The sequence below is a fragment of the Haemaphysalis longicornis genome, unplaced genomic scaffold (genome assembly GCF_048455015.1).
Source record: "Haemaphysalis longicornis isolate Haplotype H1 unplaced genomic scaffold, Haemaphysalis longicornis Haplotype H1 scaffold_6, whole genome shotgun sequence".
NCBI lineage: Eukaryota > Metazoa > Arthropoda > Arachnida > Ixodida > Ixodidae > Haemaphysalis > Haemaphysalis longicornis.
The window spans coordinates 38609722-38670669 of record NW_027526407.1 but is presented as its reverse complement, the minus strand read 5'-3'; the positions used below and the strand labels follow the sequence as shown (position 1 = coordinate 38670669).

Here is a 60948-nt window from a genome sequence, read left to right as displayed (position 1 = left end):
CTCGCCATTATGTCTTTGCTACTGTTTTTACTAGCATTTTGCGAACGTCCCATTTTATGTGCCCTATCAGTGCATCGGGTCATGTCTGGAGATATATTGCAGGATATAACGACAATTTTGTTCTCTAAGCAGCTATGTCACGGTATTTTTCCAATTTATGAAGCGAGTTGTTAAGAAACTGCCTGGGGAACGCGGTTAGAATCCGAGTAGCTCTGAATGGTCCCACACTATTAACTTCGATGGCCAAAAACCGGCTAGTATGCCAGTTGCTCTCAATGGCCGCGCATCAATACATTTCGTTGAAGTTGCGCTTAAACTGGCCGAAAAATGCCCCCAACTGATTGTCAGGACACAACTGTAAAGAACCGTGAAACACCACCTCTTTCGAGGAAGGGTTGGTGAACAACTTTTATTTAGAAGTCTTCAAAATGTTGCCACAAAGCGCATTATCAACCCCATTAGGTCGTGGATGCTCTCCAGGGGCATTGCAAAGAGTACTGTCTGGTTAATGCAGAGCTGTGAACAGAAAGTGGTGAGGTATCGGTGAATCACACTCAAATGCACTTCTCTTGTTCTCCCACGCCATTTTCTAAAGCCCTTCCGCACTGGCAGAAATTACATATTTGAGAAAGCAACATGGCATATGGTGTGGTTGCGGACATTCATCCGGTGAGTACTACTTTGTCTTCGTTTTAGTGGTACTCCCTTACATCGTATAGCACACCTTCAAGCGAAGAACATAAGCTGCACTCTCCCACAACATCTTAACAATGCTAGGCTAGCTTGCAATACTACTAGAAAGCCTTCATGCACCGTCTTGTGAAATGGCCCCAAAACAATGTGACCAATATGCGTTGTTAGCGCAGCCTAGATTAGGTCCCTCGTGCCTATCAAATGGCATCATGATTGGGTTCGTCTCCTTCACAATTTCCACGCCAAAAGTACCAATGGCACAGGAACCTTAACCTAAGCTGGAACATACTCCTCTTTGAATAAACCTTATTTCCGCTGATCGTTTTAAGCCTTTCCTGAATAATCCTTGTGGACACAACAGCCAGCGCTGTTGCCAATTAGAAATTAATTTTTAAGAAAATGTGAGACGTTTTTTCTATAGGCGTTTTTTTATGCATAACATCGGTAGCTCCAATTTGCTACTTTTTTCACATCACTACAAGGCATCAATAAACCTTTAAAAATAGCGGGGACAAAAGAAGGGAGGGGGTAATATGTAAGAATATAAGAAAGGGCTGAAGGGAATCGGTCAGGTTTTCAAGAAAATGGCAAGGTCGGAGGAGGAATTTCCGCCAATACAGGTTGAAGGAGGGGAAAGCTCAAGTTGTTGCAATGCGATGTTTCTCTAGGGATGCCCATGAAACCAAATAAGGTTAAAGCCATCAGGGGCAACTGCTCGAACGACATTTTCGCAAAATGTCTGTGGTTCCAAACAAAATCCTAGCTTCTGATAAATGGTGAATGGTCGTGTTTAGACGTTTCACGACATGCACTTGATATTCTTTCTGTATATTCCAACCGTATTACACAAGGAGCGCACCCATCTTGTTAAAAGGGATGCCAAGCCGTTGTGCAATAATAAAGGGCAGAGATCAATTCATTTTTCTCAAAAGTAACCGTCCTAACCTAGCTCATTCACCGCTTAACCAATCATATTTCCTTACGTACAGCAAGGAATGAATCTGCCAAATGCGTCCAGCTCCGTACTGAACATTCAGTGCACAGAGAGATCACTATGCGATTGGCATTTATAATTTGGCTTCGCTGTATAAAACACTGCCATGAAAAAGGCTTAAAATATAGTAACGAGCCCAGCTAAATTGCACATTTTGAATATTTTAGCGAAGAAGAAACTTAACACTGTCAATAAGGTATTATTGTGCCGGTGCGATATCTTTTACCAATCAGGTTCAAACAATTGCCTCAGTTGGCACTCAGGTAGTGCCAAGTGTGTTAACTCTCCCAATTATATTATTTTGCACAAATGCACAGCGGTACATGTTCTCCTTTTTATTGCGCAGAACCGTACAGAAAAGCTTTGGTCTAGTCGATATATCTAACATATCTTGGTCCTGTCTCTCCGAAGCAGTAAACTGGAATGTAGTGGTTAATATATTGTGAAACCAAAAGTCGTGCTGCACCTGGGCGTCTGCTGACGTATCAAGGACGGCAGTTCGAACACCGCATCGTTCCAAATAGATACTCCAAATGTTGCGTTCACACCGTTATATTAGTAGTGTTGTTTGATGAAATACTGCTGGGTCCTTGGGAGCACGCGCAGCATTCCCACGAGACATTCAAAGGAATGCTGACATGACGGCGCAGTGGTGTTCTTGCAGTAATATTGTTGTTACGGCCCATACCAAATAACTATAACTGAGGAACTGTATAAATATGTGCACCTTTCATGCATGGCCATTCTTACATTTCTCCTCTATCTGCATCTCTTTCACCCATTTTTCACGCCTTTTCTTCCCCTACGATAGCTGGCCAGAACTAATACCACAAGGCCAAACTCTCTAATTTTACTTTCAGTAGAACTTCCATTTTTTATTAGTATTAGTGGGTTATCCCAAGCAAAAGAAAACCGCTTCTTTCTTATTCTGAAGCATCGTGTTTTTAACGCTGTTGATGGTTCGAGCACTAGCTATGGATGCCCAACGGCCCGACCTTGTACAACTCTTGAAAAAACCTTTTCTTTATTATTGTTTGCACATGACTGTGTCCCGTTAGGTATGCGCACACATGAGTTCCAGAATTACTGAGACCGCTGCGCTTGATGTGCTTTATGTGCAGCCTGAAGCACATGCTATCTTGGGTTATCTTCTCAAAGTGCGCTGAAATCAATGCACCTACTACGGAACAGCCTGACGAAATTCGAAAGGTATACGATTCCTCCGGTGCAATACTATGTTGCGGTGGTACATAGATGCAAAACATGAGCGGCGTCAAGATCCTACGTGTGGGAAATGTCCTGAAGAATGCAGCGTAAACGCAGCGAAGCCGTTTTGCAGCAAGCAGTTTGTTATTTTGTAAACTGGTGTGATATTTTCGAACTGAGCGATATATGCAGATCAGTTTCACAATTATGCTCTAATTTATGCTCTGCGAGACTACACGTTCGGCTGCGCGCCATGAACCAAGAACGGGGGGGTCCACCAGTGGCATGCACAAGTCTTTCTCTAAGGCAGGTGAAACCCCTCGCAAGAATATGTATAAGATACGTTAAGAAAAAATAGATGCAAACGAACGCAACAGGATGGCAAGTGTTTGCAGGCAACACCAATTACAAAAAAGTGTTTGCTTCGGTGCATTGCGGCGCTGATATGCCTAAAACGTTGGCCAATAAGCACATGTCTCCATCGTGACGCATTAACGTGGCAACGAAGCTTTGCAGTATCAAATCATGGAGCAATTTGTGATGAGAACAGCATAATAGTATAGAACAAGAAAATTATAAGGTAACTGCTTTTTGCTAAAAAGCAAAGTTAATGTGAAAGCTTCCCAAACATCAAATATAAGGATGGTGCAAAAATCGTCTCAGGATCTTTAAAGTGTCATATGTGCGATCATAGGACTCCTAAGCGGAAATTAAAATACTTGCCAATGCTCCATGGAAAGCTTCCATATACTCGTCCGTGTCATTCAATGCAGTGTAGAATAGGGAGCTCTGCACAAATAACATAAATGAAATGCACCATTAACGGCATGAAGTAGTGAGGAAGGGACTTTCATTCCGCGAAATATTTTGTACTGGCGATTAAACTTCAAATACCTTGTTGTGAAGGGCTTTTATACCGCATTTGAGGAGCTGAAAAAAAGTATGATTTGTTGGTTCATGCAATTGCGCATTATTTGGATCAACTTCAGCCACAATAGCAAGGGGAGAGGTCACTAAAACAATTACCGACTGCAGGCGACTCATCTCCAACTTCTTACGATCCGTTTCCATAACGCCCCCTTGCAGACCCACAGAAACAAACGCCTAATATATATACATAGGCTTACATGCGGGCACACGCACACAACACACGCCTATGAATATATATATAGCCAATGAGAATAGGATATGAGGGGCTCGTAATTAAGACAGAAAACAAGGGTTGGCAGTCTAGAAAACCTCAGTCAAGAATATATATATATATATATATATATATATATATATATATATATATATATATATATATATATATATATATAATATATATATATATATATATATATAAATATATATATATATATATATATATATATATATATATATATATATATATATATATATATATATATATATATATATATATATATATATATATATATATATATATATAGCAGAACAGAAAGATACGGGACGAGGGACTCTGTAAGGACATATATCAAGGTTGCAGTCGTCATTGCCAGTGCTATTCGGCTGTTTCCGAAATATTTAACAGTGCCGAATAACGTATGTTCGTCATGTTTCTTTGACACAGTAATAAATAGGCGAAAATATAAGTCGAGAAAAAATCCGCCGTTTTTCCGGGAGCGGGAGTCGAACCCACATCTCCGCATAACGCGTGCGGTGCGTTAACCAAAACGCTACCCCGTAGCGGCTCCTCTCTCGACTTTACAGGGGGGGTTTATATTTACAAGTGCTCTGAGGCCGGCCAACTAGCGCCGCCCCTCGACCACAGCGGGAGACGTAGAACGTCTTTTTTCCAGCGGCCGCCACGTAAGACGTGGTCGGAGGTCGGGGTTAGCAATTGGCATATCCGAACTGCTGGAGCCAGAGCCCTCGTAATGCATGTAGCAGAACAGAAAGATACGGGACGAGGGACTCTGTAAGGACATATATCAAGGTTGCAGTCGTCATTGCCAGTGCTATTCGGCTGTTTCCGAAATATTTAATAGTGCCGAATAACGTGTGTTCGTCATGTTTCTTTGATACAGTAATAAATAGGCGAAAATATAAGTCGAGAAAAAATCCGCCGTTTTTCCGGGAGCGGGAGTCGAACCCACATCTCCGCATAACGCGTGCGGTGCGTTAACTATATATATATATATATATATATATATATATATATATATATATATATATATATATATATATATATATATATATATATATATATATATATATATATATATATATATATATATATATATATATATATATATATATATATATATATATATATATATATATATATATATATATCGCGAATCAGGATGGTAAATCAGCTGCTGGTTGAATTAAGACGGAAATAAGGGCTGGCAGTCAATATGCCTAGGAAAGCAAAGCGTGAGGGGGTGGTAGGTTATAGAAACAGATGAGGAATTTGGTAAAACAGGAAAAAAGTGGAGTACAAATGCCCTTCTTGTGCGATCCGAAGCAACGACTTCCAGAATACGCGTCTGGTGCGATGACCACTAGGCTACCGGCGGGCTGTTTCCCTTTTGTCGGGTATGTGTGTGAAGGTATTAAGCTTCCTACACTTGCGGGTTGCAGCAATTTTCTCCACTTTCTTTCGGTCCTTCAAAATTCTTTGTTTCAATACCCTACCACCTTCTCTCCTTTGCTTTCCGAGGCATTCTTTACAGCCAACCCTTATATTTGTGAAGGGAAAAAATAACTAGGTCAATAAAAAACCAACCAAAACACACACACACGCACGCACACCCACACGCACGCACGCACGCACACACACGCACACACGCACGTACGCACACACACACACACACACACACACACACACACACACACACACACACACACACACACACACACACACGCACACACACACACACACACAGACACACTAACCACACAACTGAAATGGCACGTGTCGCCAACAGCAACATCCCTGGAACAGGCCTTTTCTGTAACTCAAAAGCAAAAAATAAAGAATAGTACGTACGGGGCACAAGCCAAGCGGTGCAAAAAAGAGAGAAAAAAATGTCTCCAATCCACGCTGGGAAGGTGGTTTGAAAGCAAAGCTTTAAACGACAGCTGCAAAAATTGCCCATGCGACGTCACTTGAATTCAAGTGACTCAAGAGATGGAAAGAGAGCTGCAGAGCCAAGAGCCACGTCAAGGTATAAGTGCTGTGCCCCAAGTTATGGCATGTAATCTGTATTTGTTGGACATAGACGCTACCGATGCTTTTAGAAAGTTTTCAGTGAGGCGACCTCGGGCTACTTTCTGTGAAGAACCCCAAAGTGGGTTGTTTGCATTGAGGTCCCCTACTGAAAGAAATAGTGAGGGTAACTGGTCTATGAGAGCCCCAAAGTCCGAGCTCAACAGCCCGTAATCAGGGTGATTGTAGGCGGAACATACCGCTATTAACCGGTTAAGTTTTATTTTGAGAACTGCGACAGCCTCAAGGACAGTGTTTCGACAGTGGCCACGCCACCCGAAGAATGTATGCAGCCACATCGTGCATTTTTCAATACCATGGAATTGGTTTGACATTTAAGTATGTTCTTGGAGTCACAGCACACTTTGCTGGTTGGAGACCAATATCTCGTGTACATCATCTAAATTTGTAGGAAGGCTCTAGCAGTTCAATTAGATTACACTGCTTTATCGATTATTTCTATTTAAGAAGAAAAGAAGTATGTCCTTATATTGTGACTTTCAGGGGCTGTGATTGTTTGTTTCTTGGATTTTCCAGTGGACTTGGACGGCGCACCTGGTTCACTGCAGTGCGATGAAGGGAGGAATGGCTCGATGTCGATATCGTCATCGGACGTCATTGGGGGTCCCGACGGATCAGGCACCTTCGTCTTTGCACCCTACTGGTTTGCTCTTCTAAGTGAAAATATTTCTCAAGAAAGTTATGCAAATACCCTGCTCCCATTTCTCACTCCAGGTTCTTACAATGTCCCGCGGCTTGTCTTCGGCTCCGCCAGCGATTTCTTCTTGCGTTTCTTCCACACAGTCGTTGTACGCAGCACAGATGACTGACACTCTCTGGGTGCAAAGAAGAAAAGGAATGGTTGGACGATAGAACTACTCAGAGTTCCAGATGCTGTTCCCGCGTATTGCTATTTGTATATTGTGTACTTTTTAGAGCAACAAAGGATTACTTTCAGCAGGCTTTCGGGTTAACAGTGTGGCCGATAGAAGAGCTCATAGAAAATAAATACCTTGAACGATTTGATTACTTCAACAATTGGATTTCATATTCAAAACGTTACCCTAAATGCACTGAGAAGCCTTGAGATTCCTTGTGGCGTGCGTAGTTTTAGTCAAAATATCCATAATCTACTCTGCATTCCAAAACTTCGTGAAGCTAATTGCACTCCTTTGATCCTACCGAATAATTGTTAAGGTGCAGTTTTTTTGCTCTATCAATGACGATACCGCTTACTACGGCTATTTTGGATCAGATTGAGGTGGCATCGCGGAGAATGTAAAGAAGGTTTACGTGCAACATCAAGCTCGAGTCCGCAGCGGGACCGGCAATAGACGAGGTCTTCATCCCGTAAAAAATCGCCGTGGCGCGCAAGCCTGGTGTTAAGCTTGTATGTCATTGCCTCAATTACCGACGCTTGACTGGACACAATTCTCCTTTCCCCGTGGCAAATATCAATTTTAAAATACTGGGCAGCCGTTGCTATTACTACCATTGAAAGTTACCGAAGATGTTCTGCAAGATATACAGCGTCTCTCCACGACCACGGTTGAGAAAGAATACTTGATGAAAAGATAATCCTAAATACTTCTTGTAAAACCAGTCTAAAATTACAGCAGGAATACCGCAGAAACGGAACAAGAATTCTTGTCGTACGACAAAACCTTGTTGTGACAACCAAAGTCCTATTGTTACGACAAGGCCATCTGTTTTTTCAAGAACCATTTCTGTCGTAACAACACAGGGAATTTTCTCAACGACAAACATTTTGTTGTCTCAACAGAACTGCCATTTACGGAAGTCTTCAAAATGGGCAATAACATTCAAACCATGTTAAACTACTGATGGAACATCAGGATCGCGACAAGACAGGGATTCGGCGCGACCTATCAATAAAATCAGGACAGGAATACCCCACGCGACAGAACATCAGAATCATGAGATGAGAAGAATACGAAAAGACGACAGTACGACACACGAAAATACAACAAACCAAACAACTTTTTCTTGCCTTTTTTCGACCGGGATGCGAGCGTATTTAAAAAAAATTATCGCAAAGGCGTCCACCGGCGGGTGCGTCATAGCCTTATCATGGTGGGAAGCGGCAAAACAAGCGAAAGCAACTGGTATTCGCAGAACGACCCCGCCAGTGCTCTTCCAGCACAAACACTGTGACGTCTCTTTCTTCTGGAAATCAGCCTGCTGACTTCTTTTCTTAGCGTGGTCAGCCATTTCGCGTGCGCCTTGTTTACGCAGGGCAACAGAAAGAAGTGCCGTGCTTGCGGCAACAGCCAAGCAGTCTATGCTTGCATTTTTGGGACTGTTCGGCGACTGGTTGTTCTCGCTCGATTCGCCGCTTTCCACCCTTATACAGCGCTGACCCACCCGCAGGTTGACGCCCCCGCGATATCCTTAAAGGGACCGTGCAACACTTTCTGCAACTTTAAAAAAAATCCTAAATGCTTGCAGAATGTAGTCACCTAACACACCTAGTACATAGATTAGGGGTCGCAAAGTACCTCAGTCAAGAATTACTGCTTCACGCCCATCAGATAAAGGGGGTTGGAAACTCCCTCATGAGATTTTTTCTTTTTCCCGGGCTCGACGTTTTTTGACGGTCCGAAATACGTCACTGATGCCATGTAGCGCCTGTCGGCAGGTTGTCCTTCAGTGGCAGCAGTGAACGCTTTTCGATAGCAACTTTAAAAATAAAGGCACCAAAACAAAGCAGAAACGGGAGGTGTATCCGGTGCGACGAACAAATCACGCAGTACCGGTCCGTGCTGGCCATAACTGTAGCTTTCGCAGTGCTTCTATACGCGAAGGAAAGGGTGAAAGCGTGCGGCCAAAATGTTTCAGGGTCCTTTTAAATAATTCCACGGTGTACGTTAAGCTGCGTGTTCCTGCTGAAGATGGCAGATGAAAAATGTAAGGTAAAGCGGAATTTATTGGATCAGATATCAGTTTATGACCCCTGCTATCATCCTTAGTTCGAGTCACCCGAATGCGTATGTTGCATGGCTGTCGTAGAAACGGGGCCTTTATTATGCCGTGTTGAGTAACGTGCCAGCAATGGGAAGTTTAGAGAGGCTCTCGCTCCACGTTTCCGCAATGTGGGGTTTGGGACGCCGTTTTGTTTTCTGTTGATCGTCGGGATAAGGGAGTACGATCACATGTAAAAGTTGTTGCGGGTGTTAAAACGGTTATGTGATAGTATGTATTAGTCAAAAAATTATAAACCTTGCGGCACTATATTTGGTGCGAAAGCATCTTTACAATTGTATTAGAAAATATTAGTTTCTTGTTTAGTATATTTTTTGATCTCAGTATCTCTGATCATGGGCGTATTTATTTTTTCTTCGGCACTTTGCCCGCAGATACCCGGTTGCATTTACAAAATATTGTCTTACACCCGTGAGGTTACTTCGTACTGGCTCACATATTTTTGAGAGGCCTTGTATTTTCAAGTACTTTTTAGAAGAATTAGGTCCTCATAATACGGAAGAGTTTTGAGTGGTATGTAATAAAACAGTATGGCTGAATATTTTGGAAAAAATAAAACGAGCCAGTACAAGTAAACCTGGCACTGAAAAGTCTTTTAGGGCACTTCTTAACAATACCAAATAAAAAAAACAGAAAATAGCGTTTGCAAATCAAATTATAAACAGCTTTTGGGAAGCATTCACTGCCAACAACGCAGTGTTGCCCTGGGTAAACTCAGCGCTTTTCCAACAAAGTACGCCCATTGAGGAGTACCAATAATGTCTCAACCAGTACCAAGGATGTCAAAGAAATGCACAAAACACAGTGTTGTCATCTTTGATCTTGGAGAAAACCATGAACATTAGGTGCTGAACGTAAAGGAGCCCTCCAACACACACGCAATAGAAACTATGAGCAGAAATTGTCGAGCGATATCATATTGCCCGCTCTTATTAGGTTGCTGGCTAATGAAAAGCCCATGCAAACCTGGAAAGAAATAATCGTTATACAATAGCCGTCAGAGTCAAAACTTTGATTGAAAGATAGGAAAGTGTGACTTCGTTTCGCTACCTAAGCTACAATTACTTTGATGGACAGTTTGAGCTTCCGGAAGTTATACTCTGACCGCAATGCTTGAAGTAGATATTGGATAATCTGAGCAGTGTCATAGGTTTTCTGAAGAAAACTAAACGAATCAGAAAAGCTTCCCGTGTGCTCGTGTATACGTCTTTGAAAAGGCTCCTAAAGAAGACTTCATAGAGACACATTGACTTCAGGAGCTCCTTTTAGCAAAGAGACTTTCCGTGTTGCCGTAGGCCTGATCTAATCTAGTACTATAGATGTGACACCAAAAATGACACCACAGTACTGCAGTCTGACCACAATAAAATGGTGTCTTGGTGTGCCTAGTGGAAAATGAGTTTAACCCTAACGAAATATTTTCGTGTACAATTTACTAACAAAAAGATAGTATCCAGCACTTATTACTTAAATCCTTCCGCAGTAGAAAAGGTAGATCAAGTTACGTATCTCGGGGTTACATTCACGGAAACACTAGATTGAACCAGTCACGTAGATTTAATCACAGCCAAGGCTTCGCACTTAATTCACTTTTTCCAAAGAAATTTTAACGACGCGCCGCAATCCCTCAAGAAAACTCTGTATACTACAAATGTGCGCCCAATGCTAGAGTATGGTTATGTTTCTTGGGACCCTTTCACTAATGTACTGAAAGAAAAGTTGGATAGGGTGCAAAAAAGGGCTGCCACGTTTGTAACAGGTAATTATGATTTTAGAATAAAGAGTTCTGAAATTCTTCAGGCCCTGTAATGGAAACCCCTTTGTGGACGACGGAAAGTTCAAAGACCTAAATTTCTTTATAATATATACCATAAAAAGACTGGAATAAATAAAGAACGCTATTTAAAGTCACCTAGTTATATTTCGGAAAGGGAAGATCACGTATATAAAATTAGAAAACATACATGTCTATTGAATGTGTTTAAATACTCTTTCTTTCAAACTCGATTAGTGACTGGAATGCGCTGGAAATACCAATATTCTCCAATTTTAATTTCCTATCAGCCATTGAAACAGCGTTTTGAGTTGATGAAATAAGCTGTATGTTTAACGTTTGCTTTGTACTTCATTTGATTGCTTATTTTGGATATGTATCATTGCTGCTTTAGCTGTGCTCCCCTGTTTTTACTTTTTTGGCAGAGCTGTGCTGTAAGTGTTTAGAGCTTTCTAGGATAATGTTATGTGTGATTTTAGTTTGGTTATAGCTTGCTGTTGGTATACCATTTAATACTGTAACCACCCTACAACAACGCCCAATGGGCGATGTAGGTACTTGTAATAAATAAATAAATAAATAAATAAATAAATAAATAAATAAATAAATAAATAAATAAATAAATAAATAAATAAATAAATGCCATCCAGGACATCCACAAGACTCGTAACGCTGACAAATTTAGGTAGAAATGTGTTAAACTAATACAAACCACCAAAATTAGAAAATTAATAAACCAAAGCACAAAACTGAACGAAGCACATAATTGTGCTCAAAGACTATTGTTACAAAAAATGGAACAATAAAAACAGGAACTCGGGCATAAACATAGCGAACGTTGCAAAACAAAAGCGTGCAGTAGTCTACAAGAATAGACGCTTTACCTTTGTCATGCTGACTCTTGAAGATAGCTTGAACAGCATTGCCATTTCTTTGCTGCATTCTCTCATGATACGACCAAAGTTTGCTCTGGCGTCCGTGAGTCTCTTAACAGTAACTGCACGAGAAAAGAGATTTACTACGTGTTAACACTTGGATTCGTCAATTTAACCGCGCATTTCGTAGAACTGAGGCTTGCTCAAAGAGTGTTCACGTTTAAATGGAAAGATAAACGTAAACGCTCTGACAATAACCTTCTCGCGATTTCCGAAACTCTTACGCCAGAAGCACAAGGAAAACAGGCGCGCTTAAAACTTCTTCATAAACACCTGCATAATTATTACCAAATTGACATTTTAAAGTCAATTCTTACGAACACGAGCTACCTGCACATACAAACACCATAGAGGAGTATAAATATAATCATAACCCGCTTAGACAGCTTTTTTTCCCGGTTGCTATCCATGAATGGAATAAGTTATACCCTCTGACGGGTAACGATAAGTCAGTATCTTTTTTCGAATTAAAAATCGAAAACTCTCCCAGCATGTTTAAACTCCAATGCTTTTTTGTGACCACGACAATCATCACGTACTTGCACTTTGTGTTCATAGTCGTGTGTGCAGTGTAGAATGTGTAACTTTTCATTCTATTTATTCTGAAAATTACCATGCACTAATACGAGGTGTATATTGCAGCATCTCCCGTGGTACAGTGTGAACTTCCCGCCAGGTACATAGTGGTGTACCTTCCCGTTTGTCCGTTAGGCGGTGCTCGAAAGCAAGGAAGAGGACGAGGAGTGCGCGCCGAACGAAAGGGAAAGAGGAAGAAGACTGTTGGACGGTTGCGGCTAGCCAGGGCTCGTTGCTTGTGGGCACAAGTTCGCCTTGTCTAATAAACCCAGTTTGCCTTTTTTATTGTAACCATCGTTACAAAATATTATATAGTATTAGGTGCTTTTGTGTGAAGTGCTTATTTACTGTAGCTGATATTTTTACTTATTGCTTGATAGTTGGCATGATGGGTGTTCTTATTATCTGCCCATTGTGCGCGCTGCTATATTCGTAGTAGAGAAACAACTATGGTAAATAAATTTGAGATAACCGCGGTAACGAACAGAATGAAATTGCAGTTTCTTTTTAAGCGAAATAAATTATTTCCTCGTGTTTATTCCACTGCTGATTAATGCTAACGTTGGCTGTACAATTATTACATTATTACGGGGAACAGGTTTGGTGGGTGTTGTAATATAAAATTGCAGCCAGTGATGCTTCAGGAACTTTTATGTCGTCAATAATCGTGTCTTTTTATAAAGTCTGCGATAGATTGTGAATGACATAAAACACATGAGTGTGAAGCCATGGATATGTGAACAACACAGAAAAGTTAAGCAGTTGTGACGGTACTCCAACCTCGTGACGGTACTCCAACTATTTATTTGGCGTAGAAGGGTGCTACACAAAGAAACGAGTTTATCGACACGACAAACAGGGCGCGTGTTGCGCGAACACATTCGAGGCAAATACGTGATCGTACCGGCTATCACATGTACTCCAGTCATCACGGAGATTTGTGTTTAGAGAGGAGACAAAAGATGGCGTTTCCTTTGAATATAACGGCTTCCCTGAAGCCACTCCAGCAGTGCCAATGCCATGTGCGTAGGTAGTTATTTGATACGGTGTCAGTGACATCACCTCTAGCACTGTGGTGCACGCGACAATTCGTAAGTCACCGTAGGAGAATAGAAAAGAACATATTGTTTTTCTGGTCCTGTAGACGATTGTTGCTACTGTTTCTGCAAAGAAATTTAGGAGCGCCACTCAAACAACTCGGGGTGAGGGGCAGTCCGAGCAGCACTGACTACTACCCCCAAGCGGAGGAAGCAAAATACCTTAACATTAATATACTACAAAGCGAAGGGCAAATAGCCCTGCCGGTAGCGTAGTGGTTATCGCACCAGACGCGTACTCTGGAGGTCGTGGGTTCGGATCCCACCCGGCGGGTATTTTTTCACTACTTTCTTTCTGAGTAAAAAATTCTTCATCTGTTTCTATGACCTACCGCATTATCCCCTTTGCTTTCCGAGGTTTTCTTGACTGCCAACCCTTATTCTGTCTTCATTCGCCAAGCCCCACTTTTCCCCTTTCTGATTCGCTACATGCATAGCGAGGGCCTCTGTTCTGGCAGTCTCGGTGCCAAAGGTAGCTTAAGAGGGTTAAACGCTGGTCGACCACTCTCGACATGTCGTAGACACTCGAGTCACGGCCCGTTGATTATAAAGAAGGTCTCCTTCGCCCCGAATAGTCCGAGTGGCGCTGGCTACCACCCCTAATTACAGGAAACAAAAAATACCTTAACATAAATACCCGAGAACGTGTTGGGGAAACCGACCCGACGGTAGCATAGTGGTTATCGCGCCAGGCCGGTATTCTGGAGGCCGTGGGTTAGGATCCCACCCGGCGGGCATTTTTTCACCACTTTCTTTTCGACTATAAATTACCCCATCTTCCCGAGGGGAAAGCTGAGCAGGATGCGGAGCATCGCGGGGTTCACCTACATTTCCCCCAAACCCAACTACTAACACAACGGAACGCAACGGAACCCCCGATGGGAATGTCGACGTTGTTGACGTTTAGAAACGGCTTTTCGTTCTCTAAGGTTCGGTTCCGCCGCTCGCTTCGTACGTTTGCCTTCCACTTCACGTTGTCGAAGTTCCGGTACCGCCGCTCGTCGTTCTCGAACTGACGCTGCTTGACGTTGCCGAAACTCAGGATCCACTGCTCGACGTTGACGCTTCGAAGCTGCTTCGCGCTGATGATGTTCTGGGTCCGCGCTCGCTTCAAGCCTTTGCGTTCAGCGTCGCGTTCCCTTCGCTTCGCAGCTTTGTCTTGAGTGGACGTAACGTTGCTATTAGTGTTTGGGCTGATGCTGACGCGTGCTTGCGTCAGCCCACTCACTGCTCACTGACGGGACTGTTGCTTCCATCCCACTTCATCGGGAGGATCACCGGAGTCAACCGAAGCAAGCGCTGCACTGAACGTGCGCAGCACTCTACCCGCTTTATATTCACACTTGAAGGAGAGGAGACTAGAGGAGGAGAGTAGCGCATGTGCCGCGAGAGCAGAAGAGAGAACGCAGGAGACACCCAAATAAGTGGTAGGAGAGAAGTGAAGAGAGTAACGCGCAGCTGTTGGAGAGCAGGAAGGAGGAGAGTTGCGCATGCGTAGTTAGTGTAAGTGCGGACTCCGACGCCACGGGACATACCTCCGAGCAAGAGATGCTCCGCATCTAAAAAATTCTTCATCTGCTTCTATGAACTACCGCATTATCCCCTTTGCTTTCCGAGGTTTCCTTGACTGCCATCCCATATATATATATATATATATATATATATATATAAAATCCAGGGAGTAGTAGAACTTCGAAGATGGTAGAGAACACAAAAGAAGAAAAACTTCGAACAAGGTAAAAGCACGATTGTGGCCTACGTTTCAGCAAAGAGAACTTGCTTTCCTCAGGGCAATCTCTCGCCTGGCAGGCAGGGTTTATATAGGGGTAGGACCCCAGGTGAAAGGAGAGGGAAAGATGGAAGGGAAATTGAGCAAGCTGATTGGTTTCGGAGTGTGTCGGGGGAGAGATTGAGGGGCCAGGAAGGTTGTCTAGTTTAAGCCGCGAAGTAGGTCACACGGAAGTCAGCTGGTGGTTGATATTCGTGGAATTTTTGGACAGAAAGGATGAGAGGGTGCTTATTGACCCGCCGCGGGGTATAGGAAAAGGATCTCAGAACCGCCGGAAGCAGACCAGGCGGTGAGGGTGGGGTCCTTATCAGAAACTATCTGCAAGCCTCAGGTCAAAAGAAAAGATAGAGACGGGGGAAAACTCACTAGGTCAAGAAAAAAATAAAAAAAAGAAAAAAACAGGGAGGGAAACCACATAAACCCACACACAAAAGAAAAAGCAATGGCCCAGCAACTGAAATGGCACGTGTCACCCACGGCAACATTCCTGGTACAGGCCTGTCCTGAAACTCAAAAACGAAAAGATAAAGTTAGAGTGACGTACGGGCCACAAGACCACGCGGAGTAAAAAAAAAAGAAATTAAATAAATAAATTGAATTCCAAAAGCAAAGGTTGGAGGCATGAGGGCGAGTATTAAGCTAGACACTAAGGAATGAAAAAAAAAGAAAAAGAAATTAGGTGACCAGGTACAGAGCAGAGTGAACGGTCATAGTCTTTGGATGAGGTATATGCACGAAAATGCCTAATCCTGTATTCCTGTATATATATATATATATATACAGGAATCCTGTATATATATACTGTAATCCTGTATATATATATATATATATATATATATATATATATATATATATATATATATATATATATATATATATATATATATATATATATATATATATATATAAATCTAGAGAAAGATAAACTCACAAAGCGCGCAGAAATAGTATAAGTAAAGAGTCGGATACACAGCAAGAACAATAACAAACAATGTTTACTTACGTAGCGGCAATGGGACTTGCCTTCATCAGAGTAAAGTTACATGATTATGGTAACTTTGTAACTCTACTTTGTAACTTTGTAACTTTGTAATCATGTAACTTTACTCTGATGAAGGCAAGTCCCATTGCCGCTACGTAAGTAAACATTGTTTGTTATTGTTCTTGCTGTGTATCCGACTCTTAACTTATACTATATATATATATATATATATATATATATATATATATATATATATATATATATATATATATATATATATATATATATATATATATATATATAAAAATATATATATATATATTGGGAAGGCGGCGAAAACCGAAAACCAGAACACGGAAGCCTAACAGACGAAAGCTGTTGATTTCAAAACCCCAGGCCATCCTGCCTAAAAGACGTGCAATCATTTCTTGGCGTTGCCTTGAGGTCACGTAAATTCGTCCCTCTTTTCGCTTATACTGCTGCCCCCTTACAGAACTGACAAAGAAAGACGCGAGATTTGTTTGGGGTGCTGCTCAACAAGAAGCATTTAGAATGCTCAGAGTAGCTCACCCGTTGCCCGGTGCTAAGCCATTTTCAAGAAGTCTGGGGGACAGAAGTGCACCCCAATGCCAGCCAGGTTGGCCTCAGGTCTGTGGTTATGCAGCGCGATACAACCGGCAAGGAACGCATTGTGGTGTACGCTAGCCGGAAGCTGTCCGATACCGAGTTGCATAACCACTAGAATGAATTGGAGTGCCTCGCCGTTGTCTGGAGCGTCGACGACAAGTTATGGCATTACTTGTTCGGCCGCGAGTTCACGGTGGTGATGGAGAACGCCGCAATGACGGGGATGTTCATCAAGCGCCATCTCAAGCACACGTTCGCCAGGTGGACCATTACTCTGAAAGGGTACACGTACCCCCAACGCCATCGCCCAGGGGCACTGAACCAGCTCGCTGACGCGCTCTCACGTCACCCCACTGGTGAATGCTCGCAGTCTCGCCGTGGGGACAGTTGGATCCTATTTGCGCAGGAAGACGTTAGTAATCACGGCGTGGCGATCCCGACCTGGCCTTGATGACTGGTGTTCTGAGCACCTCGTCAGGAAACCCTAACATCGTTCTTCGCAACGGAACACTATATCGCTGCGTGCGGTCCAAAAGTCGCACTGAGGAACGCCACGTCATTGCTATCCCTGCGGTGTTGAGGGGTGAGATTTCGCGCGCTGTTCATGACTCCCCCGAGGGCGGACACATCAGCCAGCGTGAACTCTCCAGAAAGTTCAGGAGCGCTTTTGGTGGCCGAAGATGCACAGACAAATTCGCTCTTAAGTAGCCAGTTCTGAAGTGTGCCAGGGATACAATGGAATTCCGGGAAGCCAGCCAGGCTTACTCAGCCCTATCACGCCTCCAGAGGTAGTATACAACACCATTGGCATAGATCACATGGGGACTTTGACAACCACGGCAGATTGAAACCACTATATCATTGTCGCAGTGGACTACCTCTCAAAATACGTCGAGGTAGCCGCTGTGCCCTCCCTAGCTGCAGGTCACGTGATGAAATTCCTGAAAACGGATTTTCAATGGAGACATGGAATGCCCAAAAAGCTAAAATCAGACCGCTCAGCGACTTTCCGCAGCCGCCAGCTGGCTCTTTTCTTCGCGGAGCGGAAGTCGAACACCATTTTGGGTCCTCCTACCACCCCTAGGCTAACGGCCTTACAGAAAGAACTAACCAGCCAATTCAAACACGACTGGCACGGTACGTGGAGACCCGAAAAGCAGGGGAAGCCGACTGGGACAGGCACGTTCAGTACGCTGCTTACTCGGTCAACACGTCCTTCCAATCTTCCACGGGAAATCCCCGTACGAAGTCCTTTACGGGCAAATTCCGAAGTTGGACGTCGCAGCCAGTTTGGACACTCCCGTCAATATCGGCCGACCTGTCGATCGGCAGGTGGTGTGCCGCAATATCAGAACAGAAGCACGGAGGAACGCTGTAGATGTGCAGAGGACCCAGAAGAAATACTACGATCGCCGACATCGATCGTAGACTACTCGTCTCTTCCCAAACCCCTCCTGAACCACTCTCGTCCCAACCACCTGAATCCCCAAACCCCTCCAGCCCACCCGCTTCACCAGGTTCCTTTCAAGCCCTCCCACAACATTCTATAGCACCCCATCACCTTCTTCAACCCTGCCCTCAAACACTCCTCCGAAAACAACCCCTACTTCCCACTCCTGCCATGCCAACGCGAAATCTCCAAAACAACCCCACCCACTCCAACCAACCCGCTTTTCGACTCACCTCCCTGCCTCCCAAAGAACCCCCTCCCAACCGTTTGGCCTTTGAGCCACCACCAACTGTTCAAACCTTTCCTGCTGCCCAACCCTCACGTTACCAACACCTTGTACCTGCACCAACGCAAAACCCCACAGCCCAACCCACTCCTTCGAACACCTACGCAAACAAACTCAAACATCATAAACAATCCCAAAAGCAACCCCAGACTCCCAGACCAAGGACAGCATTGATTATCAATGCAACCAGCCAGAAAAGTGTAAACACAAACACCATAGCGAACTTTCTGACCACAAACATCAACCCACAACAACTGGGGTTAGTAGATGAAGGCCTTAGGGTTACCAACAGCACGGTGGTGGTTTCATCCTCAAGCATGGATGGAATTCCTCGCCTTAAACAATCCATCGAGCAAGACCCGCGGGCACAAGGCTACGCATGCACATCCTGGCCCCCAAAAAACCGATGTTTCGAATCGTTGGCGTTGCGGTTGGGCTCCCCGCAGCCGACATCAGAAACTACATTCTCACACAAAACACTCGCCTTCAAGGAACACCGCAAGACGCTGACATCACCTCTTCCATGAGTGAAACTTAAGCGCAAAATTTTTTTTACAGGGACGAGAAAGGGAACGGCACAGGCGCATACTATTAACTGGAAGTTTTATTGAAAACGAAAACACATTTATACCACCCCCAAACCGAACAACCCAGCACGTGTGCCCTTCGCACATGCGTACGGCTGTACAAGAGAACAACCGCCCCATTCCCTTCCCGTTTCTCTTCTCCTTTCCCTCATCCTCCACCTCCTCTCCTTGAGAAGTTGCACTTCTTTATCTAAAATACACAGCGACGGGTGACTTATACAATCGGAACCCTTAATCCGGATATGGAAGGCTTCTACAATTTCCCTGGTGGCACGGTCTCTGTGCTTAAAAACAACTTACGTGTTTGTGAAGCGTGGCTGACAACCGCATTTAGAACAGTTCAGCGCCAGTTCAACGCCATATGATATCGAAACTTTTTCGCTCGTTATTCTGACAACAAATAAATCTCATAATTCACATCTACGAGTTGGAAAACTTACGCATATCGAGCGGACGACAAGCCAAGGATGCTGCAATCACACATAGGGTGACTGAACACCGGAGATTCCACACCTCAACCATAAATCTTCTCGCGATCTTGGTAGCACGCTGCATTGTACGTCTCTTTGTGTCGAGTGCCCAAGGCTGCGATTAAGGAACGGTACAGGCTGCCGGAAAGTGTCGGCTTTTAAGAGTAAATGAAACTGTATAAATTAAGAAATAAAAATACCCGAAGAACGAGCCAAACTGCGTTGGTTCAGGTGTGCTATCGAAGAGATCTCGTTCGGCGTGTGCACACAGAATAAGGCAAAAATATTAAACGGCGATTAAACGAGCGAAGTTCAAAAATCATGCACGTTTCCATCAAACGACGACGACAGTAGGAGGAGAAGCTTTTTCGTGACGGATTCTTTGATTGTAGTCTAAGTTTTCCAAACCGCTTCGACCTTGTCGAAATGGAGCAATCGGATAAACGACGGATTCATGACGCGAGTGACCCAGCTTCAATACAGGCCACGGGAGGCGTTTATTTCTTTCCCTTCGGTTGTTTCACATCACAAACGCCATCAATGTGAACGAGAATCCTTCATTTGAAAATCAGTGCTCTACACTGTAAAACAGGTGAAAGCATAATTGTAAGAATAAAGTAAAAGAAGCTCCTGGCGTGTAGCCTATACGGAATTCCTTGAGCAGGCTTACCAGAAGAACAAAGTGTTTTGGTAGGTGCTCTCGGCGTAGCAAATCAACACTACCCCCCAAAGCAATAGCCTTGCAAGGGGAGGATGGAGCATCGCAAAGAAAGTGTCCTTTGTTTGAACCTGTATAAAGTTTTGGTATTTAGGGTCGAAAGGCGCGCTGAAATGGTTTAAAAACTTTGCCTGCAAAGCGCCTGGTGTGAAATTATTCGGGGCCATGAAATCAGCTTTCATTACACAGGCACTCAAATGCTTATGATTTTCTATAGGATTTCGCGCTTACCGTAAAATTGCATAATAATGCACGTATTGCATTGTGAAGGCGGTACGGGGCTGACGAAGAAACATTACTGAGTGCCGAGACAGGTCACTGCGTGATAGCACAATTCTCATCATCGGGATTGTGGGAAGAGAGGGATGGAGAGTATAACGGAGCCTAGAGGGGTGGAGCGAGCAGAACAAAGGATTAGTCAGAATGATATGTCTGCATTCATTTACTAACAAGTTTGACATAACCAGTTAGCGTTCAGTGCTCATTCCTTTAAAAAGTACTATGGCACTTTGTCAAATTAGTATGCCTTTGTTAAATTGCTAGGCAACAGTTTGGAGGTAACCTAACCAACAAATAACCGATCGTAATGAGAGAATTATAGGCGGCCACTTATAGCGTTGTTTGATGAAGTGTTTATTTATGCTTTGTTATTTTTTTTTGGATACAGATAGTTGAGCACTATGCCCAGGGCTTCAGGCGACCCCGTTTTTGAAGCTCGGACTGTTCATAAGTGGGCAGTAAGAGCCGCCTCTTTTGTTGACCCAGCTTGCATGTGAAGCGGAGCTTCATTCCGCTTGCCAGATAGAAACAAACGTCGTTTCTTTGACGTCCCTTTTAGGACCTGCAAGAAAGCGCATTTTTATATGGAGAAATGGTGTGCCTTAATTCTGGACCTCTTGAAAATACAAAGTGGGTACAACAAACATAATCAGACGTCCACGGTGGAAGGGGCGATATTCTTGAACCATCACTGCGAGTCGGCCTAGTTGGAACTGACTCATTTTGAAGGTTTAGGGCACAGAAACGGGGATGGCGGGGGGGGGGGGGGGGGGACAGAAACGCTTGTCCGCCATGTGTTCCATTCTTTCTCGCCGTTTCTGTGCGCTAAACCTTCAAAATGAAGAGATTCTTGAATCTTATTCAGTAAAGCTACCGAGTCCTCTTAATGCCGTAATAAAAGTAGAACGAACAAATTCGCCGGAAATTCGCGACGCTTGCAGGTTACAACCGTGTTCCCTGTCCACCTTTTAATTAAACGGCGAAAAAGTTGTTACCGCTGCGATCACTATTTTGTTCGTGTTTATAGCGATTAAGTGTACCGCCACATCCAACGCTTTGTTAGTTCAGGCAGGAATACACTGTGCCTTCGTCTTGTCTATCAAAAATAACGGAGTAAAAGAGTGAATAAAAATGGTTTAAGCTGAAGTATTCAAACACAGCAAACTAAATTTCATTTTGGTTTAGTTACTTAAGCACTCCGCGACGGGGGATTACATAAGGGGTATGCAACAAAAGCAACAAACATAGGAGCCAAGGGTTTATCAGAAGAAAACATTATATTTTCTATGAGACCCACCGCGGTGGTTAAGTGCTTAAGGCGTTGGGCTGCGGAGCCAAGGAGGTGGGTTTGATTCCCGGCCGTGGCGTCCGCTTTTCTGATGGATGTGAAAAGCAGAACGCCCGTGTGTTCGAGATTGCGGTGACGTTAAAGATCCCCGGGTATTGGCGCAATAAACCGTATTATAAATAAATAAATAAATAAATAAATAAATAATAAACAAATAAAGAAATAAATAAATGCTTTCTTTGAAGGTTAATTGGCAGGTAGTGGTTGTGATGTCCCTCGGAAGGCCGTTCTAATGTGATGCTATAAAAGAGAAAAACAAGGCAGTAAAAGTAATGGTCCGACTACGTGGCCGAGTAAATTTAGGGAATGACTCTTGAGGTGATATAGGAGTTTAACGGGAATGATATAAGGTGGGGCATGCAAGGTGCCATGGAAAATTTTGTGGAACGAGAAACGATTCCGATACGAGGGCGATACGATAGCGGAGGTCCGCTAAACCAGACTCTGCTTGCAAAACAGATACGCTGATAGCGGTAGAGCATCAAGTGTGGATAAATCTAGCGGCTCGCTTTTGAAGTGATCCGATGGCGTGTGTAAGATAAGTTCGTCGAGGGTCCCAAATTGGTGACGGGTATACCAGTTTCGGTTGAACAAGGGATTTTTATGCTTGCAATTCCACGTGCTGTGGATAGAGGCGTAAAAAGCGTCTCAGGAAGCCCAGCGCTTTATTTGCAGATGAATTGATGTTGGAATGGGCAGATTAATTTGGCGCCCATGTTCCATGTAAGATTACAATACACAGGGACGCCAAATACTTGTATTACTAAAACTTTTCGAAAGCGATGGCATTACCGGCGTGAGGATAATCAAGCGCATACGGCGTCCATGAAACGTAACAACTTTAGAAGTTATATATCCTGCAGTCACCGGCGAACAGGCAGATTTTGATTGATTGATTGTAGGGTTTAACGCGCCGACGCAACGCAGGCGATGAGGCGCGCCGTAGTGGAGGGCTCCGGATTAATTTTGACCACCTGGGTATCTTTAACGTGCGCCGAAATTTCGTACACACGGGCGTTTTTGCTTTTCGCCTCCATCAGAAAAGCGGCCGCCGCGGCCGGGAATCAAACCCGCGACCTCGTGCTCCAAACAGGCACTGTTTGCATGTTACATTTAATGTTAAGTAATTTATGCATTCAAAATAAAAAGAAATGAAGAACTCAACCTTGGCGTTACTGGAAGTGGATTATACATACGGTTACTGATATTAACAAAACGGGAGTGGTTTATGAGAAAATACTCTATTGAATTTAAGATTTTACGATGAAGATGTAACTTAGAAAGCTTTATTAACATTGGATTAGGACGTGCTTTGTAAAACGTTTTGGCAAAATCTGAGAATATTGCAACTGTTTGAATGCTAGTCTACTTCAGCGTGCCATACTTGGACGAATAAGGCCAGTTGCTTGTCACACACAAAAAAAAAAAAACACCTGGGGAAGTCATGCTGCGCGGGATGAAAAAAAGCTGTTTTAATCTCAAGAAAGTTTGAGATACGCTCGTAGATGACGTGTTTCATGATGTTGATTGATTGATTGTAGGGTTTCACGCGCCGACGCAACGCAGGCGATGAGGCGCGCTGTAGCTGAGGGCTCCGGATTAATTTTGAACCCCTGGGGATCTTTAACGTCCGCCGAAATCTTGTACATACGGGCGTTTTTGCTTTTCGCCTCCATCGGAAAAGCGGCTGCCGTGGTCGGGGTTGAACCCACGTCGTCGTGCTCAGCAGCGCAACGCCTTAGCCACCGAACCACCACGGCGGTTTTTTTCGTGATTTTACCGGGCACGCTTGTTACAGATATGGGACGATGATTTGTAGGGGGCTTTTTGTTACTTCACTTGATAATTGGAGCTACCTTTTCGTCCTTCCAGTCCTCTGCTAAATGCCCTGTTCTTAGTGACTGCACGAAGAGCAAGCATGGAGGAGATGAACAAATATGTTTTGTATTTTTCAGCAACTTGGAGTTGATTTAGGCAATTCTGGATGAGAGGAAAGTATAAAATTGTCGAATGACACAAAATTTCATTAGCAGTAAACGATACGGGTGGCATAGCACATTCTATATTAGTTGGTGGTACCGTTAATGACACCCAGTCTCTTTCGTAAATACGCTTAAAAAGGAATGTTGGACATGTTAGCACATGTGCAATCACTGATTACGTAGTCCAATCTGTTGGTAAGACTAACTGGAGAGGGGGTATGTTTTCGGCTCAAAACCTGCGAAATTCATTTTTTTTGGTTGCTGGTCTGCATGTTCGCTAAGTTCTTGTTAATAAAGATCTTTGCTTATGAAGTGCGTAAATTTTTTTATCGGCTGAGTTGTGTGTTTGCAACTTTTACGGGTCTCCTTGTATTTTCGCTCACCGAAACAGACGTTTTTCAGGTTTTTATACTTTTCATTGTTTCAGTTGACCATGTTTTTGGGCAATTTGCGTGGGAATGAAAATTCGGAGCGAAATTCGTAGTCAAATAATGACCGTGCCATTAAGAATGCCGAATTTTTACTGATAGACTAGAAGTGGAAATCTGTTTCCCAACTGGATAAACATTTGTTTAGCTCCACATTTATTGGAGCGTAGTGTTGTTTGTCGTACAGCGGACTGACAAACTGCTGGTGCAGGTGAAAGATTTTTGTTGCTGTCAAGAGACTCCTTGCATTTTTTGGGGATTATAACGCCCCCTAAGGATCCCCAGGGGGATTACTGCGGAGTTCAGGGTGTGCGAATAGGGGGCCACACGGGGTACACTTTAAAGGGGCCATCGCACCTACGTACAAAATATCAGCGCTTAGCTCAAATTTCCGAATTTCTATTAATGTGTTAGACAAATATTACGGCGACGGTAATATATCGAGTCGAAAAACTTAATACGACTCAACGAAGAACATGGGCGAGCTCTTCAAGATAACATTACAGCAAAACGAACTTCTAATGCGTAGCTCATTGCACTTCCTCCGAAAAAGGAGCTCATAGATAATGTGCTGAGTGAATGCATACTTTCCTAAGGCATCCTCTTTTCACCAGGTTACATTTCAATTATTGTAGCGCAACTGCGAAATGTACAACCCTTACTTACTAAACCGTTTCTTTTCGTTTAAGCAACTACCCTATATTGCTTAGTGAAGTGCATTCTGTCTCACACGGACGTTATTTCCAGCAAAAACGCGGATACTACAAATGGCAAAATTACCAACTTCTCATTAAGGCAAGAGATGTGATGACAGAGTTACCTTTAGGTGACATAATCAATAGGGACAATCTTTGTACAACATTCAATAGTTGCTATCATAAGTAACCACAAATAACACAATTGTGTAAATGTCTAATTGCGTTAGCTAATCTTGCATGCTAAAGAGCACTCTGTTTATTCTGACTGACATCATAGAGCGAGAGCAAATCATAGATTTCGAGGGTTCTCACTACAGCCACTTCTCTAAACAGTAATATCAGGTATCGAAATGTTGCCTTAAATATTGGCATGTGGTTATTCTAGGGTTAAAATATTTGGAATTAACATTCCTGTTTTTATATACATTTGAGAGCTCACTGAAGAGCAGCCGCCAATTTATATCCCACCATGTGCAAATTTTTGTACTATCAAAGCATGCAGTTTTCATTCCTGTTTCTTGGCGACAGGCTGGTGGTTTTTGTTTGTTGCAGATCCCGCGCACTTACATGTGCAGTCGGAGGTGATTTTGTAGATGATTTAACTCTTTGGGATATTATAATTTATTTGGAAGTAAGCGATGTGTGCGCTTTTTCTCAATCTGTGTTTCTGTTTTGTAAAATTCAGGAATTGATGTAGTATTGGGGGTTCATCACACGTAAGAGAGGCCTAGGCTTTCACGCAAGCGGCAGTGAAAGATTTCTGATTAGTTTTGGCAACCTAGGGATCTTTACATGCAGTTTTATCTTCTTACGTTTCGCAACTGTCGAGTACGACGGATCACATTAAATTAGCTGAGCAGTTGAACATGATTAAAAAAAGTAAAAGAATGACATTCATGCCGACAACATATCAGTGCTTGAAGAAACACTGCAAATAGGAAGAAGCTTGGGAACAACTAACAAGAGGCTACCTACAGGCAAAGACAGAATGTATGCACTCAGAGACGAGGAACGTAACATCGCACACACACCCAACATGGACGACAGAATCAAATTAGCGGAATGATTTGGCACCACACTTTATACGGTGACGTTAGACCAGGGTATACTACTAAGCGAAAGAGCTTAGCTCGCCAAATCCCTCTTATACCCAAAGACAAATTTTAAGACGCTCTCACGGGCTTTAAAAGAGGAAAATCTGCATTTGATTACGGCTAAGCGTTGGTCTTTTAAAGGAGTGAGGACATATTGTAGCGGGAACGCTTGCTGCACTATTTTCAGAATGCGTAAACACTCTAAAAGCGCCCGTCGCGTGACAAAGCGCCAACGTAATTCTAATTTTTCAGACGCCAAGGACCTTAAGAACTTCAGACCCATCATCTTGGTCTCAGTTGTGTATAAGCTGTGTATTAAAGTAACAGTTAACCGAATAAGTAACAGCCTCGCTCGCAGCAATAAATTCCTTAAAAAGGCATTTATAAACTAAAAAACGTTTGATTCAGTAAACATCGTAGCATTGCTGGAAACATTGCAAGACGAGGGGAATGAGGAGACGTGAACAAGACACCTAGACAGCGTAAACAAGGGGTAGCAGTACCACCCGGCTATGTAAATATGAGTAAATGTAAAGAGGTGACAAATAAACATGCCGAATTCGCCCTGTGCAGCATATGTAACGAAACACTAGAACAAGTAAAAGATTATACCTTCCTAGGTCAGGTCGTCTGGGCTGATCCTAATCCGGTGCTGAATTGGTATGGGCTAGGGTGCACTTGGCAAACCCTCTAAAACGATAACAGGAAGTCCCCGCTGTCACCAAGAAGGACAATATCAACCAATGCGTCCTCCCGGTGATGACATATGGACCTTAATCTTTGCGCCTTGCTAAGCAATATGAAAGGAAGCTTAGGTCTGCTAGGCGGGCCATGGAAAGAAGATTGATAGGAGTAACGTTGAGGGAGTGCAAACGAGCCTATTGGATCAGAGAACAATCTAGTGTAGAAGACCTTACAGTAGAAATAAAGAAAAAGAAATGGACTTGGGCTGGACACGTCGTTAGGCGAAAAAAACAGGTGTTCTACCAACGTGATTGAGTGGACACAGAGAGACACGTCTAGAAGCAGAGAAAGGCCGACTGCTCGATGGAGAGAAGAAACAAGGGATTTTGAAGGCAAAGAGTGCACTCAAGCGGCGCGATGCACGAACGGCTTGGGGCCTTCGTCCTTCAGTGGACCTAGTGGGCTGTTGTTCTTGATGATGATAATGAAGAAAATGGAGATCTTTACGGTACACCAAAATCTCTAAACGCTGAAGTTTTGTTTGACTGTTCGCCTCCATCTCGAAAACGGTCACCGCCGCTGGGTCACCAACCTGCGTTGTTTGCATGGCGTTCAGTCAACAGCGAAGCTGTTTAGCAAATAGTAGCTTTTCGGGCCCACAGTTAAAAATACCAACAAATTAACCAGTGCCTGCACGTAAGCGTGGGCCTCGGGGTGACTGCCCTGCGTCCCCAGCGCACGTTTGTCAAGGCAAGCATACCGACGCAATCTTGGCCAATCCCCGTAAGGGATTGGCCAAGATTGCGGCGACCCCCCGGCAGTTAAAAAAAACAAGAAAATGCCGAGAACTCGAATGTGCGTGCGTCGCGGCGGCCGCCCATCGTCCCCGAAGAACATTTCTTAAGCCGCGCGTACCCACTTAGCGATATTGGCCGAGATTGGCTAAAAAACCTCCACTGCTCGCTGTAATCATGGAAACAATTGCACGGCACAAGAAAAGCGCGTCATAGCCTACGCCCCTCTACGGTTATTTCCAATGATTTTCATTTGCAGAAAAATGAAACAAGCTGACACGTCTATCAACAATGATTGACGAAAGGCTCTTACGGCAGGGAAGATGAAGGAAATCGTCTGCAATCGTGGACTTAAACCATCGTGATGGTCCCAAAAGTTGCGTTCAGCGTCGCTACCTTCAAACCTTCAATTCTTACGCGTTATTGTGAGCTTAGTTTACTTTTAACCAAATCCTACTTAAGTACTTAAGCATTGCCAAACTCGGAACAGAACGTGTGCTTCTTACTTTTGTGGAGTAGGTTGAAGAGCTCTGGGAATATGTGCAGTGACAAAATCGGTGTAGTGTAGAATATTCTCTCCTCAAGATCTATGGTCCGTAGCCTTGAAGCAGTATTATTTCTTTGTGCCTTTGTTTCTCAAACGTACATTGTCAACCTAGCCCTGTTATAAAGGTATTCCGACTTGAAAACTGTTCAACAATCACAAAAATTTCGAGGAGGCTGAGGAAATTCTAAGAATGCGAAGTCGAAAGCCAAGTTGGGGCTTCCGTTGATCTACTGTTGAAGTTTTGTGTGGCACCATGTGGTCGCGCTCCTCTCAACTAGACCAGCTCCTGGCTACAGCACCCGTCGAAGCTCGTTCTGCTCAACAGCAATTGTAATTTCCTGCCATCCAGTGTCGTCCTGCCTTAGAGCCCTCCTCCGACCCTCCTCGCGCATTATTGTTTGATTCTGCTGGCGCACGTTTCCCGGTTCTCGCAAGTTTTTTCACCATCCTTTTTCCGCACCTTACAACGTGCGTGTCTGCAAGAATTTGTTATGACTTTCGCCGTAACATTCCGACACAGCGAGTCACCAATGTATATTCAAAAAACCGTGAAGCCTCACTAAGTAGCCTATTTTACATTACAAATCCGCATCGATAGTACAAATGTAAAGGACAGAAACCGCTTGGCTACATAGAGCGTTGAAGTGAACATTTAATTATGAAAAAGCGAATGCGGATGTACAGCCTCCCATATTCTTAATAATATAGCGGGAGCGACGACCGATCGGCATGTCAGCGCCTTATCACGGTGTTCACCGGCGGAATAGGCGAGAGCACGCCCACGCGTATAGAACCATCTGCTGTGTGGAGCGTCGTCTGCTCCGGTGTTCTCCTGGGGGAAACACACCCCCTGTGTTTCAGATCTTGCAAAACCGCTTCGCTACGGCCAAATGGAGCTAAGCAGAGTGGGGACAAGTTTTTATTTTTATCAGAATTTTTTTATTTGTCGCAATTTATCGCGCAGTGGCCTGAGGCCAATTCAGCCAAAAACACGTCCTGTTCTGCTTTTAAATGCAGAGCATTTCAGTAACTCACGATGTCACCCGCGTTGACGTCCGTAGTTGTAGTCCGCACCGTCGTTGTCCGCATCCCTCCCCCTACACTATATAAACAAAAATACTATCCGGCGCCTGGTTTCGATCCCTCGACCCTGCGGGCGGAACGCAATGTACATGGTGCTCTACCCACTGCGCCACAAAGCCGACACAGAATGGGAGGCTACGAACGCGCCTTATATCCTTGACTCATTCAAACTACGTCAAGAAGCTGCTGATACAACGCATTCACTACCACCAACTCCCCAAACACTAAACGTTAACGCAATACACCCACCCCTTATGCGACGCATTTACTCGAGTCCCCCTCGCGGGGAGATGGGCCCAATTTTTATTTATCTTTCCAGTGCCATTCCTCACGGGGTGCAGGGGCAACTGATCCGAAAGAAAAATGAAACGCGCATTTGATATGCGCATGCGCTTCAAATAACCACGGTTTCTCGTCAACAAAGTCATTCAGATGCAGTGGCAGGGGATGTACCACTCTCAAGGAAACAGCGTAGCAGACGACACATACATCAGATAGCCCTGGGCGCGTGCGCGTACTCTGGCCTATTTCGCTGCTGAACACCGTGATATGGCGCTGACATGCCGATCGGTTGTCGCTCCCGCTATATTACTAAAAATTTCTGAGGCTGTGCACTTACAGCACTGATACGTTTTTGTTTTGGGTTGTGGTTCTAACAGTGAAGGAGAGTTTCCTTGAAATACTTATAAAGAGGACAAGGTTCACTCGAGTAGCCGATGTTCAGGGCGATGGTTTATTCGGAAGGAAGGGTTTATCCTCCTCAGTACCGGGGTACCCAAATGGGTGCCTTAACAATAAAGGCAAAAGCTTTCCCCCATTCGAAATTAGCGCGTCAAAAGTTGTTTCCCCGCAAAAAGCATGCCTTGCTTTCACTAAGCCCCCCCCCCCCCCCCCCCTCCAGGTGGCGTAATGGGTCCAGGCATTTCTGAAGAGCCAGGCGGCAAAATTGGCTTTCAACAGGCGCGCGCTCGAATGGGTCCTCAGGGTAAGAAAAACCCGGAGTACCCTAATGGGAACGATGAAATTTCATTACTTTCGTTTGCTTTTTTTTGCTATTGTAATTTTTTTTGCATTTATTTCAATGAATAATGAGCGGAATAAACGTCTGTTGTAGGATTTTGTAGCATTGTTCAGGCAATCTAGCATTTTTTTAAATATTTGTCCTTGCATTTCACACGCACTGCGACCCAGAGTACCCAAATGGGTACCATCAATTTCTAATACTTTCGTTTGATTTTTGCCATTGTAATTTTTTGCGTTTATTTCTATGGGGGATGAACCGAATAAAAGTGTGTTACAAAATATTTTTGTATTTGCGCATTCTTGAGACTGAGGAGGGTTTTGGGGAGAGGAACCAGCGGGCACTCCACATACTGACCAGTATTTTCAGACATGAGGAGGAAGTGCTACCCCGTCCGCTAAGGATTGTAATCATGTACAGATGAAGATGGAGCACTAGCCAAATAACCATCTAGCCAATTAACAATTACTTGCAGATTTATTCATAATGAAGTGATTTTTAGAGTACTAACGAAAAAGCTATATCTAGCTGCAAACAATTCATGCATGATTAGAGATGCCACGCGAACAATTCGCAAAATGTACATTCAAGTTAGCCTGCCGAAAGTGTGTAAAATATTAAGAAAATGGATATGGTGGGCGTTAAATAAAGAATTCAAATACTTATAAAGAATCATGCTTCATTGAGATTCTCTATTACAACATCTTTATAAGTTACTATATTACGCGGTGCAGACGCTTTGGGAGAAGGCTAAAGGGAACTTAGGCAACCAGGTTAGCTGATTTTGTTGTTTTAGTACTTGTTTGTTACTGTTATTTAACATAAGCAACCCAACAAATGCTTGTTACCGTTATTTAACACACCCAATCTACCATTCGTTTAGAAAGCGGACATACCTGAGTATATATGGGGTACTCTCCAAAATAACGGCTAATTTTGAACAAGACAGCCGCTATGCCAGAAACCGTAAAGGGCCAACTCGAATGTAGAGTGCGGCTACGAAGTCCGATAAAATGATGGCGTCATAGACACAATGCAAAAAAGCGGTGAGCTAAACGGTGTCTTAGGATAGCGTTCGGAAGTTAGAAAAGCGTGCAAACGAGATATTGTTCGCAGAGCATTGTCACCGATGCTCTGTGGTTTGCTGCAAACGCTACTAATGATTTTTTGTATCCCAAGATGGTGCTCTGTGTGAACAGAGTTGCTACACAGGATGAACATATATTAGGGACTTCTTGTTGATATTCTCTCGGCAAGACATTTTAGAATAAATCGGTGTACCTTGGCGAGCAAAACGATGTACAGTAAACTCTCGATAAACGGAACTTCAAGGGACCGGAAAAATTAGTTCCATTTAAGAGACGTTCCGTTTACTGGTGCAAATTTATGCGCGTACACACTTCTAAGGGCATTTCATGAAACTCTAACCACTAGAAAGTGACAGTAACTGATAGTTTTCAGAAAGCAAGAAAACTACAAGAAGCGTAGGCACAGCCTTCACAAAGTTGATTTGGCAACAATGAGTCGCTGTGCGCTACAAAATGCGTCAATTATTTTTGTTTGAGTCCTTGCAACTGCATCTTCACGGAGGCTAGAGGCCTCAACTTCGCGAGTGCGTACGAGCCACGGAATTTAAAAGACGGCAACGTGGTAATGAAGGGCGAATAGCACAACGATGGCACGAACGAGGCGACAGGAGGTGAGCCCTGTAGCCTCGGCGTCTAGAATCGAGACCAAACGACTGTAACAAGAACGGCGATGTTGCATTCGTTGCGCTAACACGGCTAACCACTTACGAGACGAGGCTTACGAGTCCAACAAGGCTAAAAAAGCATCGAGGAAGAAAAAAAAAAAAACAAGAACGAAACAGCCGGAACCGTAAAAAGCTGATTCTCATGCCAGTGGATTTCACAAGAAGTTCCATTTCTGGTTTCGTTTTAACGATGATGCGGAAATTTTAGTTCCCATTACCGAGAGTTTTTTTACGTTATCTGAATACAAAACCAACCAAATTCCAGGCAACTGTTCAGTTTAGGCGGCAATTCCGTTTAAGCGATTTCCGTTTATTGAGATTCTACTGTACATAGAAATGGAGTGTTGCGGGTAAGAGAGAGGATAAGATATTGATTCGATTCTGAACCTGAAAACACTGCCAAATGCTACGATAGAGTACAAACGCTTTCTGATGACTTATGGCGTGGGCGAAAATTTCTGCTTGACGTCTATCTCATTTGCTCAAAATACATCAATTTTTATGTAAAAAAATAATAAACGGGTAACTGATCGCGCTGCTCACACACACGAATCGTATTAGTGGCTAAACATTTTAAATGTTTTTGGGGTTGGTCAGAACTGCGTGACGTTGTGTACTTTGTTAACGTAAGCACGCTATTTACCGTCTTTTGGTCTCACATTGTACTTTAAGTTTGCCTGTTATTGGCGCGTCACTTTACCACAGTATTTTTTATCCTGCACAGGCCATGGGCCTCAGCACTGGTTTTGGTGAGGTAAAAAGATTATGGAGTGTAAAAGGGCCTACGATAAAATCAATGGGGTCACTACGTGAAAACTCCGCGAGTGCGGTTGTGGGTGATGTAAAAGGAAGTTGTGGAGAGGTAACACGTGGAACAACGACAAAAACAGCTGGTTCGTGGGGCCGTTTATTGAACCTAACCTTTTATGAGGTTACTGTTTTGAGCAGTGGCAAACAGAACACAGTTCAACAGACCGTTTATTGAAACTCCAAGCTAACATCTTCGTTCAATGTCAGTACCACAAAATCTTACATTAAAACGGGGAACATGCCGAGTGCATTCACGTCCACAATTGTAGGTAGCCCTATCCCTCCGTGTGAGATCATTTGCACCTTTTGGTCTTTATACCAGCACTGATCTTTTGGATTGAAAGATGCACTTGTATTGTACAGACACTACATTTAGAGCTCCCTCTGCTCGTAGCATAATTTATTACCTTATGCGTAGCGGTCGAAAAGCCCCACAAAGGAAGCCCATGTTGTGCAACACCAGTAGAAGAGTTCAATTGCTTTGCTTGCTTTAGACGCAGACTTTGTTAGGTACTCACCATTATCTAGCTTGTGGTGCGCCGTTTTCATCCTGCACAGCACCAAGAGTTATAAGGGTAGCATTTCCCGTACCAAACGCGGCGTTGGAAAAAAAACGAAACGGGTCACACACCAAACGAGGCTCTTCGCATACCCAGGTTGGGCAAGAATATTTATTCCTAGTGCGCATGCGCGACCCTTCGCCAAAATGCGCAGCTTGTACTGGAAGTCACGCGCTTTGTTGGTCTTCTTTCACGACATCTTGAGAGAACATTAGAGCAAGAATAGGAATCAAGCCCGTGTACCTCTTTAAAACGGGAGTGCGTTTTTACCCCACTACACAAGCACGTTGTCAGAGGTAGAATGGGTGCTAACATAGTGCGGGCAGTGCTAATGGTATAACGCGTGGGGTGAACGTGGTGGAACGTAAGTAGAACAGGTGCCCCCGAGAAATGAACATTGATTACTTGAGACTGGATTTTAGGCTAATGCCTATTCCGTTCCTTGCGCTCCTAATGCGCCATTTTCATATATGAACATGTATTAGAGGTTAAGAAGGAATTTTTAATGTTTTTATAATGCGTATAAATGCCTATTTTGGCGTTTCTGCCTAGCAGACAAGAAATGCCTATAAATGCCGCTTTTGAATGCCTATTTTCAATGTCGGCCGCTGTATGAACACTATTGCCCCAAGTGTTTCTTTCGGGTGCAGTTGGAGATGGGTATGTACGTTGGGCAGAATTACTGTTCAGAACTCTATAGGGTTCTAGTTCAGCCAACTCCCAAAATGCAACCGCTAGCCCCAGTAGAATGGGGCAGTCATTCTCATTGACAAAAGACACAATTTTCAATAAAAACTCTGAAGACGGTGGTAGTTTGCTATTGTTGGCACGATTTTGGCAGTGAATCTTAGACTATGTACCTGGTGCTCTCCAAACAGATTTCTTAAATTATGAGCAGTAGCATCCTCGTTTCGAAAAGAATACCCAAACGTAAATCTACTTTCAACCGAACACGCCGATGTTAGCAGACCATTGGTATATTCAAAAGCCAAAGGGGAAGCAGCACCTCGCAGCTGCATTTACTTACGCCTTAAATCTAAAACTGCCGATGGGCTCCGAAGGGCGCTTTTTCATCAAAAATCTGTTTCGATGCAAAAGGCCGTTTGAAAAACCCTCAACTGTATTGTCAGTGTATTTGCTGGTATTGGGACGTCATGATTGTTCAACTGGAATACCACTGTATATGAGAAAATTGCTAGAGTTGTACTTACCTGTCCTCACGTAAGAACGCAATAATTTATTCATAAATCGAAGGCTTACCTGCGCTTATTGCTTGTGTTTATTTGTTTATGCGTCGTAGTGCAAATTCCGTCAGGTACACATAAATTAGCGCTTTTTTGTCAGTATTCCCAGCTCTAGAATACTCTTTTTTAGGTCTGTTTTACTATATCCGACACTCCAGCAGCAATTGAGCTAATCTATAGCCACTAGTTTATCCGTTTCGTGGGACTTCCAAACGGCCTTGTTCAACTGTTGGCGCCTTTGTGCAATCATTAGTATACAAATTTTGATTTTTCTGTTGTAAATACAGGCTGCGCGCGTCTCCCTTTGAAACTACTTGCATTTATGTAAAAAAATTTTTATGCCTTAAGTATGAGGCCTAAAACGTTGTTTTGCGTTCCTGTTTTAGGCGGCTAAAACACGCTTTTAATGCCGAAAAATCCGGCGTGTATTGATTACGGTGACGTCGTGCAAGAAGTGTGACTGGTCTGGTTGCTGAACTACCTTGCCAGAAAACGTCAAGTCACGAAAGCGAAGAAACCTACGCAAACACGATGTAACAATAACTTAGTTAATAATTTTAATTATAGGAAGCATAGTACATTGGCCCTAAAAACACACACCAAAACTTGAGCGCCATGAGGATATTTTTATTTGTTCTCGTAAAACGCAATCCAAAGCGCATATTTACAATATCGGTGGCAGTTTTGCTTAGCTAGGAATATACAGCGTGAAATACGCCTAAAGCTTCTTTCACGCTTTAAAACGGGACGTTTATGACGTTTGATGTCTTAAATACCGGCCTCTGTATTGAGGAAAGGGGTACCAGCTATACATTCTTTGTGCGGAAGCGTATTTCTTTTAGTAAGAAAGAAATTTAAGATGGGATTAGAAATCTTCAAAGAGAATACGACATGCTGAAAAAATCTGACGTCGACGTGTGACGCCTAAAAATAGGGCCTAAAAATGTGCGCGTTTTCACGAAGAAATAGGTTGGTCTTTTGAATTGGTTGTTATGGCTTACCGCGCTGACGCATCGCAGGCGATGAGGCGCGCCGTAGACCAGGGCTCCGGTTCAATTTTGACAACCTGGGGTTCTTTTACGTACCCCGAAATCGGGTGTACACGAGCGTTTTTGCTTTTCGCCTCCATCAGAAACGCGGCCGCCGCCGCCGGGAATCGAAACGCGTCCTCGTGCTCAGCAGGACAACGCCTTAGCCACTGAGCCACCGCGACGGGTTTCACGAAGAAATTATCGCCGTATAATATGAATATGCCCAGCCGTAATAGGGCATTTAAGAACTCATAAAAAGGTGTTTAGGTGCGGAGTACCTTAGGGCCGCACAATGTCCGTCCGCGTCAGTGCGCATAGCATGTATAATCGCAAAAAATCACACAGGCACCGGCAGGATTCGGGCCTGTATCTGGAGACCAGCTAGAGTTAGTGTCAGTCGTCTTATCCATTGGGCTACTACCATGAGTTAGTACCCGAGAGTCAAACGGCGTACTCCGTCGCCTGTAACGGTGCGAACTACGTTAGGACCCCCCAATGTCCGTCCACGTCCATCCATGCGCACACCATCATCGAGCGAAAACCAAGCGAATATTGATTTGAGCCGTGAGTTGCAGTTTCATTTAGGGAATAATCAAGGTGCAACTCATGTTCAATGACGGTCGGGTCACAAATCGGATGTCGCTCGGGGCGCACCTTGACTGTCATTTCGAGTTCCCGTACTCGATCCGTACCCTCGCCATTATCCACGGAGTGGAGATGCTGCCATTTTTCACAGTAAATAGGTGCAACCGTTGTTTTTGGGACGCACTATGGCCAGTTTTACGAAAAATTCCAGTCGATAGCCATGGGTTCGCTTGTATCCAACACACGATGTGTTGAAGTTTTTTTTTTTAACTTTTTGACCTTCCGTTCCCCAGCACGCTACAAGAGTACTGACAACCGACACGTATCTTTTGGTGCAGTTGCTCTCATAAAAAAAAAAAATAAATGCTTCAGAGCGTATGCAGAAAACATCCTTCCCGGCTGCATAGGTCACCATGCACAAGTTTGGGTGTGCACGTGTGCACTAAGACCTGCATGCGTCAACCAGGCAAAAATATCGTACAATGATTTTTGCACCGGACTTTCTGCGAACAGGAAATATGACCGGAAAGCCACTCTTTACAGCGCTTTCCGGTAATCCTACCATGTTCATCAGGAAACAGCCGCACGTAAATAACGCGAGAACTGAGCCGTTTCAGTTGCACGCGCTACTTAAAAAACAAGAAAACTGGACCAGGTCATTGTAGCCCACGTGAACACCCTCTAAACGATTTCTCCAAAGTTATTTCCCGTTTTTTAGAAGAAACACGTCCGCTCTGTTGCCCTTATAAGCGGCGTGCATGAGTTGAGAATTGTGCTCCCTTCTTGTGAACAATACAGACATGATCGCTTCTGTGCTCTTGGGTTTGCTAGCCGTAACTTTCTGCTCAGCACGCAGCGATACCCAGACGCCTGCATTAACACTGTGTCCTGGTAAGTGAAGAATTGCTGTTGTGTTTCATTTTTTCGATAAATATTTGGTAGATAAATATTTTGAAAGCAGAGTCGCTAAGTGTTTGGGGTCCTTACATTTGCGCAAATAGCGTTTTTTGATCAAACCTTCGTCTGTTCGATTGATTGATTGTAGGGTTTAACGCACCGACGCACCGCAGGTGATGAGGCGCGCCGTAGTGGAGGGCTCCGGAATAATTTTGACCACCTTTGGATCTTTAACCTGCGCCGAAATGTCGAACACACAGGCATTTTTGCTTTTCGCCTCCATCGGAAAAGCGGCCGCTGTGGCAGGGAATCGAACCTGCGACCTCGTGCTCAGCAGTGCAACGCCATAGCCACTGAGCCACTGTGGCGGGTAACCTTCATGTGTTCACCGGCTCGAGCCAAACAACCCGTACACTGAGAGGAAACCTACTTTTAAATGGAGAATATATGAAGCAGTGGTGACGGCTGACTAGATACTATGGTTTATGTACACCAGTTTCTGCACACGCTCGCATTTTGGGAGCTAGCCTCTTTAGTTAATGACAATACGCTAAATAGGAGGATGTGGAACTCATATGATGCGTAGCTATCTCCTTTGAAAATTTTTTCAAAAACATGAAGGATGTTGCTACGATTCGCAAACAGATCGACTTGTTGTAACGTGGCTATCATGTTATGTTTCTCCATCACAAATGCATAGCTTGGTGGTTAGCAAGTATACACCCCAGGAAAAGTTCCGTTATAAGTGTTTAGTATGGCCGTTTTAAATTGTTAGGGCATACAATCGCGAAGGTATAAAACAAAATACTACTTTCGAATATTGAGCAGTTACACTATTTATACGCGGTCAGATTGTCAGCCCCAGTTTTGTCTGTCTGTACCTGTAACAACTTTTTGATCTGATTCGGCGTAGGTAGGCAGTACAAGCGGCGGGGGCACGTTTTGAAAGCGAGAACCGTAAGTGCTCCACTCTTGCAAAAAGTTCATTGTTTTCGTGGTTGTACAGTTCACGTCAGGCCTATCTAGGGCAACCGTGCGCATGGTTCTGGAGTATGTGGTGACATCTGCAGCTTGATGTTGTGTTGGACAGGCGACATTATGCGTGCGCGAATATCGAACAGGGTCGGGCCACTTTGTCGTTGAGCTAGGACCCGTATAATTTGCAGACCACACGAGCCACGATGTACGCTCGTGTTCCACCGTGACAGCAGCATGCGGTGATGTGAAAAAAGCACGCTGTTTGATACGGCGCAATCTCACCTTAGGAAATTACGAAATCGTGCGGAAAGTCCGATCCAAAGGGCTGCATGCCACCATTGATACGTGCATTTTGTTTGCTACACGTAAGATTGATAAGGTTAGGAAAAATTTCAACGGTAACTTTTTTGTTCGCGATCTCATAATTTCCAGGCGAAAGTAACCCCACCGTCGACATAGAGAGCATTGTTATCAAGAATGCCGAGTTAGGCAAGAAGTTCCGGCTGAACGCGGAACTCAAGGTCACCGACGCCCTTGCCGACAATCCTGAGCTATTCGTGTCCTTTGCCCGGCCAGATGGAACCGAACTGGACTGCCCCGATTACATTTCAAACTGGTAAGTGACGAGAAATGTGTGAAGGACATTTCCGTCATTTTTTTACTCAGTAAGACAAGTATCCACTACTTTACAAATTTCATAGGCGAAGCAGATGGAAACTGTTTGGTGTTTTATTCGCGTTTATTAATACAGCAAACACGTTACCAGAACAAAATGATGATGTTCTTAGGTCATCTGTCTTCTTGAAACCGAAGTTTCCTTGTTAATAAATCGACTGAAAAGATTTACCGACGATACCTTATGATGTTGTCACTCTGGCGTTCACCAACCAGCATTCCTAAACTCATAGAAAGCTGGCGGTGCATTCCTATGGTGTTCATATATTAGCGCAATCTCCTTCCCTTGTAATACAAGATACATTTTTGCTTGCTCAGTAAGTTGTCAAAAAAGACATTTAGCAAGATACATTACTACAAAAGAAAGAATTTGATCGCTCTATAAATTCAACATTGTTATCTTACGCAGTGAACTGAGGCTCTGTGGCGGTACGAAAATTGACGAGCTTGAACTGAACCGAGACTGGAACAACACGTGTCCCATTGAGCCTGGTACCTACACAGCGCATGTGGGAGTCAGAATAAACGATGATGAAGACGCACAGGAGTTTGCCGGAGTAAGTACCCTTTCAGAATAAATCAAAGACTTCATTGTATCTTTTTCTGACGTCCCGTGTTAGATTTCTTTTATTATGATCCCCAGTTTCTATACGTGGCTAGGTGTCCTTTTATGGTGTTATCAAATGTGTAGTTTTGGTCTTGCTTATTGTGTCAAAAAATAAAAGAAATAGCGCAAAATAAAGATCCGCCAAACATAGGAGCGTTTATTAAACTTATTCGCCAATTTCTGGTGACATAAGCGGCACGACAATACGTTATCTGCAGATTTGCCAATGTACTTATTATCTGTCCTACTGAGTTCGGCAGCTATGGATACAGTCGTTCTCTCCACCAGTGAGGCTTTGCGCTAGGTGTATAGCACTGCCAATACATAATGTGTAGCGGGTTTCAGACGGAAACAACATGGGGCAAGTAAAAAAAAAACTCAAGTGTGTGCTATTCCGACAATAAAACTTGCCCGCATCTTCCCACGGGGGGAACTCGAGTAAATGCGTTGCAGAGTGGGGGGGGGGGGGGTATCGCGTGAATGTTGCGTAATTGGGTATGGTTTGGGAATGCTTAATTGTTATTTCGTCTTTATTATTCTTATTTATTGAATGTAGGAGAAGCGAAGGCAAGGAGTATAAAGTTAGTCTGTCTTTATTGCTTGGTGTCGTCAAGCAAAGCGTCAAGTCAAGCGAAAGCCAAGCAAAGACGCCCTTGACTGAATTCCGAACGAGCAATCCGCCGCTTATATACACACCGCCCGCGTTCGAGGGAGAGGAGTACGGGGGAGAGACGCGCATGCGCACACTTTCGTACACAAGCGCGCGAACTTTCCACGCACCCACTACGCCGTTATCACACGTGTACACGCCCTGCCACCGTTACTGTTGAGCGCGACGCAACGCACGGGTAGCTACGACGCATGCGCGCACAGACGTGCTCCCCCCGCATCGCCGCAGCTGTTGTTGAGAGCGACGGAGCGCACGGGGTACACGTGCTCCTCCCGCACCGCCGCACCTGTTGTTGAGAGCGAGGAGGGTACGGGGGAGAGACGCGCACCTGCGCCTCGACGCGGCGTGCATGCGCAGTGAGCGTGTGGACGCCGTCGACAACATCGACGGGTGACATCGCGAGCCTAAGAAATGCTCCCATTTAAAAATGCTCCGCATTTAAAATAGATCTACTAGATTATGCGAAGCACGTATGCCTCAAAGCAGCATGCTCCATTCGTGACATATATTTTGAGAGGGTTCTTAGGCTCATTCTTGGAAGGTTTACTACGTGGGCGAGAGACTGGAACTATATTTTATATATAATCAAAACTTTAGGCACCTAGATTCGCACTATACCCGTACAAAGTCACTATTGAGTGCTTTCCACCATGGCAATACATTCGGCCATTAATGCTGCAGAAATGTTGAGCCACAACTACACTTAGACAAGGTCGCACAGCCCTTAACTCTTGGGACTTGAGAGATATGTGTTCCGCATATGCAATCATATTATTAACCCGGTGCTAATAAGAAAAAAAAATGTTGGTAAATGAGAAAAAAAAAAGATCAGTAAATTCGGAGCTGTAATTCTTCTGTAATTCTGTAAGCTGTAATTCTCCGCTCTTCTGGATTCGAATTTCATCGTAGCTCGCTAAATTATCTGTCTCGAATCAAGGAAATGGTTTCAAAAAAGTCATCATTAGCGAGGTTTGCTATCTTTGATTCTGCATTAGAGTTTTGGAATTTAGAATTCTGCGATAAATCTTTCCTTAACGAAAGATCTCGATGCCAGTTGAACTTTTTGTAACCTGGAAGTGAAAGTGTTTTCGATGGTGTTTTTGATAAAATATTACGAAGTGGAAAGTAATAACAACCGTTCAGAGTTTACCTTTCATTTTAGCCATACACCTATGTGCACTTAACGTAGTTTTAGACCTGATAAATAGCCCCGTTTATTCATGGCACACCTGCTCCTGCATCAGGAAGTACGTTCAAGATATCATTAATGCTGAAGCATAGTACGAAAGTCGATTTGAGAGTAAGTGTACCTGTACTCTTTAGAGCGTGCTCCTTCTGCACGTCCCGCAGGAGGTATGTGGCTACAAATACTAGTATTAAACAGATGGTCCCCAAAAAGAGGTACCAGGCGTTTTTATAAGTGTGTATTCAAAGCAAAAACGTTTAGTAGGAAAGGCAATCCTTAGAGAGAGAAAAGCATTATACAAAGATGGTAATTCAAAGTAGAAATGACAGCTTCAGAGATGATTAACGTGCGTTATAGGTACGAGCAATAAGTAGCCGGGTGAACACAGATTTCGTATTGAACAGTTCCTGGCAGAGAACCTCTTCTACCACTAAGGAACATCCACGAGACAAAACGCGGAGAAAATGTACTATAATTTAACTGGTGGCACTTGAGGCATATCTCTATGCTTTGTGTGGCTCGTCAATAGTAGCGAGAAAATTCTAACTTTTCTTCTGATAGTTCTTAAAGGCTTAAAGCAAATTATTTTTTTCTGTATGTTGAGAAGTTGCCTTTGTTGTGTTCTTGCAGTGACGATGTTTTCGCTCTTTCAGGACGGCAATCTTGTGGTCACCGTGAAGGTAGAAAACGGAGGAAATCAAGTAGAATGCGTGAGCTTTCCTGTCACCATCAAACTTGACTAGATGGAGCCGACAGCCTGCGTATACAAACCCGGAATCTTCGTCATTGTATAAAGAAGCACTAATGTTTATTTTAATCTGATGTAGAAATCGTCTTGTTTGTTGCTCTTTCAAGCGACCACCATCATGCGACATCCGCGGGGACAATACAGCAAAAGCCAAACCCACGCTAACTGTATGTCACCTAACTATGTGTTGTCTTCTCGTCTGATTATACCATTACTTTCCTAATAAAACCGATGTTGATTCACAACTAAGAGTTTGCGAAATTGATTCGGTGCTTCCGGGGCACAATATGCACGTTGTTTTTACTGTCTCATTGAAGATATTGTTGGCCGAACATGGGTGGTAAACGCGATCACTGTATTCCTCGTTCTCCAGAAGAAACGACGATAAACCTTTCAGGGCATTTGTGAAGCGCAGGTTCAAAAATTCTGTACTGCTCCAACATTTACCAAAACTCTAAACGTAGGTACAGAAGAACACGGATGTCAATTTATTCAGCTCTACGTTCTTTTTATTCCCAAAATTTTGAATTTGATCAAGTAGATAATTTCCGCGCCTATGTCCGCCTGTCCTTCTTCCTCTTTACTACCTGCCCTATCTCTACCTCCGCTTAGCCATTCAAGCTTGCGCTGTACTTGCTCTGTTCGACAGGAAGTGGCATTCGACCACGGCAAAACTAGAATTAGAATTACCAGATGCCTTATTACATGGTCCTTCACACCCCCTAACTGTGCCATCACATCTTAAAACCTTCGGTGCCTAACGGGTTTTGCTGCACAGCCCACGGACCTGCGTTCGATCCCATCTGCGTTAGCTGCTATTGTGTAAGCGAAAAGCAACAACGCCTATGTGTGGAGATTTAAATCTAATGAATAAACACAAAAGATTTTTGAAGCCCTCGAAAATTGTTTCCTGGGGAAAGTCATACAGCCTCAGGTAAAGCAATCAAATCTTCAATGTCAGTGCCTGGAACTGGCATAAAAGAGACGCAATATTCATTCATCAGCCTAGTTCTGACAAAGTAGCTCCATTTGAGATAAAGCGAAAGTTTGCTTCCGCATATCGGTGATTACAGCTCTTGGCTTGGTCCTATAAATGAACGTCCGTCTTAGTAGCTGGACGGCTCAGTAAAAGGAATAGCATGTATTTACATTCCAGAGCTATAAAGTATTGGTACCGATGCTTGTCAAAATTTTGACTTCTAACACATATGAAATGAGCAATAGATGGCACACAAGGTATCCCCAGCACTACACAAAAAGTGGCCGAGTGCTGAACGGATTCAAAACATCCCAATGAATACTCTGAAATGATAATATATTTTAGGTAAGCTCCAACAAAGTAACTAAGGTGAGATCAAGTTTGGTTAATTTCGCGCAAGGTGTAATTCAAACCAGGATCCTCCGGAAGGCTAGATGAAAAGCGTCCACGTAGAAACGTATGTGAGAGACATATGCTAAGAAGTTCAAGAAAAGTTTCAGCATAGCAGTACACAAGTACCATATATTTAAGTAGCAGACCACGTTTCATCGTATGGCGTGTATTCAGGGCGAGCAATGGCCATTGGCCAAGCCGCCAAGTTTTAGCAACCAAAAGCGGGCGAAAACGCCGCAAAAAGAAAAGGATGACGAGGATAATGAGAAGAGATATGCGCACCCCTGGCCGCTTTCCACTGTAGGCACCACGCTATTACCGTGCAGACAAAAGCGCGGAAAGTGCTGCGGCGTTCTTCTTTTACGAATTTCGTCAGTGCAGTGTACGTGGCGATGGACTACGACGTGTTGGCATCAGCCCCAGCTGTAAGAGATAAAGATGCGCGGAATAAAGACGAACCCGTTCTAAGATTTTAACACTGTGGGTTTGCGTTTTCGGGCTCATAAAGAGGATTTTGTCCTAGTGTTGTTACGTGGCTCTCCTGTTTCGTCTTTCGCATAGGAACGTATTCAATATCCTCACTCTATGGTTCAACCGACATGCAACCAGTCTATTGTACCAGAGAAATTTTGACTACCATCATAGCCTTCACTTCCAAGTTTACCTACATGCTCCTCCTATTATCGCGTTGAAACTTTTCCATCACAGTGGGGCACTTAGTGGTCCCCATAATCATTTCCGCTTTCACATCCTCGTAGAATCTTCCAACAGCCTCATGGTTAGAGCTTTACGTTCGTGCATTGGCTTGTCCCATCTGTACCATGCACCTCAGAGTCACCTTGATAAAAAACTCGCGAAACTTGCGCTAGGTTGTTGAAGGCTTGAAGAATAGCATAGCCGCACATGTTATTTCTACGTGAGCAATGAACACACCACCGCCCATTGGTGCGAGTTTGAAAGTGTTTTCTTTACATTTGGCGTCGTCGTCTTGTCCTGTGCTAGTAGTAGTCCTCGTCATATACATCGATGTCGTCGTGATCCTAATGCCAAGCATTACATGCGCGGCGTTCCCGGAGCCGTGTCGAGCTTACGTGGAGCAGGTGTTGTGCCAGCTCGGGCGTTGTTGCTTGTCAGGAAACGCGAGGTGCTCTTTGGGGTTTTTGCAAGTTTCTTTGCTAAACCCACTGCGCGAATCGGGGACGCTTACGTCATGGTGGATGTGCCATTTATGTTTATAACTCACTCGAGTACTGTCGCCGCAAAATGCTCTATCGATAAGTGTGAATCTGTGTGAATCAGTGTGAATCTGTTAAACCAGTCTTTTTACCAAACAGAGAAACCGTCGTTGGTTCTATCTTTCGATCCCCCGCTTCATCCTATTCTGACTTCCGTAATAAACTTGAAGGCATTTAAAACTGTCTTACGTACCAATACAAAACATTATTATTACTGGTGATGTTAGCATAAACATAACAGACATCACTGATAGTTCATGCTCAGATTATATTACCTGAGTTCTCGGTTATGGTTTGCAGTCCTTAATTAACTTGCGAACTCGTTTTTCCATTCATGGCAGTGGGACAGTATTTGATCATATTCTCTCTATTGTTTTCTTCTCTATGCGCGCTGCATTCGTAGACGGTGACGTACAGATCATTGTGCCGTTTTTATGTTAATTAAAAGCCCTTAAGAAATTACGCCCAAAATGTTTCACGTGGAAACCATTGAAAAGGTTCTTTTTTTTCAATTGTCCAGTTGTGCCGATTGGAGTGATATTTTAAATAATAATGATCCCAATATTGCCTGTAATAGCTCGTCTGAAAAAGTAATTGATGTGATTAATGCGTGCACGACTCTTAATTGCTACGAAAAAGCATGTAATGTTCCTAAAAATTCCTTGTTAACAGATGAGCTTTTGAGCTCCATACGCAAGCGGTCTAACCTTAGAAAGAAAGTTCGTCGCTAACCATTAAATGTGCCTCTCTTGAATCGTTTCAAGCGTTATTCAAATTAGCGAACCACTAATAAATAAAAAAACCAACAATACCTATTAGAACTGGAAAGTCAATAAGGAATTTATATAAATGAGTCGCACCAAATACCTGATATAAAAGTGGTTAGCGATGCACAAATGTTTTCAACAACCCTACCAAATGACTAATGCTTTTAATGAAGATTTCTGTAGTTACAGATCAAGCACAACATCAGATTTTGCACCTTGCACTCGCATTCCCCATTCATTCTACTAGCAGCCCCCATCACCCGAGGAAATGGGGCAAGCGATCATAGCTCTAAAAAGCAGTGGGGCTGAGTTGGATAGAATCCATGCTGCCAGGGTTAAACTTGTCGCCAACGAACTTTCCACAGCAATCACCGACCTCATTATTAATATTGGTAGGTCTGGAGTTTTTCCGCCTGAACTTAAGAAAAGAAAAATAGTTCCCGTTCATCAGAGAGTTGATCATGGATTGTTAAGTAACTGTCGCCCTGTAACCCTATCACCCCTTTCAGCAAGTTATTAGAAAAATAATTGTAATTAGGCTGTGGAAATATGTCTTCAAATTTCTACTGACCTTCTGTCAATTTGACTTTCGGCCTAGGTTTTCCACTCAGTTTGCTTTTATCGAGGTAACCGATTTCATAAAACAATCAATTGATTGCGGCCTATTTGCCGCAGCTATATTTGTCGACCTCACAAAGGCGTTTGATGCTATTGCTCACGAAAATCTTTTTTTCAAAATTGGAATTGTTGGGTGTCTGTGGGCAAACGGTAGTGCTACTACGGTCATACCTGGCAGATGGGCATAAGGCTGTGGAATGCAGTGGCAGCATTTCCGAGTACAAGACAGTTAATGTAGGCGTCCAACAGGGTTCCCTATGTGACGGAATTACCATCGGGGATCAATTCGTAGGTAAGTTGGCCAAAACGTCGTAAAATCTGGTAGGGTCCGACATACCGTCGTAGAAGCTTCTCACTGAGTCCGCGTCGTCGGATGGAAGTTTAAACCCACACACGACCCCCTGGGCGGTACTCGACGTCGCGGCATCGGAGGTTGTAGCGGGCGGCATCCACCAGCTGCTGGTCCGTTGTACAAACTCGGGCGAGCTGGCGGGCCTCCTTCGCACGCTGAAGGTATCCTTGCACGTCGGCGTTGAGGTAGTCGTCTTCTACGAGCGGAAGCATGGCGTCAAGCATCCTAGTAGGCCGTCTTCCGTAGTCAAGCTCGAACAGGATAGTCTCCTGGATAGCCATGCTGTACGCAAACGTGACGCACAGGAGAACTTCATCCCAAGACTTATGTTAAACGTTGACGTACATAGACAGCATATCCCCGATCGTCTTGTTCCTACGTTCCGTCGGTCCGTTCATTTGGGGGTGGTATGTCGTCGTTCTTCGGTCATCTGTGTGGCTCTAGCGTACGCTCCCTTGCATAAGCTCCGCTGTAAAGGCTGTACCGCGGTCCGTGATTAGGATTTCAGGGGCGCCATGTCGCAGCACAACTTGCTTTATGAAGAACTTCGCGACTTCTTCTCTAGTCCCCCTCGGAAGAGCGGCGGTCTCTGCGTAATGCGTCATGTAGTCTGTCGCTACGACAATTCACTTGTTCTCTGATCAGGACGTAGACAACGGCCGCAGAAGGTCCATTCTATGCGGCTGGAAAGAACTCGATGGGACGGCGATCGACTGCAGAAGTCCGGCGGGTCTTGTCGGCGGCGTTTTTCGCCGCTGGCAGTCACGGCAGCTCCTGACGCAGTGGGGACGTCGGAAGTAAGGCGGGGACCGTAGTATTGATTTTTGAATTGATTTTTGCAACTGTGTGACCTGTGCCGAGACATCTGGAAGACGGGTCGTCATGGCACGCTTCTAAACTTTTGTCACGAAGATCCGCCGGATTGACAACAAGATAATTCGTTCTCGTTCCAGGGCTGAAGTTCTCCTTCACGAGGACGGAGGTTTTCAGTTTGATTCTGTTAAGGTGCGTTTGAAGGCCCTGGGGACGGCGACATTGCGTTCTTGGAGGTAGTCGATCATGACGCGTATGTCGGGGTCGGCACACTGCTGGGCGGCTAGGTCGCTCTCCGTCATCACTGTGAAGAACGCGCGGTCTCCATCGGAGTCCTGTGTTGGTGGGTCGACGGGAGCGCGGGACAGGCAGTCGGCGTCGGAGTGTTTCCTGCCGGATTTAAAGAAGATGGTAACGTCGAACTCTTGCAGGTGCAAGCTTTACTGCCCAAGACGGCCGGAGGGGTCCTTCAAATTGGCGAGCCAACACCGCGCATGGTGGTCTGTCACAACCTTGAATGATCTACCATATACAAATGGGCGAAATTTTGAAATCGCTCAAATAAATTCCACGCACTCTTTCTCAGAGGCTGAGTAGTTTTTTCTCCTCCTTCGACACGCCACGGCTGGCAGAGGCGATAACTTTCTCCCAACCGCTTTGCTTTTGAACGAGTACGGCACTAAGGCTTATATCACTGGCGTCCGTGTGCGTTTTTGTTTTGGCATTTTCATCAAAATGAGCAAGCATGGGCTGGTTTTGCAGGCGTTGTTGCAGCTCGCACAATGCTTATTCTTGGGCGTTTTCCATCTGAAAGGGGTGCTATTTTTCGTCAAGCACGTTAGTGGCTCGGCAATGCGTGCGAAGTTTGCGACGAAGCACCGGTAGTATGCGCACAGTCTGAGATATCTTCGCGCGCCCTTCTTGTTTTTCAGTCATTGCAGTTCGGTATGGCCGAAGTTTTTGCCGAGTCAGGCAGAATTTCTGCCACGTTGACGATGTGGCCCAAAAGCTTGAGTTCCTCGTACCCGAAACGGCCCTTTTCAGGCTTCAGCGTTAACCCCGACGTATGAATGGCCTCGAGTGCAGACTCCAGCCTAGCAAGGTGTTCGTCGAAAGTCCGGGCGAACCCCACAACGTCGTCGAGGTATACGGGGCAGGTGGTCCACTTCAGGGCAGCAAGCACTGTGTCAATGACTGTTTGAAACGTTGCTGGCGCTGTGCACAGCCCAAAAGGCATCACATTGAACTCGGATAAGCCGTCCGGGGTTATAAATGCAGTCTTCTCTCGGTTCTCTCCCTTCCACTTCAATTTGCCAGTAGCCGGTCTTCAGGTTTATCGACGAGATATACTTCGCGTGGCAGAGGTGGTCGAGGGCGTCGTCAATTCGTGGCAGGGTGTACACGTCCTTTGTGGTGATTTTGTTCAGTCGGCGGTAGTCAACGCAGAACCTACATATGTCGTCTTTTTTCTTCACGGCTACGACCAGCGCAGCCCGGGGGTTTTTCGATGGCTGTGTAATATCGTGGCTGAGCATGCCCTGGACTTGAGTCCGGATGGCTTCCCGCTTGTGTTAAGAGAAGCGGTACGGTGAATGTCGGGTAGGTCGGGCTCCATCTTCGGTGCTTCGCTAGAGGTATCTGACATAGTTTTGCGTTTGACGAAAAACACTGCCTCTAGTGACGCAGCAAAGCCAATAATTTCTTCCGTTCTTCTTCTGGTAACACCGGATTCACGTCAAAGGGATTCGGAAGCTTGAAGGTATCTTCGGGTGCGCGTTCAAAGCCGGCAACCACGATCACGCCACTTGCTCCTTGCGTTTCTTCGAGGAACGTAATTGCAGCGCCCTTGTTTAAATGTTGGTACTCCTCGCTGAAATTAGTGACCGAAACGTGGGATTGGCTTTGCTTAAAGCTCACAATGCCTCCTGCGACAGCGAAACCGTGGTCAAGATGCAACCTTTGGTCACTCTCTACGATAGCGTCGACGCCAGGAACAGCATCTTCACAGTAGATGGTGATCATCAAGCTGTCACGAAGTGGTAGTGTGATAAGATCATCGGCCATCCTTACTGCAGCAAAATGTCCGGGGTTCGGTGCGGGCGTCATGGAGTAATCCTAGGAAAAAGTTATAAGCGTGGTCTGTAAATCAAGCATTGCACCCTTGTCCGTCAAAAAGAACATTCCGAGAATTACGTCGCGTGAGCAGTTAGGCGAAATGACGAACGCCACAGGGTATGTTGTGCCGTCTATGGTGACGCGCGATGTGCAAGTTCCACTTGGCGTCACGAGAGGGCCTTCTGCTGGGCGGATTCAATTGAATTGAATTTTTTTATTTCCATAAAAAATATACATAATTTTATGGTGGATTTTTTGAAAAAAAGCCGCTCTAGGCAGCTTGGCAAGCCCAAAAATCCGTTCCATGTGCGGACCATCCAATTTGGTCATAAAGTTCTTCAGCTTAGACGCAAATGGTCCGGTCATTAGTGAGTAGTCGGCTCCCGCGGCTATGAGGGCGACTACATCAAAGCCGTCGATGGACAGCGGAACGTCGGACGCCGCCTTCCGCAAGGTAAGGGTGCGTCGTGGCGTCGTATCGTGGCTTGTGCGTGTTGATGGTCGGCACTATGCGTCGTCGCCTTCTTCGTATTCTCAGCTGCAGGTTCGGTCATGTCGGGTACGCGTCGCGCCGTTTTGCTATCGCCGTGTTCGGGAGTCACATCCGGGTTAGATCGGGTCGTCGAGTTTAGGGCACGTCGTGAATCACGGTCTTCAGCGAGTCACTACGTCATTGGGGGTTTTTCATTTTTCCGCCATTGTGGAACTTTACCTCGCGATGTTGCTGCTTTTAGAATAACCTGCGTTGGCTGGGGGACCTTCCACGTGTGAAGTCAGCATTGCTACGGCGGCTCGGCGACTGGTATGGGCAGGACCGCAGCGAACGGTTGAAACGGGCTGGGCCACGGCTGGTTTGCGATAGGTAGACGTCGATCTCACGTGGCCGTTGCCCACGGAAAGGTTCAGGTGCATCGACGGAGAAACCATGAAGTCCGGATCTCTTGTATGGGCAGCAACAATATATGTGATGGGCCTCTGCGCTGTGATATAGCACAGAGGATGATTATCCGGTGTTTGCCATAAGTACGTCTTCCTCGGCATGTGGTTGCGGACTACTGGGGATCGGGCGGTACGGCGGGGCTTCTTGACGACGTGTTGGAGCAGGGTGGGGTCGAAGAACAGCTGTCCATCGACGGCTTTGATGTAGTCGCCATTGTGGAGGTGCTGGGTAGGTCATAGCTTGTGGCTCGCTGGGTGCTTCGGATGCCGTAGAAGTCCCCAGCGCCTGTTGAACCTCTTCTCAGTGACGTCAGTCAGAGAAGCGACTTTTTCTTGCGGCGTCCTAGGAAAACGTTTCCGAAGCTCCTCCCTGACGACTGCGCGGATGGTCTCGCATAGTGAATAGGAGCTAATAGCCCCGGCACCGATCGTCTCCGGAGTAAGCGCATTGATGGGGCCGTCGTACAGCCTCGTACGAATTTCCAGCGTCTTCTCCAACGCGGTCGCCTCAGACGCGAATTCGGCCACAGTTTTCGGGGGGTTGCGGAAAAGGCATGCGAAGAGCTCCTGCTTAACACCTCTCCTCAGAAACCTCAGTTTCTGTTCTTCGCTTATTTCAGGGTCCGCACGGTGAAAAAGGCGCTTTAACTCCTCAACGAACACCATCCCGCCTTCATTGGGATGCTGCGTGCGTGTCTGCAGCAGTTGCTCGGCCCGTTCCTTACGTACCAGAGTCGTGAACGTTTTCGAAAGCTGGGTGTCGAATAACTCCCAGGTAGTCAGCGTACGTTCGTGCTTTTAGAACCAAATCCTTGGCGAGTCTTCAAGGTAGAAAAACAGTTGCCTGAGAGATTTGTCACCTTCCCATCGGTTAAACGTTCAGACCCTCCCCACATACTCCAGCCATTCCTCAGATTTTCCGTAGGTGACCCGTGGAAAGATGGGGGCTTCCGAGGTTGCTGCAGAACTACAGGAGGGCTCGCTGCGTTGGTCATCGTAGATGCGTTGTTCATGGCACCACTCGGGACGTCCTCCGCCTTCAATTTATCCGGGAGTAGTTTAAGCTCCGGCCTCACGCCTTGCTGTCAGTGGCTGGCACGAGTTGAGCTTGGTTGAAGACTTGAAGAGGATTGAGGGTGCATGTACCCAGCACCTTCACAAGATGTCACGATGTCAAAGACGACGCAGTTGCCTTGAAGGAAAACACGTTTATTGGAGTGAACTTGTGCTCCCCTAACAACTCAAATTATACATAAGCGGCGAAGCAGCAGTCAAAAAAGTTACGTGTGCAGGCGAGCATCGGTGAGTCGAATACCGCGGTGTCTGCTCTCCCTGATTTTTATCTTTCGGAACGCGTGGTTCTCGAACCGTCGATTTACGTCCAGAACATTATAGACCAAAAAGAGTATTCTAAGCTAGTCACGTTAGGGCAAAAAAGTCTCCTTCTCTGAATGACGCAACCCGTGCGGTATAAAAATAAACACTGGAATACGCGCTTCGCTTGGGACACAGATAACAAAGCCGGGTGCAGCCGGGCAATAAAAACAAAAAAATAAATACACAAACCCATACATGGTTCGCGGCAATATGTATTGCTTTCTGCCTCTTCCTGCTCATTTTCTGTTAATGTATAGTTTACTCGCTGCCACCTATAACACTGTTCGTTTACACATTCTCAGCGGAGGTTCCTCCGGCAGTTTTTTAACTACGGGACCTTCTTTTGTGTTATTGTTAGGGCGCTCTTTTAAAACATTTGAAATAAACTTCAACTTCTACGTGCAATGACCACGTTCAGATATCGAAGCTGAGCACTGGTTGTGGCTGCATTAGTATTTGGTCCTATAGTTTGTACACCTAAGCATTTTATAGATAACGTCGTCTGTGCCGGCTTCTCATACACAAAAAATTGTTGGTATGGGATAGAAAAAAATCAAAATTTTCACTATTCACTTATAAAATTTTCAAACCACCGGCTCCCTCTACAATCCACTAAAAACACTTATACTTACGCATTATATTGGTGAGGTAGCACATATTGCAAAATCATTATGATTTTCCAGGATCAAAAGTGGGAAATACAACCATCCACTTATGATGAGCTATTGTTCGACGAAACAACTAATGATATGAAGTGGCTGTGCAAGCTTGTTCCGAGGTAGGCCAATACTAAGACAAACTTCATAACCACATCCGACATCGTTTTTTGGCAGAGCTGATGAACGCAGCACTTGCTTCAATAGAGCAATTTTCTTTTTAAATGACACTTTTCTATGCCCGTGCTATTTGACCCCCTCGCAAAAATTTCTAGTTATCTGGTTTCCTCTTTTACAGGGTAACATACAATTCACCCTTTATCTTTCCATTCATGAATAAATCTCTCTTTAATGTTTATTTTCTAATTTATGATGCTGACGTCCTTACATACCTGTGTCTAATGATCAATTTTATTCTATTGGAGAGCTGATGCCTGTCCCTCGGCTTCAACTTCCTGACCTCAACGTCAGAACTACAAGTGACTACTTACATTAATATTTTTATTTTTCAAGCTCATTGGGCGCTTTTCTTACCGCTTGAAAATGATACTATCAAGGCACTTGTTGTTTTTTACGGGACTGAAGACTTCTTTCAAACACAATAAAAGATATGGTTGTGAAACTGATATCGCATCTCAGGTGCAACACTGCAATACTATAGTGGCAGTTCGGCTTCTTCACACATTACTTACAAATTTCTTCGTGATGTTGGGTCTTGGTTATTGATTATACATTTAAATCCGAATAAAGTTTAACGGTCGCACTAATATTCGATGCTCAATCAGACAGAAGCTTTGCAATTACTCCAAAAATGTCTCATGAATAACGTTATATCGAGAAACTGGGTTATAAAACAAGACGAATTAAGAAACAATAAAGTATTATTTTGTATTCTCTGCCGGAAATTAGTCAGAGACACTTCGGATTGTAAGTGTTTTTGCTGATGCGAAATATTTGAAGAAGAACTAGGGGATTTTACGTTCCCCGGGTACATGTAAGGTATAAGGTGCGCCATAGTGGAGGCTCCCGGAATCATTTTTACATCCTGAGTATTCTTACTAAGGCAGAAAGTAGCCAGAAACTGCGGTTTTCTTATTTGTTCTCCCCCAGAAAAATAGCAGCTGTGGCCTGAATCAGCCTGATCTCTTGACTTCGCTACGGAACAATTCGCCTATTCAGGTGCAACGGGAGGGGTGATCTTCGGAATCGGGCACACGAGCTTACGTCGGTGTGCATGTATGGTAAGCGTTGCCGACCCAGAAAAATATTAAAATGATATTTTTGCCCCTCTTGAAACCACTGAGCTCTGAATTATCATTTCAATATAAAACTGCCGCATGGACACCGATAAACGAGAGCAAGGTATAGCAGTGTCTTTGCGGCCGTTTTGGGCAGAACACTGTACTTATGCAGGTTTTGTCAACTCTACAATATGCCCCCTCATGCCGGTATTTAAATTAAAGGTTATCAAATTTCTTGGCTTGCGCTGAAAAGCGCGAAGTTTACGAGTGCTAGACACTTATTTTATTTATTTATTTAGTTTTATTGATCTTTTTTTGGTTTCTACAATGTATTGCTGCCTTACACATGCATGCATGAAACTAAAATAGGGTGCTCATTTTCAGCATCTTTATGTGCGAAAGTGCTTCGCTCGCGGCCTGATGGTAGTTTCCTTTTTGTCTTACGGTCGAAATCTCCCACGTTTGGAGACAGAAAGAATAAGTTACGAAAATTGAAATTTAGGAAGAAGGATTCATGAGGCTTTTCTGATGACCTCAAGTGACCACGCAACCGCCCCGATCAAACGAGAGTATCTTGGTACCAGGAAAAAACTCATTCCGAGTTATTCAGTCTCTAAACTTTATGAAGTGCATGTGCTTCGAAAGCATGGCCTTCAAAAGAGGAAATAGCGCCGCCAGTGATAAGCGGTTTTTTTTATACAAGTTGTAACCTCCTGCCACGTGCTGACCGGAAACAAAAAAATGGTACTTATGAACAATTATTTCTCCATCGAGGCTTGGCTCGTGGCCGGATACTCATTTTCTTTGACGTCGCATCCAACTACGGTACATGTAGAACGCACAAAAAAAGGTTCCCATGAATAAAAATCACCTAGAAAATTGAGGCGCTGGAAAGCACGCCTTCCAATTACGAAGTTCAGCGCCCTAATCTGGGGAGTGATTTGTGCGTGCAAAAAAGTTCCTCGTAAGTTTGCCATTGAGCGCAGTTCAGCCCAAGCAACAACACAATAAGATAATATTTGAAATCGGACGTGGTACTTCTGAAATAACCACGTCAAAATGAGTATTTCATAACCTGGAAGTTGCCTTTTTTGATACATCAGTGATTTTGTACCCACGTGTGGCCAGGCTCTACACAATATAAGCAGAATTTCTACCAATCTTCACACTACTTTCACCCTTTCAAGCGAACCGTGTGAAGCAGCAGTCATGGCATCCAGCTACGGAATCGGAGTGTTTGTCTTGGTCCTGATGTGTTCTGGAGCTATGGCATGTAAGTAACCTTGCACTATAGTCCCTTTGTCCATATTAACCCGCGTACTTTATTTGTTCAATTAAAAAATTAACTTTGTCCTGACTTTCTCGAAGCGATATGTATTCCTTCCACCAAATCACGTATGTTTGCAGATCAATAAATACCCTTTAAACAAACATCCCTTCAAAATTTTATGTTCTTGGTGTGAACATAAAGGAAAGCAAGATATTAGTTCCTGGTATTACTGAAGTAGGAAACGTTTTTTCTAGTTGTAAATTGATACGCCAGGAATGATGTTGTAATGAATTTTTTTTCACCAGTGTGGTAACAGCCCATAAATATTTCCTCGGAATATTTTTGCTACTAGCAGGGTTTTTTTTATTGGTAAGCCATTGTCATATGTTATATTTTGATGTACTCTTCTTTACTGAACTGTTGAAACAACTGTTTAATACATCATTTCAGTGCGCTGTTGCACTTTTGAGGCAGTTGGTTGTTTTGAGGCATAAGTTTATAAGATTTTCATAAACTTACGAAGAAATAATGAACCATACCAGCAGTACAGAGAAGATGCTTCATTATATGTACATTAAAAATTCGTTGCAGAAACAAATCTTTGCATTGCTCACACTAAGACGTCGGCAATTGCAAGAAAGTAAACATGATTTGCGTAAGACGATCCGAAAGTTCAAACTTATTGACAAATTTCTATAGCGCAATCCTTAAAATATAGCCTTATTACACGGGGTTAGTAAAAGTATGAAACACTTATTTATAATTACCTTCATTCCACGTATTCTCTTTTCTTTTAGCTAACTGCGCAACTGTTACGGTAAACAATGTGTTGAACATCGGAACGGTAAGTTCTGCGGCAAATATAAAGATATTTTTCAAAATCAGTTCTGTAAAATTGACTACCCAGAAATTTAATGTGAAATATTTCGCACATAATGGGTTGTGGAGATTACACAATGCAATATGCGTTCTCAAACAAAAATGTCTCATTACGTTTTTGGAGTAGTGCAAAAAACTGCCAGCCGATAATACTTGGAATAGTGCATCCTGGTTGACATTGCTTTAAATCTGATAAAAATTGCGCTTAAAGGGGTTTTCAGAAAACTTTTCCCAAGTAGGCTACCTCTGAAGCAAGTATTCTTAGAACATGAAATTATGAGTTTTTCGAGCCTGTCTGAAAAATCTGTCCCATATATTTGCCGTGGTAAATGGTGTTTAGCAAAGCAAAACCTTTGCTGCTCAAGAGTGACGAAATCTGGCTATCCAATCCGCAGTTTTTGCCGAAGTGAACTTTAGTCGGAGCATTCCCGTAAAAGATTCAAACCAAACGAACTTTATACCATGCTGGCAATATACAGATGAATGTGCAATTGCGTAAACCAGGCCAATGGGCCGGGTAAAACAAATCATACAAACATAATTAAGAAGGTCATAAGATGATGATGTATATTACGCATTATTACTGCAATAAAAACAACAATGGCTGGTCTGCAGAGAGGCAATAAAGTGTGTTAGCGACGTTTTTGATAATACACACATACATACGTGAGTTAGTTTTGGTGTACACTCAAAGCTACGCCTTTGTGAATGAAGACCACACCAACCTTGTGTTCGCTCGAACAAATTACACCAATTTAGTAATCACTTTGACCTAGCGCCTAATGGTGTTAAGAATTTATTAATTTGATCGATAATGGTGTTTAACGCGCCGACGCTACTCGGGCTATGATATGCGCGTAGCGGAAGGCTGCGCAATAATTTTAACCCTCTGGGGAACATTACCTGCGCCCAAATTTCAAGCGCACGGACATTTTTGCGTTTTGACTGTACCAGAATAGTGGCCGCCGCGCCCGGGAATTTAACCAGGGGGTTCGGGCTCAGCAGCACAACGCTTTAGCCACTCAGTGACGGCAGCCAGTAATGGTACTAGGGAAATTGTCTGACAATTTCTCTAACAAAACCAACGCGGTGTTTTTACAAGAAAAAATAAAGCCCTTTACTAATGAACACTTCCTCCTGAGAGACAAACTATTGAGGTTGTGAGTGGCTCAAAATCGCAGCAGCACTTCCATTATTGGATAGTTGGAAAAGGCACACACGCGCGTGCGAAATAGGCCATCTTTTGTTGTATGTGTGTTCTCAAAATTAGAATTTTTATTAGGAGCAGAGTAAGATATTGGCTGTACGACATTGTCCTTCTTTCACGTGACAACTATTTTAAACGTGCCCGAGGCAAAACAACTCATACAAGAAAAAACATCCTAGTGTCGTATGAGAATATTTAGAGGATTATTCGTTATTTCCCTACATGGCTCTACGGAATCAGCCTTGCGCTCTTTACATGACAGCAGTCATTTGAAATTATATATAATCTGTTTTCTTATGGCGCGGAGACGTTTCCTATTCCGACCGGCACAACAGTGCTCTAAAACTCGGCACCCATTATAATTGTAATAATATCTATCCTAGATGACAACCTCATAAACGGATCATAGAGTACCCCCGCACAAGTTATGCCACTGAGAAGTTCCCATTTCTTCTTGGGTCTTCATTGAGCATGTGAGAAGAATTCATTCTAGCTGTTGTATATAAGAAGTCCCTGAGTTCTGCATGAGTTATAATAATTTTGATCTCGACTTTGCAACAATCACATGTATATTTTAGGTTGTTAAGAGGGCATATCCCACTATATTATAAGTGAGGTTTTATTTTTAACGGTAGCACTGCCGAATGATGACCACCCTGTGTGCTTTTATCCTACCCGGCCAAGGCCAAGTCACACTTCCGAAAACAATGTTTCTGGCCGGCCTAATTTTGTAGGACAAGCCGCACATGTTCCGGCTTGCGTACATGAAAATAAAAGCATTCATTCAAATATAATCTTCTTATATTAGGCAACCCAAGTCGGTGGTGTATGCTACCTAGAGGAGCTGGGCGGCATTTTTGAAACAGTGCCTGTCTGAATACCGCTTCAATTCCGATTACGGTTGGGGGATTCCCACTGAAGAGTCACGGGAGTCGATGTTCAAATCTTTCGGAACTACTGCTAGACTCGTCATTGCTCGTTGACCTAATCACCCAATCACCATGACATCGCGAAGTTCAGCAAGAATGATCATTGTCAACAGCACGCATTCAAATATACACTTTAGCACAGTATGCGTAGCACAGATATTGCTGGAACTTAGACGTCCTAGTCTCCCTATTTCGCTCCTGTCATTTAGGTAAATATGCCTGGCTCTAATGCTATATAATCATGCAAGGATTTCTAGACACCGCGAAGCTGGATCCTTGTGTTTCCTTGTTAGTGATTTATGTACTTCGTAACGAGACATGGTAAAGTCAGACAGCTTTCTGTTCGCTTCTTCCTTTATTCTGCTGTGCCTATGTAGGATCCTAATAAAATCCACGTGGGTTCAAATGAAAGAAAATTGCTCAGCAGGTCAAGAACTGAGCAGATTAGCTACAAGAAAGTTTGTGGCAATTCTGTCTGTGGTTGGTTGAAAAACGCTTAGTATTTTTCAGTCTTAAACACTTGCACAGCCGTTTCTTCACAATTGCAGTGCATATATCGCTAGTCCTACAACAAATGTCTACGCAAAAGAGCGTGGTGTGACATAAGTGTATAGTACATTGAAAATTGTTCTTCAATACTGATTTTTTTATGCAGTGCCTCGGATCTTCTCTGGACTACTGCACGTCAGGCGGGGTGTGTTCTTTTTGCATTTCTTCATTTTTTGTGAGGGAACTGACTGGGAATTTATTTAACAAATGTCTCCCATGCTACTTTTGTGTCGTATATTTTCGCAAAAGTCTCGTATAGGATATAGATGCACATGATCGTTTTTATCGACATTGCACCCATTCCCCGCATAATAGTATCACCATTGCAGCCAATTGCTTAGGAGACACACGAAAAAAATCAATTTAAAAATTTTTCATGGCCATACGTATTTTTGGTAATGGTTACACAAGGGTAAACCAATCATGCAAAGCCATTTCGCGATCGTACAGTTGGTGCAAAAGTATACGTGTGCTGTTTGTGTTAGGTGTTACATATAATTCTTGTACAATTCATGCTTTCAGGTCGGGCTTGTCAATGGTCTCGTCAAGCTCTTGAGGGTGAGTATTTTTCTTTTTGAGGCAAAGAAGGAGTGCTACGCAATTTTGTGGGGAGTATTTGCCACTCCTTATACTGGCGAGCTTGATCGGCACTCAGTATACATAATGAAAGAAACCTCTAAAGCGTGAACGTCTGCTACAAAAGTAGCTACCCTGCGTCAATAGGTAAACCTCTTCTTGTGAAGCCGGTTTCTGTGCATTACTCATTTAGGTCAGGTAAATCAGAACCTGTTAATTTCGCAATAGCATCGTATAATATTATACACGCCTCAAGTAATAACCTTTCCTACCCTCGTCAGTGTATCTGCACAATCTGTCAAAGCCACCCTAGATGCTTTTTGCAATACAATTGGTAACAGGGAAGCTTTTATAAGCATCATTTATAATTGATCGGCCGTTACATGCGGCATTCTGGGAACGTCATCACTGAGTTTTGCATTTTAGCAGAGAATAAATATTCTCTGTTTGGTTATATTTGGCATAACTTCATCTCCAAAAAAAATCTGGAGGAACTGGAATCATTTCTCTCACAGAGATAAATCCTGTAGGTTGAGCCTCATAATGCAACCCCCAGGTGAAGCACACAACTCGTTTGTAGCAGGTACATAACTGTATCATTTGAATACAATGAATTTGTCATATGAATGCGTGTTTTATGCAGACAAAAGGCATATGTCAAAATTCAACTTTCAGCTGTGTCTAAAAAATCTTTTCCGTCACCAAACTGAAAATGTGTAGTGTTTAAAATTTCGCACCGAAAATATTTTAGAAGAATCCCGTGTTGTTGGATATTTCTCAATTAGATACAAGTCCACCACTATATGTACTCAAATACTACTCGTATTCCTTCTCTCCAGTGCCTTCTTACGGGCGTCTTCTACTACGGCTCTCCAGATGGCGTTGTCACGGCGTTGGGGCCTCTCATCCAGTTAGTTGCCAACCGATTCCTCAGCAGTAAGTCCTAAGCACTTATGCTAATAATTATTATTATTGGTAAATTAGTCTGGGTATTAGGCACTGCAAGGCTTAATTGTACAAACGGTTTTGCTAAAACAAAATGTATTGCGTAAACTAGGCTGGTAACTGTGGTCGCGAAGAATTAACACCTGTCCGGAAATTCAGAACCACGTCTGTCCCCACAATTTTAAGATTCTTGATTCCAAACAGCATTCTACTGTCTGGATTATTTCATGCACAGAAATAGCCCAAGAGACAGCTGTTTAATTTTCGACATCACAAAAGGTATTTACAAAGTGCTTGTAACCCCATATGCAGCATTTATGGTTAGCCTGTTATAAGAACACTGTAGTATACCTCTCGTGGCTAGTTTTTTAGTTTGATACAGCGTTCTTTCCGAATATGCACTGTGTACATTTACTAAAAATCAACTAGCACTCTTCAATTATCCCCCGAATGGTAGTACCACCAATCAAATTTTGGTATGCTTGCACTAAAAACTGCCCAGTTTTTATCGGCGCATATTATGTTTTGAAGTCGGGTCATTGCCCACTTCAGGCCTTGCTGGTTTCACAACGGGTGTAATCTTAAAGCAAAAGACAAAGCCTTGCATGGTTCTCAGAACACGCATCAGCACCGAATTTTAGCGCGTTTTATTTGAGCACGGCCAACAATTATTTCTTCCAGCCTCCCTTAACCTTGGTCCCATCGGAACCCTGGCCCTCTGCGACTCAAATACCTGCATCAACTTTTTCGACCAAAGTGACACCTGCCAGGGGCCCATCCAACTCGTGTTTCCGCCACTTGCCAACATTGGCTCGGTAGGTTGCAGGGCACCAGAAGCCTACTGGGAGGGTTTCATAATTCCGGTTGAATAGTTTTGGCCAAGATATATGAACGTGGGTGGTAAACCACCGTTTATAAGAATTTTTTTGCTCCCTTTCTAAAAATCTTTTAGCTGAAGTTAGCAGGGGTAACAGAAAAGCTAGA

General features: G+C 43.9%; 3 protein-coding genes and 1 non-coding gene across 4 annotated transcripts in view; 3 read left to right on the top strand and 1 right to left on the bottom strand.

Moving 5' to 3' along the window:
* Positions 1-423: 423 nt before the first annotated feature.
* Positions 424-19803, bottom strand: LOC144142977 (uncharacterized). The gene is made up of 6 exons (XM_077674802.1): positions 19675-19803; positions 11790-11902; positions 6872-6964; positions 3788-3823; positions 3617-3682; positions 424-516 (listed from the first exon to the last, which is right to left on the bottom strand). The coding sequence occupies exons 1-6, from the start codon at positions 19787-19789 to the stop codon at positions 424-426; spliced, it is 516 nt and encodes a 171-aa protein (XP_077530928.1). The 5' UTR covers positions 19790-19803.
* Trnat-cgu (transfer RNA threonine (anticodon CGU)) lies at positions 13715-13787 on the top strand. Its single transcript has one exon. It is a non-coding gene; the product is annotated as a tRNA-Thr (tRNA).
* A 17308-nt stretch (positions 19804-37111) lies between the features above and the next one.
* Positions 37112-42230, top strand: LOC144141498 (uncharacterized). Its single transcript, XM_077673051.1, has 4 exons — positions 37112-37254; positions 38671-38854; positions 39323-39470; positions 42030-42230. Exons 1-4 carry the CDS (start codon positions 37164-37166, stop codon positions 42117-42119), a joined length of 513 nt encoding a protein of 170 aa, XP_077529177.1. The 5' UTR covers positions 37112-37163; the 3' UTR covers positions 42120-42230.
* Positions 42231-54726: 12496 nt separating this feature from the next.
* Positions 54727-60948, top strand: part of LOC144141497 (uncharacterized) — a 15497-nt gene continuing 9275 nt past the window's right edge. The window contains exons 1-6 of the mRNA XM_077673050.1: positions 54727-54882; positions 55677-55723; positions 58550-58588; positions 58966-59001; positions 59859-59955; positions 60646-60779. Of these exons, the coding sequence (XP_077529176.1) occupies positions 54819-54882; positions 55677-55723; positions 58550-58588; positions 58966-59001; positions 59859-59955; positions 60646-60779 (417 nt within the window). The 5' untranslated portion in view covers positions 54727-54818. The remainder of the gene's footprint in view (positions 54883-55676; positions 55724-58549; positions 58589-58965; positions 59002-59858; positions 59956-60645; positions 60780-60948) is intronic.

Excerpts from the sequence above, each read along its gene's own strand:
- LOC144142977 (XM_077674802.1), bottom strand. The coding sequence starts at position 19,789 with ATGCAGCGTGCTACCAAGATCGCGAGAAGATTTATGGTTGAGGTGTGG. Across the intron at positions 3,824-6,871 it reads AAGACAAGCCGCGGGACATT|CTCCTCAAATGCGGTATAAA; the intron begins GTAAGAACCTGG and ends ACTTTTTTTCAG. Across the intron at positions 517-3,616 it reads AAGCTTTCCATGGAGCATTG|CTCTGCATTAACCAGACAGT; the intron begins GCAAGTATTTTA and ends TTCTGTTCACAG.
- LOC144141498 (XM_077673051.1), top strand. The coding sequence starts at position 37,164 with ATGATCGCTTCTGTGCTCTTGGGTTTGCTAGCCGTAACTTTCTGCTCA. Across the intron at positions 38,855-39,322 it reads CCCGATTACATTTCAAACTG|TGAACTGAGGCTCTGTGGCG; the intron begins GTAAGTGACGAG and ends TATCTTACGCAG. Across the intron at positions 39,471-42,029 it reads ACGCACAGGAGTTTGCCGGA|GACGGCAATCTTGTGGTCAC; the intron begins GTAAGTACCCTT and ends TCGCTCTTTCAG.